The sequence below is a fragment of the Chaetodon auriga genome, chromosome 5, assembly GCF_051107435.1.
Source record: "Chaetodon auriga isolate fChaAug3 chromosome 5, fChaAug3.hap1, whole genome shotgun sequence".
In the NCBI taxonomy this organism is placed as follows: Eukaryota; Metazoa; Chordata; class Actinopteri; order Chaetodontiformes; family Chaetodontidae; genus Chaetodon; species Chaetodon auriga.
Genome location: NC_135078.1, coordinates 1,392,244 through 1,453,191, shown reverse-complemented (window position 1 = coordinate 1,453,191; position 60,948 = coordinate 1,392,244). Strand labels below are relative to the sequence as shown.

At 40.4% G+C, this 60,948-nt stretch overlaps 2 protein-coding genes across 3 annotated transcripts; one reads left to right on the top strand and one right to left on the bottom strand.

Moving 5' to 3' along the window:
- Positions 1–5,324: 5,324 nt before the first annotated feature.
- golph3a (golgi phosphoprotein 3a) lies at positions 5,325–20,267 on the top strand. The gene is made up of 4 exons (XM_076729938.1): positions 5,325–5,750; positions 8,959–9,090; positions 11,110–11,224; positions 16,470–20,267. Exons 1-4 carry the CDS (start codon positions 5,556–5,558, stop codon positions 16,892–16,894), a joined length of 867 nt encoding a protein of 288 aa, XP_076586053.1. The 5' UTR covers positions 5,325–5,555; the 3' UTR covers positions 16,895–20,267.
- A 152-nt stretch (positions 20,268–20,419) lies between these two features.
- Positions 20,420–41,765, bottom strand: LOC143320375 (E3 ubiquitin-protein ligase DTX3L). 2 transcript variants are annotated; one of them, XM_076729936.1, is made up of 5 exons: positions 41,650–41,765; positions 26,622–27,602; positions 22,832–23,049; positions 22,325–22,404; positions 20,420–21,890 (listed from the first exon to the last, which is right to left on the bottom strand). In XM_076729936.1, the coding sequence occupies exons 1-4, from the start codon at positions 41,653–41,655 to the stop codon at positions 22,335–22,337; spliced, it is 1,275 nt and encodes a 424-aa protein (XP_076586051.1). In that variant the 5' UTR covers positions 41,656–41,765; the 3' UTR covers positions 20,420–21,890; positions 22,325–22,334. The 2 variants fall into 2 exon arrangements, with proteins under 2 accessions (XP_076586051.1, XP_076586052.1); XM_076729937.1 differs by having other exon boundaries at positions 20,420–21,885; positions 41,650–41,750.
- Positions 41,766–60,948: the final 19,183 nt, after the last annotated feature.

Below are 60,948 nucleotides of genomic sequence, written 5' to 3'. Positions count from 1 at the left end.
GGCAGGACATACAAGATAATGAAGTTAGGTCTGGCCACTTCTGCTTGAGAACAAAACAAGACCATGACCGGCATGTGCGGAAAGTCCAGCAGGATGCCCAGATGGCAAAGCAATATGGTGTGAAAGGGAGCTGTCCTTTAAGTGTTCATTTGGAGCACTTTCATGTTGTTGATGGCTTCCCCCCGATATCCTCCATGATTTGCTTGAAGGCATTGTTCTTTCTGAGTTGTGTCTTTGCATTCAGAACTTCATGAAAAAGAAGTTCTTCACACTTGAGATGATGAATCGTGCCATACAGGAATTTCCCTACACACATTAAGACAAAACAGCCTCAGACAATTTCTAAAACATTCCATGCTAAAGGGACCATTGGAGGTAATGGTCATGAAAACTGGAGCCTGATCAGACTCCTTCCCCTGTTGATTGGCCATTATATCCCTGAAGGAGATAAAGCATGGGAGGTTTTACTGTGCTTGAAAGACGTGGTTGAGTTGGCGATGTGTACAAGGTTTACTGAGGAGTCACTCCACTATCTGGATTTCAAGTTGTCAGAGCATAGAACATTACTTCAAGAGGCATTCCCTCACTACAGACTCCGTCCAAAACACCATTACTTGGAGCATTATCCCCATCTAATTCAAGTATTTGGACCACTTGTAGATGTGTGGACAATGAGATTTGAGGGAAAACACAAATTCTTTAAACAAGTAATTTGTGGAGCCCACAACTTCAGAAATGTTCCTCTGACTTTGGCTGACAGACATCAGAAGATGATGGCTTACCATTTAGATTCTGCTTCATTTTTTAAACCAGCATTGGAATTGGACAAAGAGTGTCATGATTTCTTCCTTCCCAGACAATGTGCAGCAGCATTTGTTGGCAAGGCATGCACCTCAAAACACAGTCCTTACAGCAACATCTGTTAGCATAGATGGTAGTATGCAGCTGACATGGTGGTGTCTGTTGGTTCATGCACAGGCCTTCCAGAATTTAGGCAGATTCAGCAGATTCTGGTTGTGGATATCAATGTTTTGTTCATTTGTAGACAATTGTTTGCATGGTATCATGACCACCTTAGAGCTTACGAAGTCTGTAAAAGTAGCTCAAGCTTGCTTCTAACTCAGCTGAAAGACTTCAATGATGTCTTTCCCCTCTCTGCCTACAGAGTGAAAGGCCAGTTGTTTGTGACCCTAAAGCGTTACATTTTGTGCTGATAGAACCATGGGCCAGTCCTGGCCAGTGAGAGTAGTGGTTGCTGAAACCGAAACCAAATACTTTGGAAGAGCTAATAAGAAAGTTGAAAAAACGACGTGATCAGCAGCATGACTTCATGCTTCACTATGACTGCACTGCAGCACTGATCGCTAAGCACCCGTGCCTTGCTGAGCCAGGGTCAACCACGGGTTGCTATGGATGGAAGAATAGTTTGAAATTCAAAATGGCTAATCTCCGTTCCAAACTTTGCAGATGTGGAATTGCAGATTTGTCAGTCAACAGCAATAAGAGAACACAGCAGAATCCAGAGGGGGAGCCACCTGGAAAATCCTGAAGAGACCCAGAAGAAGTGAGACAAACTTCCTGCCAGATTTTCCACAGGGTCAAGATGCATCAACACTTGAATGCTCTAGACAGCTGCTTGAAAATGAAATGAAGAAAAGGTTCCCAACTGCAGTTCATGTGAATCAGCTGATGAACCAGACCTTCTCATTAAGATGCAAAGAAATTGTGGAAGAGCAGCCCTCTGTGAAACGGATGTTGGAACGATGGTCAGCTCTTTTCAGAAAACAACAGGTAAGCAAGCAAGTATGCTAAATAAATACAGGATGTTTCATGCTAGGGGGAATAAGAAAAAAAAAGTAAATAATTTAACTATACACATTGCCTAAACATAAAAAACACACAGCTTCTACATGATGCAAAACTGTCTGTCCCATTCATAGTTTGTATACAATAATATTGTGGTCAACTCTTAACTTGGTACAAAATGTTTTGTTTGTGTTCTGTTTTGTCCTTGTAGATCTTTGCAGAATTCACAAGAGTGGAAAGTAAAGATCTTGAGCGGGACTTCTTGAGTCCTTGGACCGCCATACCCCACGTTTCCTTGAGATTTTCAAATCTAAAACCGGAATAATTGGAAGGACGCTTAAGGAGATCCTGTCCCAGGTTGAAACAAAGGTAAGCATTCCTTCTCATTTTATATAAGTGCAGGAAATCGTACAAGTTGTTCCTTTATGACAATGTTCTAGTTTCCACACACAAATACCCTGCTAACCAGCTACTGACTATGGCACATATTTGCCATACAGACATGAAAGTGATATTGACCTTATAATCTAGCTCAGCAAGACAAGCAAATACGTTTCCTAACATGTCAAACTATTCCTTTAAATAACTTATAATAAAAATATGATGCAGTTTCTTCAGAAAATGCTTTCCCGTATTTCACTGTTTTTCCCAACTGTAGACCCATGATGTCAAAGCCATGAGGACTGCTGGCCTGCGATGTCTTCCAGTTTTCCTTGGGGATGATGGAAGCGATTTTTTCAAAGTCTGTTTTGTAAGTAAGCATATGTAACACATTGAAATCAGACACTGTCATTTCAGGTGTTATGGGGGGTTTATTTTCATGCAACACACGTATCTGTAAACACACAAACAGATAAACACACACTAGTAAAGTTGTAGCGAGTATAAACTGCTAAACTGCAGTGACTCAGACCAGACCCCCTCTGGACTACAGCGGTCGCCATGACAACGGGGCAAACTGCAACGGTGCCAGCAACTGTGAAACAAACAAAATCCAAAAAAATTTAAAACTATACAAACATTATAAAACAATCATGGAAACATTATAAAACAACAATATCATACTAACAACAGAAAATATCTAAACATATGGATGCTTGTGTAGACATATTAAACTCACCTGGAAACACACAAACAGATAAACACACTAGTAACGTTGTAACGAGTATGAACTGTTAAACTGTAGTGACTCAGACTGGACTTCCTCTGAACTACATCAGTCACCATGACAATGGGGAAACCCAGCAACCGTCACACTACTAGTTGCCACTGCCATCTACAGGCGCAGCAACTACTTTAGTCCAGTTTGAAATCAGGTGGGTCTACACAAGCAGTAAGTAATCAGAAAAATTAAGAGGGGTGGCCCAGTTAATAACATAAATAATACCACTGAAATGTCCAAGGTGCCACACGTAATTTGCACAATTTGGTATGTTGAAGGTTTTGCACTATGAAGCCAAAATTTTCAAATTAGTTTTTAACCTTCCTTTATATCTGCAGGACACTGATACCATTGCAGATGTCACACAAGTTCCTGTTGAGGTATTGACTGTTATACCTGAAGATAGACAGCAGCCAGGTCCACATGCCCTGCACCTTGAACCCTCCAGCATTGCTATCATACTGCAAGGTAATATCGTCGTGGATGACATTGGAAGCCACGCACAAGCTTTTTGTGTTACATTTGGACTAATATACGCTCTTCATTTGGATTATCCAAAAAGACTAAAGAACACCTTTGACTTCATCAGAGGGTGATGCTCAACCTGGGTGTAGGTAACCTGAGATCAAAACCTCAGAGCTTGAAAAATGCTCTTTTGCAGTAGGTGGGTGCACTGCCAGCAGATCCTTAAAATAGCAAGGGATCCTGAAGCATAGATACTTGATTTGAGTGTTAAACTCATATATTTGCAACTAACCTCTGCAAAGTTCTTAGTAAGTTACAGTCAGTCACAGATGGATGATTTTGGTTACTTGTTATACTTAAGTTTCTGTAGTGTCCCAGTCTGTGGGATATCGGTTAGAGGTTTAATCCCATCTTGATTAATCTAGTTTGTGAAGTTTCGTAAATAAAAGTTTGATTGAATGTATGAGCAGAGTCATTTTGAGAAGTCAGACTCAGGGAATGAGTCAGATGATTGCAAAGAACCTCTTTGTGTACTTTGTTTTGAAATGTTGGGACACACCACCCCTAAATGTTAAAGATGTTACAGAAAGATGGCAGTGAGCCTTAACTACCAGTTAAGTTGTACTATAGATGCACCAATTTTCTGTCCTTGTGAAAAATTATTGAATTTATTTGTTGAATTGGTTGGAGTTGCTTAAATTATCTTGCGTTCTAGATAACTCAGACCATAGCAGCATTACTACACCTAGTTTTAAATACTGGATAGTGACCGCAGAATCTTTAGGGATACTTCTACTGCAAGTTGTTAATGGCCATGGAGCTTTGGGAAATTCAAATACCCAGATTGCCTGTATAAATCCACCTATTTTTGCATTTTGTTTTGTTTATTGCAGTTCAAAGCATATGCATTGTTTGTGTTTCATTTAACTTGAAAGCTGGCTGAAGCTTAATTGAATATTGGTATTGTGATAGAAGGAGCCTTGTTGAAGTCTGAAGTAATGTCAGAAAATTTCTACATTTGTTTAGAGAGATTTGCTTATAAAAGATTATTTTACAAGGCTTACATATTTGTTTTTATGGTGAAATTTCATTTGTTTCCACAAACAGTGGCCTTGGCTTAAGATGCACAGAATTACATTTTGTTCAAATGAACAAAGCCTGAAAACTTATCATTCTTTGTTCTGCTTACTTGATATTTTTTTAGTGCAGTCGGTTTTCTAGATTCTACTGAGTAAACACAACTGTTCAGTCAAGTCAGACTAACTTGGCTTACTTAAGTTGGTAACACTAAAAGATCAAGTTTATTATACTTGCTATTCTTAAGTTTGAATACCTTCACAAGATTACGTAAATGCAATTAGATTTAAAGTAAACTTAACAATGACATACGAAGTTAACTTAAGACTATTAGTCATATTTGCTTACCTCTTCTAGTGCTATCGGTTTCCTAGATTCTTTTAAGTAAGCTCAACTTGTCATATTTTAGAGTGTGAGAGTAACCAGTGATATTAACAAGTGTATACTGCAGCTCTCGTCCGACAAGACTAGACTGCTGCCTTTGACGCCACCAATCATGTCATTTCACTTGATAACTGTGTTGGCATTTCTGGTTCAGCTTTAAAGTGGTTTCATTCATATTTGACAAATAGATATTTAATGTCCATATCAACAATCATGTGTCCTCCTCAGCTCACCTGCTGTGCTGTGTGGTGTCCCTCAGGTCGGTCCTTTGACCAGTCCTTTTTCACTGTACATCGTTCTTCAGGTTCATTTGCTCAACTGCATTTAAGATTTTGTTTATGAAATGTGGCATTCAACCAAACTTCAATTTACTTAGTGTTTCGGGGTATTGAGGTAGTCTCAGCCTCTACCTGCTGGTTAACTTCGGTACCACATTAACCACGCGGCGCCATATTAGATAGATATTACATTGCTTCAGACGAAGTCAGGGAAGGAGAACAGTACTCCAAATGACAAGGGTACTCAGGCTGCAGTAGTTCGTTAGCGACACACTCGTGGTATCTGCTATATGGTTGATAACAAGTAATTGAGTCAAACATCTCGGGCAGTGTAGTCCGAGGCGTGTTGTTTTCATTGTAGTTTAGCTAACTAGCCCGCAAACATGACTTCCTTGACTCTGCGGAGTTCGGGCCTAGTGCAGAGGCGAAACGCTGCTGACAAAGACCGTCCATCCGGCCAAGAGGACCATGAGCCCCGACGGGGAGACAAGCAGAACGATGACGATAGCGGAGACTCCAAAGAAACACGTCTCACCTTAATGGAAGAAGTACTGTTGTTAGGATTGAAGGACCGAGAGGTAATAGCAGATATATCCTGGTCTCTAACGCCGTAAAAATAAGGTAACGTTTATCCTTAACGCCAGTCAATGGGATATTACCAAAGCTAAGGTTAGCTATATCTTCCTCTCCGACATGGCTTCAGTCAACATTAGCATTCTTGTATGGTATAACATTAGTGTTAGCTAACAACAATGATGGGCCTTATCGCTGCACGCCAAGATGGGTAATGATTTTTAGCGAAACACGGTCATGTCCAGATGCGACCTTTTAAATTAAGTCATCTGGGGTGGTCAGTTCATTAACGTTAGATATTGTTGTGTGACGTTTATGCTCACACTAGTTACGTTAACAGGACACACAGAAAGCGATTTCTTATACTGGGCAATAATAATAGACTAATCATCTGTAGGTATAAAGTTCAGGTTCCGGGAATAATATCAAACAGTGGGACAAAATCGTCAAAACAAATCTATGAAAAGTATACTAGTAATTATCAATAGGTGGTTGGGCTGTTACAATCATGATATTTCAGTTTACAATTAATTGGCATACAAGTAATTGCGATTAATGAATTCAGAAGTTAAAATGCAACAGGGAAACGATGCCATGTCTTCATGCAAAGATTTTTATGCAGATTATCAAATTGGTCCAAAGACATTTCGTAGTAATTGTAAAATGGGTTTAAACAGACTGACATTAAGCAGCAAATGGCTGTCTGTAAAGGACCTCCAGCATAACTTTCCCCAGAGCTGTCACTTTTGCACCCAGAGGGGAGACACTCTGCTATAAATCAAGAGACCCCTTAATGGCACCTCTCTGTGATTATCTTGCTCCTGAAAGCAACAAATATGGTCTCAGCTGTAACAAAATAAGATGTCCAATAACAGTAAGGCCTAGACTAGGGGTGGATGGTATGACCTAAGATTTATATCACAGTATTTGTTCATTTTTTTTTACTGTAACAGCATTAATCATGGTATTACAAAAATAAAAGGGATACTCCACTTCAAAAATGATTCTATGTCTTTTTATTCTATTGGCAATGTAAGGTAACATGTCTTACTAAAGTAAAATGATTTAAAACAGAGCTACATGTGTTTTGGGAGGAGTATTCTGCCCCATAATTTAAATTAAACAGTAGGTTAATCACAGTTTGATGCAGGGGAGGATTAGCCATCGGAACAGCATTTAATTGGTTGAAAACCCAAATTTGATTATTATTATTATATTACAGGTGTAACACAGGGCATGTATATCAAGTACATATGGCAGCATTAGACATGCATACATTGGCCGACAAGAGCAAATGTGCCACAACAGCCCAAAACATTTCCATTTGGAGACATGTGCTGCAACATCAGAAACAATGGCAATTCAGATACACACGAAAATCCAAAACAAATACAACAATGAAACTAAATGTGCTGCAGAATGCCAAGACAAATATCGTAACAGCAAACAAGCTGCAAATGCAGAAACAATGCAAAGTCTAAAGCACACAAAGTCTGAAAACAAATGTAAAAGAAAAACACTGCATATGATATATGCAGATATGCCGTGTTTTTTTCTGGGTGTCTAGGGGGAGTGCTAAGTGGAACAGTTTGATTTGCAAGAGAGAATGACCAGACAAGAGAGTTTATTTTTCAAACGGGGAGAAAAGTGGAGTAAAGAGGTGACATGACATAAAGGTACGTAATCTGTTTCACATTTGGTCTTAGTCTCTCATCTGGTCTCTCTCTCTCTCTCCCTGTTTCTTGTTGACTGGAAATGCAGTGCTTTTACGTTGCATTGGTTTTTATGGGGTTTGCATGTTTCAAACTTTCTATCATTTCTCTATTTGCCGTGTGTTTCTTGTCTATCAATGTGTTTTGGCATTCTGCAGCACGTTTTTTCATTTGCAGCACATTTCCATTTGTGTATTTGTTTTGGATTGTTGCATGTGGTTTTGAATTGGCAGGAACCAAAACTTGGTACATAGTGTAAATCTTAGGTTGACCTGTGTTTCTTGTGCTATACCCACACAGTGCACACTGGCTTCTCCTCTGCAAAAGGGTTTGTTAATCCACTTCATGCAAAAATAAACTTGAAAGAGGTAAGAACAAAAAATATTTTACAGAAGAGACTGTCATTTATCTCTTTATATTCGAAAAATCCACGAAATAGCGGGAGAACTGTGCAGCTCTAGTCCGCTCCCTTGAAATAATATGTAGCACCCACCTGGGCGATGAATGGCAGCCATTTAGCACCAGAATGCTGTCCACACATTAGTTTGAGGTGGAGAGGGAGGGAAACACTGAGCCAGTTACACAGGGGATGATTAAGTCGCCAGATGGAGAAAGCCAGGTTAGGAATTTTGCCAGGACACCATAAAACCCTCTTCCATTTGCAATAAGTGCCACTGGACCTTTTCAGGACCATGGTTTAACATCACATCTGAAGGATGGCATCTCTTACAGCATAGTATCCCAAGCATTTCACTGGGGCATTGTGATTTTTTCATTAGGACCAGAATGAAAACTGAAATTGGCACCTGCCACTTCCAAGATTAGATTCAAAAACTGCATTGGCAAATAAAATAATGAGGTCAGCCGACATTGCTTAAAGAGGACTACTTTACCACAAACTCCTGTCACTGCATCGCAGAAGTTGATTGACCACACTTTGTTTTGCAACAACTCTGTCCCTCGTGGCAGCATGCAACGTATGACCACAAATAATTATAGTGCAATTCTTTGACTGACCCTTGCTGTCCACCATTACTACTATTACACTTTATCTTGATCGCTACTCATAATGAAGCCAGATACCATAGAGCAGAGAACCACAAAAATAGTTTGCAAGTATGTGGCGGCACATTGCCAGAGTAGATCAGCCTAAAAGGAAAAATGAAGAGCACGGTGTATGGTTAGAGGAAAATTTACAGAGAAGGTATGCAGAGACAAGGGGGTGAGGAGAGATTGGCTTTTTCATGGCAGTAATGTCATTACTATGAGCTGCAGCGTTTGTCGCAGGTAATAAACAAATAGGCTTGTTTGTGGTTTGTGTTTACGTGACATTGTATCTCATGTAGTTTTATGGCCCCTTGAAAAGTAGTTTGGCCAGTAATTTTTTTAAATTACCAGCCATTGGCAGATGATTTATCTGTTTCATTTTGCATGTTTACTCTGGCCTTAATTGCTGGGCAGTCAGTTTGAATCGATTGTGATGTGTGTTTCTAATATGTAGGGCTACACCTCATTTTGGAATGACTGCATTTCATCTGGGCTGCGAGGATGCATGCTGATTGAACTGGCCCTGCGAGGACGCCTTCAGCTGGAGGCTTGTGGCATGAGGAGGAAAGGTCTGCTGGCCAGGAAGGTAAGACACATGTTTCTGTTTATACTTTTACTACATACTGTAAATAGTTCGTAGCAGTTGTTTCATTTTTGTCTGTTACACTCTGCTGGTCCTCTTTGTTGCCACCTCAAGGGATGTCAACTGAGAACATTTTCTACTGGTTTCACATGTCTATCTATAGATTAATTTGCATACACACACAGTTTGATGCACTCCAGCCATCATCCAGTTGGTGTGCCATGTGATTGAGACCCAGATCCTGCCAATTAGTGTTGAAAATGGAAGGCCTTCTAAGAGCTTCTTCAGTACCTTGAGCCTGAGTACATTATGCAATTGAGAGCTACTGTGACTAAACACACTGAAAAACACTTTGAGGAGAAGAAGGATGAGCTAATAGCAAAGATCACCAGGGCAGACAAGCTAGCTCTGACTGCTGACTGCTGGACAGCTCTGACAAACAAAAGCTTCATCACAACTACCTGTCACTTCATCAGTGCTGACTAGGAGTAGGGTTTCCACCATGTGGTAATTACCATTACATACAATTACATAATTACATATTTAGGTGTCCCCTCTCATAATCTCTGGTAAGAATAATTCCTGTTAGATCTCTCTCTCGCCACTCTCCTGATTTGGTGAATTAAGGGTTTATTTAGACTGAACCAGAGATAATGGTGATTGTGGGAGTAGTGTAAGGATGAACCAAGACAGATTCAGTGAGATTTGTTTTGTTTCTGTTGACTTTGAATTTCCAGCACACGCTCTCTGTCCACTGGTGGGAGTGTGTGCATGTGTCTGTGTGTGCACATCACAGCGGAACTCCACAGTACGCAATACAGAGAGCAGAGGAGAATTGTAAACACAGAACCATGTAGAAACAGAAATGATTTGTAAATAAGATAAATAACTTAAGGCTATTTACTTTATTTAATAAAAGGACAAGGTATAGATCTGTTTTATAGGAAAGGCATCCTTAAATGACTTATGTTGAGATCTGGCGCTATGTAGAAAATAAAAATAAACAAAAATGAACTTGACCTTCAAGGGGTGCAGGGTGCCCCTCTAGTATAATGGTAGGGGAAACACTGGTGTGTTTTATAATGATAAAACAATTTCTGTAAATGGTGGCTTTGGCGCGAGTGATGTATCATCTGTTTATGGTTCAACACCTCAGACACCTAGAATAACAATCTGAGTATGTCAGTGTCAGAAGCAACCACTTTTACTGGATGTGCATTGATGGTGCGCAAACACATGGCAGGACTACATTGCAGCCTGTTTCCTGGCTACAGCACTCTCGCTCAAAACTTGTCGCCCAGACTAGTCATCTAGACCCAAAAAACATAAATAGGGTCTGTAAACAGAGATAATATTTGACTGGAATTTCTCCCATTTGTCAGGGATATTGAATTCTCCCAGGATATGACTGACTGGGAAATGCAGCCATTGTGCTCCTCAGCACAAAATTAGCTGGTTAGTTAATGCCTGCCAGGCTATCCAAATCAAAATTAATTGAGCATGAGCATGGAGCATCAACCTGTACGGTAACCTGCAGTTATCTACAAAAAGGAATGACCAAATTCAAAAACCTCATGGCACCTCCACAGACCTAAACTCTTAACTGTCATTATGGGCTACAAAAAAATGAAATCCAGAGTGAAAGTGAATGTGGAAATTTACTTTGGGGCATCCACAGATCAACAGAAAATTAATCAGTAACAGGTTTTCTGTTTGAATCAAGCAAATAAGGCCCATATCCAGCTTCTGCTTTTTGTAAACTGAATATTTTTGGGTTCTGGACATTTGGTTGGACAAAAATTTTAGTTACACTCTTAATTGAGTGAGCGATCTGCAAAAACACAATATCAAAATTAGCTGTCAGCAGTTTCACTGTCTAATTTGATAGTGAACACCAGCCAACGATGTGAGCAGAGCGTTGATAAATTGTAAGAAAGGGGTCATTTTGCATCTATTTCAGCGACTGTCATCTGGTAACTACACCTTGTAACTGGCTGCCATCATTCTAAATGAAATTCGCAGGTGATTTGTAAGTCAGATGCTCCAACAGGTGACGTGCTCCTGGATGAAGCCCTAAAACACATCAAAGACACCCAACCGCCGGAGACTGTACAGAGCTGGATTGAACTTCTCAGTGGTGAGTTCAGCTGTTCATGGGCCCCACAGTGGTGGTATACATATATGTCAGCATTTTTTTCATTGAGCATATTTCCATCCAAACATGAAATCTAGACCAGACATTGATATTAGCTCATTCAAGGATTAGTTCTCCTACCTGTGTTAGTGCATGTCAGTTTGTTGTTTTGTTGTTGTTTTTTCATTGAAATAGAAGGTTCAAATACATACACAGTATAAGTGATTTTAACTCTCCCATCCCCACCCTCCTAATCTCTGCCTTGAAAAGTAAAAACAAAACAAACAGACAAAAAAGTCACATCAGTGTGGTACACTTATGTCTTAGCCTTGACCGACATTGTAAAAGTAATCAAATGAAAATAACCAATATAGTGAGTACCAAGGTAGAGACAGTGCATATCACAATTCTCCCTCCTAATCCAATTTCATTTTGCCCAGATGTTGAGTAATGTGATATAGTGAGGTCATATATACAGTATATGAAATATATAACCGTTCTGTAAATTTACACTTTGTATTTATAAAGTTTCCAGTGGTCGGTCAAATCCAGTTTTAGTTGAAACTTTTGGAAAGGTGGGGAATTGTGTTTTTACAAAATTACGCATCTGAAAAAGGCAGTACAACTCTGAATTCTCTAACTCAAACTTGTTTTGTAGGTTGTTAAAATTACAGAAAAGACCATCAACAAAGAGATCCCTAAAGCACCTTAGACCTTAATTGCCCGATCTGTTGAAACCAGAATCTGTCCTAGTTAGGATAAATGATTATTAAAAATGGGTGCTAGGAGAGAGAAAGCTTTTGGAGCAATGCCTGAACTGAAACCAAATTTCTAAGGTGGAGGTCACTGTAGGGTTGGATGTGTAACTGGATGATGAAAAAGGCAAGACAAGACAAGTCACGGCACGGAGAGATGATTCAGACCAAGATGATGATTCCAACTGACACCAAATAATCTCAGGTTTTTGGGTCCAAAGAAGTCGCTTTGAATATTGTCAGCCCAGTAGTAACAAATAATATTTGGTAGTGTGAGCCCACCACAATCTCTACTTGTCTGTAGAAGAGCCTTCCTTGGGTGAACCCCCCAGATTATCAAGACTGTCAAAGAAACATTTAGGGAGATAGATGGATAGAGTTTGGAATAAGTATAAAAATTTAGGTAAAACAGAAATTTGAATTGATTGAATTTTGCCAGCTAAAGAAAACGTTAAACTATTCTACCACTGTAAATCACTTTTCACTTTGTTGATGAATTTGATGATATTTGCAAAATGTTAATGATACGGGGCACACATACCACAGGATCTGTAACATACAGTAGCAGGTTATCTGTGCAAAGTGTTATTCTCTATTCTCAACCCCCAATGCTTGATTCCCATTAATGAGTCTGCTATGGATAGTAGCTTGATCAGGGGTGACAAAGGGCAGCCTTGACACGTCCCACGGGACAGAGGAAAAATTTGGACCAAAAGCCACTTGTAGAAACACATACCTGGGGATTAAAAAAATTAATCCATGACCTAAATTTGTGTCAAACACCGAAATGTTCTCAGGTAAAGAATAGGGAAGTTAGGGTAGGAGGTAGAGTGTGAGATTGCCAAGAGTTTCACTCCACTTCTTTTATGTGACTGTTAACTTTGCTGTAACTTTGGAAAATATAATCAATAGATAAATTCTGATATTATTTGGATCAATGAGACTTTATGGGTCCCAGCTGGGACATTCAGAAGCTACCCAGCAGGATGGAAAGCCATATATAAAATATGTACAAATAAATTAAAATGAGCTCCACCTTTACCAGCTACAACTTTAAAGCAGTGAACACGTTAATGCATCAATAATTATAATCCAATAATATATATTATTCTGAAATTGGCCATTCTGTATGATGAGTACTTTTACTTTGGTAGCATATTTTGATGTTAATACTTTCCTTCTTTTACTTCAGAAACATTTTCAATGCAGGACACTTCTATACTGACTGTGGTATGACTTCATGCAAATGCACAAAACGCTTGTACAGACGAAGAGACTTAAAAAAATATGAAGAAAGATAAGTATGAAGTAGGGTTGGGCATGACAGTATATATTGTACAATGTGTCCACCGCTAGAGTTGGCAATACTCTTCTGTCAGGGTAGCTATCCCTTAAAATCCACCAGGCACAGCTGTGTTGTGCTCTGGCCACGACATGGCCACTAGAGCTGATTGTGGCCATTCCAGACAATGCTTGTCATTCCACCAGAAATGCTGCAGCATCCCAGAAGTTTCCCAGAAGCGGCTCTCTGCTCTGCTCCACAAAGAACATGCACCCAGTCTATTTTTGATTAACACACCATCAAGCTGCACAGAGCAGATCAAATCAGGCTGGAAGTCAGACACTGGAACAGCACAGAGAGTCTGGGCAATTTTCAAAATAAACACCTTGTGCAGACTTCCAATTGTTTATCAACAATAAACACAATTTAAAACAGACGCAAAAAAGAACCAGTTGTACTTAGCCTACTAAGCCATCTTCAGACACTGTCATTCACAGTGTATCCACTTGTACCCTGCTATATAGCGAGCGAGTGGATGTGTTATTGACATTGCAGAGTGTAGCTGCTTCACATTCTTTTCTGCTGTCTCTATATTGCTTTCCACTCTTTTTGATATTACCTAGTATTTGGACATATTTGGACAGTTGGACATAGTTGGACATATATTTCCAAATACCTAGTATTTGGACATATTTACATTGATATCAATAATAATATTAATAAACACAAATAAATGTCGTCATTATGGATGAGTCCTCATCCTTCTGCATGCTCTACCCAGGCGCCTAAACCAAACAGTATTTCCAGTAAGTGAGAACATGCCTGATGCAGACAAATGTTCTACATATGTGAAGGGTCAACTCTGGACAATGTCTGGACCTCATTCTGCGGACATTATCTGGAGTTCATATTAGAAAATGGCTTTAGTGTCTCTGCTATATGTTTGGGGTGGGTAGTGTGATGTAGCAAACTAGCTGCCTTGGAAGTCCTAGTGAAATATACAAAATATTAGCATACTGATCAAACTAAAGTGTAGTTGCATCCATACTATTAAATAATGTAGTTACAGTGTGCTAAATTTGAACAACCAATTTTGTACTTATTATACTTAAATAGTATGTAACTTGTACAAAAATCCATTCCAAGTTATATTAAGCATCCTTGACTGTGCTAAATGGGACTATTTTAAGTATACTTAATATACTGCAACTATACAAATTATTTTATATTTGCTAATGCTGTTTTTCAATTTAAAGTACAACTGAAATATATTTATAATGTAATGCAAGTTGTGATTTGAGTGTACATTAAATCTATTATTAATACCTTACAAATACATCTACATTGGGATACTAGTGTACAGGGATGAACAAGATATACTATCCATAGATGTCCTCAGATATATTCTGCATTCAGTGCACATTAATACCTGCCTGTCGTTGAAATATTTGGCACCTCTTTTTGTCTGATCATAGGAAAGTATTGGTCACTTCCTATTTTCCTATTCCAGATGTTTGATCTTAGAATGATAATAAAACAAGCTTTAAAAATGTGACGCTTGCATTGTTGTTGTTGTTGTTGTTGTGACAGAATCCGTTAATGTATGAGGTGGGCCTTGTATGTACATGCTTTTGCGTATATGTATTTGCTAAATTGAATGGCCAATGGAATATATACAGATTAGCAAGTAAAAATATACTTTTGAGCGTATGCCTGTATAAGTTCATTTTAAATGCTTTGCATTTTCATTGAGCATTGTGCGAATAGTGTTTTAACACACTTACTGAAAATATATTAAAACATGACAGCAATTATCTTAAAAGTGCACTTTAAATATTGAACTTAAATTTTACTAAAATCATGTTTCACAGTAGTGTTTTTATGAAAAGTACACTATATTTCAATTTTAAATTTAGTGTAATAAACATACCTTTGAGTATTTTATGACAGCATAAACTTTTAATCTGTTTAAGTGTATTTCAAGTGTGAAATCATGGGAGTGTTTTAACACACTTGCTGAAAATTTACTAGAAAAATAGCAATTATCTTAAAAATACTTTAAAAATCGAACTTATATGTTACTAAAAATATGTTTAACTGAAGTATATTTTTTTAAAAGTGCTTTCAATCTATTTAAAGTAAGTACACATATAAATGTACTGGAAACATGCATGCAATATTTAAATATACTTTGAGTATGCTTAAATATATATTTGTTTGTAACTTGGGAGGTCACGTGATTTAGGCAGTGAGACTGTTTACCACGTGTTCATGCGATGTGAGAGCAGCAGTTGGTGGTGAGAATGCATCTCTGTTCTCATTTGAAACCTCAAAGCCTGTATTTTGAAAGAAAGTTAATTTTATGGTTGTGGATCTTTTGGTTTTAAACTTAAGTGTTGTCTCATATGAGGCAGTTATTTTTGCTTGTATTGAAGTTCCAAATTAGCGAAGAAATTAATCAAATGTAGTCATGGTATGGTACGGCATCATAATTTTAAACCATTTCTTAATTAATTTAATTTACAGAATGATTACTATACTGTGATATATCCTGTTAAGTGATATAAAATTCCATATATTTTGATAGGGAATTTGGCCATATTGCCCACCCCTAGTTTGATTTGTTCTCCCTCTTCAAAAATAAAATGTTGTCTTCTCTATGTATTCTAATCATAAAATGCTCAAAAGGCTTCATTTGAGTATTAAAATCACCAAAATTTTATTCATGTGGAGAATCCCCCCAGAACATTCTATTTGACTTAAGTTTTATATCATGTCACCTTTTTCACTACTCAAGAGTTTGAAGTCTGTATAGTCAAATAGACTGGTAAAAGATTAAAACAGCAGCTCTGTTTGAGGTGGAATTTTTGCACAAGAAACATGAATCATTTGCTGAGTCTTTCATGGTTAATTAGTTCTGCTTTAGTACAAATGCATATTGAAATTCTTGGTCAGTTTTTATCTTTAACATACCAGGAAACTCTTAGGTCATGGGGATGATGTCACATGACAAAGTGACACCAATGGATACTCTATTTATGTGACATGTTAGTTAAGGCCAACCATTGCAGTATGTGCAGTGTCTGAGATACTGTTACTGGCTCTGTTCTTTCAATTGTTTTTGTCACAGCATCAAGTTATAGATGTAGATGAGTGTGTCACGTTTTTGTGACATCATTAATTGTCTTATGTGTTATTGGCTCATCTTCAGGAGAGACATGGAATCCCCTCAAGCTTCATTATCAACTGCGGAATGTCCGTGAACGACTGGCAAAGAACTTGGTGGAAAAAGGTGTCCTCACTACTGAGAAGCAGAATTTCCTGCTTTTTGATATGACCACACATCCTCTGACCAACAACAACATCAAGCAGCGCCTCATCAAAAAGGTCCAGGAGGCCGTACTGGACAAGTGGGTGAATGACCCTCATCGAATGGACAAGCGGCTGCTTGCACTCATCTTCTTAGCCCATTCCTCTGATGTCCTGGAAAATGCCTTTGCCCCACTGCTAGATGACCAATACGACCTGGCCATGAAGAGAGTGCGGCAGCTGCTGGACCTGGAGCCTGAGGGGGAGAGCATGAAGGCCAACACCAATGAGCTGTTATGGGCTGTGGTGGCCGCCTTCACCAAATGAGGCCAACCACAATGTGGACAGAAAGCAGTTGTGAGTGACATTCAATTGACACTGTATGTTGAGGTAGGAATCAGAGTACTGACCCCAGCATGGTGACTGAATTACAGTTTAGCCCTGCTTGGACTTTTGGAATGGACTGCCGTTTTTTTGTCATCTCTCACCCCCATTTTCTTTTCCTTCCAGATGAGTGTCCTTGTTGATCTTTCATGGCCTGCTTAACCTCATGTGTCATATATGTGTTCACTTTTGCTAAAAATAATAACTTTCATGGAACCTTGAATGAAGTGGTTGGTGATGATATGGGTGAAGGGGGAAATCAGATGTTGATTCATATCCTCTTTCTTTTCTGTTGGATGTATCTTTAAAACCATCTCTTAGGGGTACAGTATGTATGGCACAGTTCACTTAGGGTACCGTCCTGACACATCTGAGAACACAATATCCATGTACAGTGCAGTGATGCTATGTAGGAATAAAAGGTTAGCTGATGATCTTGCCAAAACTGTAAATGGATATCTTTGGACAGACGTTTGATTGAATTGTATGGACATGATGTATTTGTCATGGCATTCTTTGACTTTGAATACTACCAGAGTCCACTACCTAGTACTGAATGCTGTCAACATTAAGAACTAATTTCCAAAGTTAATGTCTCTTAACCAACCTGATTCATCAGTTATATGTACCTACTCATCCTGTGCTGGGACACAGGGGTCTGGAGATAGTCCCAGCTCACACTGGCCAGGGAGGGAGGTACTCACTGCATATTTCACTAGTATATCAAAGGTCTGACTCATAGAGACGGACAACCATTCACACCTGCAGGTAATTTAAAGTTTCCAGTTTACCTGACCTGCATGTCTTTGGACTGAGTGAGAAAACCCTTGCTGGCACTCAGTTTTCTTGCCATGAGGCAACAGCACTACCCACTAAACCACCATACTCTCCGACATTCCGCTCTTTGTGGCATAAAATTGTGTGGTAGAGCACTCATTTCTCAACAGGACAAGCCAAGACATGCATGGCGCTATATACTGTCCTGGAAAGTGCTGACTTGTATGACTTTCCTTTTCAGTTACTTTGACCTCAGCCCCATTGAATATTTTGGAAATTTTTGAAAAATGAAAAACCAAAACATGATGACAGACTTGGGCATTATGTAAAAATAGAATAATACCTAACACATTCTTAAGAAGTGAGGTGGATATGTAAGTGGTATGATGATGCAAGGAAAAATAAATCTACTAAATATTAATGAGCCTTTCTGACACAAGTGAAACAGGCCATATTGTTTTAGACATCCTTCGTTTAGTAGTTTGTTTTTTTTTTTTGCTTGTAATGAAACATGAATTTTGAGACTCAAACAGATTATACTGTATGTCATCTAGATGCACTGTCAAAATGTGTGCATGTCCAATATAAACCAGGTTACATTCAGGATTTCAATCTGTAGTATCTGAATGCTAACAAACATCTTGGTGTGGGAGTAATGCCATGATTTTCCACTTTTGTTTATACTTCCTTGATAACACAAATTGCTCTAAATGTGTGTAATTTATTCGACCTCCAGTGGCATCAGAATTGATACTGACTGGGGTAAAACAGCTCTTTGCATGAGTGGCTGAAGTATTTTAGTGGTGGGAACAAACTCAGGAAAGCAGATCCAATCAATGCCAGCTACCTTTGAATTCGAATGGACATAGTTTTCACTTAGTACTGAATTTAAATATTCTCAAATGTAGTAACACAGGGCTGAATGCAGGCTAAAGCAATCATGATGGTCTTATCCTCAGCTTTTCAGTTTGTGTATGTCACAAGGACTCGATTTCAAAACAATAAAACATCTTCAAGTTATTCACTAAAAGAATTTAGTGATATGCACTTCTGTGAAAATGACTGTGAATTACAAGTCTTCTCCGGTATAGAGAGAGGTCCAAGATGTGTTAAATTGATTTCAAAGACTGGATCCGACATAAACTGATACCATAGCCCCATTTACATCATTATATTTGATATGATATACTGTTTTTATGCAGAAAATAATACAGAAAAAGAAAATAAGATTTTCTTGACCAACACCCATTCTTTGTTGTGACACCACACAGTATTTCCTCACAGAAGTACCTACTGTCAGAAAACCCAATCCTTGGCTGATTGACCAGCTATCTCACAATATGAACTATTTGCTTGCTTCAGAGCTGTTGGAAAGTGCATTTTTCACTTTTTGTTGAGCTAGGCTTGCGTTTTCCCCCGGCTTCCTGTCTTTGTGCTAAGGTAGGCAAATCATATTCCAGACCTATCACTGTATAGGATGCACATATCTCAAGTGTATGTATTGACTTTAGCATGTGAGCGTGCAACAAGTGCATTTCCAAAACTTCTCAGCGATGCTTTAATGTGCAGACAGCCTTACTTTGTAGTTTCTGGTGAGTGACTGCTCTCAAAATAAATTGTATGTATAAAACATTGTTATTATGATTAGATATGATTATATTACATGCTCACCAAAGTCTAATCAAAGAAAAATCAAATGATAGGGTCACATCATTCCAGGTGTTGATGTATATACCTAAACTTTTTTTTATCAGGCACAAATTCAAAGGACATTTTATCACAATTGCCTCGTTAGCTTAGCCAAAATCTATCATGTTTCCACTGCAGTCTTTAAAATAATGGGCATTGTGCTCTAAAACATTCAGCAAAGCCTTTTCATTATGAGCCATGCCCTTAATTTCATTTTCACATATATTTAACTGTGTTCTGTTTTAACACAACTACCCATCCTCCAACATTTTGCCAGTTATATCACAGGGATGACATACAGGCAGACAACCAGACCACCACACCTGCAGGCAGTTCATTTCATCTGACTGCCATATCTTTGGACTGTGTGACAAAACCCTTGCAGGTACCCGGGGAAAATCGAAACTTGACACAAAAAGGCCCAAGCTGCCTGCTGGATTCAGACTGAGGATTTTCTTTTAACAGCATAAGCCACTGATCTATAGCGCTGCCCGACAGTCCATCCCTTCAGTTCTTAAGTTGTGTTTAACTTGTTTAACTGTTCTCTGTTTTAGCACGCTTCCTATTCAACCTCACGGATCATGTGAAAGACATTGCTTTGTTACAGATAGCCTCCTTCTGATACAGTATGTAGCAAAGGGCTGGGAGGGATTAGTCTGTGATGGTGGGGGAAGAGAGGTGCAGACCAAAGGGTTTATTCATCAGAAAATCACCTCAAATTGCGGAGTGAATGTGATAGATTATCTATGTTATCTAAATAAAAGGGACCTCTAGTTTGTGTGCTTTCTTTGACCATGGAAATAAAGCAAGATCTTGTAAGTGCCTAATAATACAACTGATTTTAATGTTTTGAATTTGAAGTTTGTGAACACAATGTCTTTGTCCCATGTCCTGTGAGTGAGTTAGTGCGTAAGTGAGAGACAGAGAGAGAGAGACTGTCAATGACAACTTACTTACCAGTGAGACACATAAATTTCATTTGGGAGTATCAGCTAGGCTATACTCAGAGAATAATTTGACCCTGAAAGAAACCACACTCACTCTGCCATGTGTGTCACTCCAGACTTAATGTTTTTAATTATGCTTTTGTGTTAGTCCACTGAATTCCAGTGAATATAGGCCATTTTTTAATCTGTACAAATTAACCATCAATTTCATTACAAATATAAAACAAGACGAGTGATTGCATATTGGCCTGTGTTACTGTGACACATTAAGTCAAATTGAGTTCATTTTTGTGAAGGTGTAAGGTGTCAAACAGCTGGTTTGGTTAATTTTACTGTAAACTAAACAATTACAACAAAGCAAAACTACACGTTTCAAAAAGTTCTGATACATGTTGACTCAAAAATGTCAAGAAAAAGTACAGTAAGGTCCTTTGGTTTAAAAATGTAGAAATAAAAATGCAGCAGTAAATCTCCTGAGATTTGGCTGTCTAATACTAATTGCAAAAGTTAAAACTGACATTACACAAAACCTTTCCCTTCCCTAGTGGTATCAGCAGCTTTCATATGTTTCCATAAAGACTACTAAATTATTAAATTTGACGATGACAAAGGTAAGGTGGATAATATGCAATCAACACAGGGCACAAATATAGTAAATTAAACAAATTTTTAACACAAAGAAGGGTTCAATCTTGTGAGCAAAATAATTTGACATATGGAAAGTTATTTGTTTCTAAGTTCTAAGTTTACATTTAAGTTTAATGTGCCGACTATGGGTAAAATAGTGTCATACTGCAATTGCTCCCCTCTGTCTGAGTCCCAGAGTTTCTCCATAGCTCCTGTTTAGAGTGAATCACTCCAGTTTAAGTAAAATGAATGCAGTGATGTAAGAAATGCAGTCCAACTAGGAACACAAGTAAGACATACATCATGCAACAAGCAAGTGCCAACTCCTTAAGCAAACACTTAACTGTCTACAAACTGTACATGGAAAGGATCACAATCACTGCTCTGAGGACAACAATGCCCATGTTTGGATTGAGAAGAGCTAGGCTGAAGGAAGCCATGTACATAAAGATCTCAATAACTTGTAACAGTGCGGCTGTTGCTCAGGAGGTAGAGCAGTGGTTCAATCCCTGGCCTCGGCAGTCCACATGCCGAAGTATCCTTGGGCAAGATACTGAACCCCAAAACTGCCCCTGATGCTGTGCATCGGTGTGTGAATTCATATGTGCCTTGCTTTGGATAAAAGTGTCTGACAAATGACTAATTGCAACAACAGTTGTATCTGTCAAATGTCTTCAATGACCAAAAAAAAAAAAAAAAGTTTGGGAATTGTCCTGGTCACCGCTTGTCATTTGGTGACAGGAGACAAGCTGAATGACTGTGGAATGTTAGTCAAGCTCAGCTGGATTCAGGCAAGGCCTGCATCCTTACCTGTTGCCCTCTTATCATGGCATTCAGTGTCTGTTGAGGTCTTGTTAGTAGCTGGTACAGCTGAAAGGCTTTGTGGTAATCCTCCTAACCTAACAACAAATGAATACAATGAAATGAAAACATTGGATACACAGGCTGAAGTAAATATACATTCTAAATATTAAGATAGCTCAGCTACACATCATGAAGTTAAAGAACATTCATTAGACCAATGAAAATTAATTTTTCAATTATTTAATTAATTAAAAGTAAGTTTTTTCCATATTTAGTGATTCCAAACAATGTCATTTCAAACATAAATATATCAAAAAACTAACTAAACTTGAACTACAAAAAAAAACAGTTGTTTACAAATGTGAGACGGTATCATTATTTATGAAACATCAAATTACATAAAAAATGACATTAATTATCCCTCCTGGTTTGTAGTCCTCTGTGCCATAACACCTTACATCTTCTTGTATGTGTGCATTTTAAAATGTGAAATGTTTGTAAGATGCTCTATATTTGTGTGTTGACAAACCTTAAATAACTCATTTAATTCCTTTGACTGTCAGTTCATCTTGAATTCGGCTGAGATAATCAGGATCTGGGTATCCATAGCTGCAAACACACAGAAATGCAGTTTACTTCATGTAGACAGTTTCATAGTCAAATCTATAGTTTAACTATTAGTTTGCATTTGCCTTGGTAGTGTGAGTCCTGTGATATCACATTTCTGTTCTAGTGATTACATTTAGGTAACATAGATAACCTTCTCGTTCCATAAATACAGATGTAATTACAAGGAATGAATGCATGTCAATTCATTGCACAACAAACAAATTTTTTTTTGTAGCAGTAGGATATTATGTGTCAAACATACTGTCATACAACCTGCTCAGTGACTTATTTGGTTGGTGGCATAATGGTTTATGTCTGTGACTTGAATATAATCATCACTACAGTCTTAAATGTGGACATGATTGGGTACATTTTTTTATGCAAGGCACATATGATATTGGTAATATTGCCAAATAACAGTCCTTACTGAGTTGGTCCTCCATGTGTTGAGGTTTTGTGGTGAATATCATTCCATGTGACCATATTGTTCCTGCCACTGGTAGTGGACTGGCCAATCGTGAAGATGAGTCTCTGATCAAAGGCTCGCCTCAGCAATTTGAGGATCCTTCTGCCTACTGAGGAGTCAGGGAGATAGGCTGTACGGGATACACCTTCATATGGCTGCCCAGGGTTAGGATGCTCCTCCTTCAGACACAAAGTAGAGGTGTCACTGGTTAATGATGTGCCTGTACTCAAGTGCCTGGGGGTCCACAGCTCTTAGGCAACAGTAGCTTTTTTGTGACCAATTATTGATTACATTTTAAGAAAAGACATGTCATCAAATTCTCAATTAAACTCTTCATGTCTGAATTTTTATAAAACGTTGCCAACCAACTCACAGCCCATCTGTCCAGTAATGACTGCCTTGATGAGTTTCAGTTCAGTTTCAGATCCAAACACACTGAAACTGGACTACAGTAACTAACGACTTATTCATTGCAATAGACTACATTCACATTACTTTTTACTTATTTTTCCATCAACCTTGATGGCTTTACAATCTCTCAGACACATAGAGTTAAGAATCTGGGATTTGTATTTGATCACACACTTATATTTGAGCCACACATCAAGTATATAACACAAATGCCTTCTTCCACCTTTATAAAATAGCCCAAATATGCCCAATGTTATCAAAATCAGACATAGTCAAATCCTAGTACATGCACTGAGGACAGACTACTGTATACAATTTCCTCTATGTGGGAGCTCTGAGAGGGACAGAAAAAGACTGAACAAACTGGTCTTGAGAGCTGGTTCTGTCCTGAACTGCCCTCTGGACACCTTTGAGGAGATGGGTTGAGAACAGGATGTTAGCCAAACTGACACTGATCATGGACAGCTCCTCTCACCCCCTGCACGAGACAGTGGGGGCCTTATGGAGCTCCTTCAGGAACAGACTGCTGCATCCAGTGTGTAAGCAGAAATGCTACTGCAGGTCCTTCACTCCAGTGGCTGTGAGACTGTTCAGCTCCAGCATCATGTAATGTAGCACTGTGTCAGAAACCTACTTTTTGCACTACTCCATCATTTATGTTAACATTTGCTACTATCCATTACATCTGTGCAACCATCTATTTGTTCCTTTCTATCCCTCCTTTTTACTCTTGTTATCTGTAACAACTAAATTTTGCCAACCATGGTAACCATTAAGTTTTATCTTATCTTATCTTACTCCATCATGTCCTTTATGTTCATTTGATGCCAGTTGCTGAACTATTCCTCAATTTAAGAAGAACTCTATTGGTGGTCAAAACTTTGGCCGCCAGGCTCCACTTCTCTGGAATACTCTACCACTGCTCATTTTGGAGGCGAGCTCTGCTGATACTTTCAAATCCAGGCTGAAACCACATAATTTTTCTGTTCACTACGACCTCTCCTGAATTCAATGACTGAGACTGACTACCCATATCCTGTTAATGTTATACTGTGTGATCACTGTTTTTAAAATTACTATGCTCAAACTTATTGTCACATTAACACATTTACCTGCATAGTTTACCATGTACACTGTGCACTGATAAAAGGGCTGATGCGCCAAAAGAGATATATCTTCCAAATCATGTGACCTGAGTTAGGAGACGGAATGTCTAGTCATTCATAGGAAGCATCCTTTGGGGGGGGGGGGGTTGGGGTTTTTTGGTATTATTTTTGAGATTCTGGTGTCTCATTGTCTCTTTATTTTGTGCAGGCTGGCAGGTGTGTTTAGTGGCAGTTTTAGCGGCGGTTTTTGGGACACTCAGTTATCTCATGCTTTTGTGTTTAATGTTTTTTTTCCTCCTGTAGGAGAGATTTTGGTTATTCACTTTTTCTGTTTACTGAATATAACCGTTAAACAGCTCTCCTGTGTTTGTCCTCTGTGCCTTGGCAGATGATTTATTTTGTTAAAGTGGTCTTCAGACAGAATGTCAAAAGGCTAGTTTCTGAGCCTCAATGTCTGATCCAGTGGCATTAGGACACATCTAGGGCAACATATCAGCCAAATCTGTGTCTGAATGCCTTACAGCTGAAGTGACCCTGTGATTAAAAGTCTGTCTGTTCAGCAACATGTATAGAGGCTGCTACAGAGTCAGTGAATTACTCATTCTCATATATTTGATGCAGCATTTCGGTCCTCTTTTAGGGCTGTGCAATTCTTTCAGTCAGTCACTCACAGTCTGTGCAGCTCACAGATTTTGCCATATTAACTCAGACAGTCACAGACAAGGCAAAAAGGCTTGTGCTGCTTAGAGGTCACACTTGCACAGTACTGAGAAATAATAAAAAGTGTTAAAATATGGTGGTAGCCTTCTGTTTCTTTCATTAATTTAAATCCCTGTGGTTTATAAGTATCCAGGATCCATTTCCCAAAACTTTGGCAGAAAAAAACAAGAATATGAGCAAAAGAATGTAAGCCAGATTTCGCTGTCTCCTCTATATCTATAAGTTGACAAAGGCATTGATTATTGAATATTCTTAATTTATAAAGCAATAGTGTGCAAATTCCCATCTTATGTCTACAAACATATTTCATAATCTTGCAATTTGGTAGATGGAAGGAGAGACTGCAATAGTCAAAGAGATCTGTGTGTTTATCGGGGAAACTACAGCTCATAATCCGCTGTATCAGCACTGCCGCTGGCTGTTTGTTTTACAAACCGACTAATAAACAAATAATAAAGCCTCTATGCTTGACTCAAACATTTCCTGTTACGGAGGAGGAGTGACACGTGTGAGCGTGGTTTCCATGGTAATGCAGCCATTGAGGCTTTTATCACGACGTAGGCATGATTTCTTCTGAACTGGGTGAAAAAACAACAGATGTGTCTTGGTCAGGCTTCCTTGCAAGCAAAGATTCCAATCTCAGTGATATTTACCTGGTTAAATGATAGCTAATTACAAAACAAAAATAAATTGGTGACACTTTGCAATACAGTTTGAGCATTTTGTAATTTCTAATAACATGTGCCTTCACCTTTTGAAAGTGTGGCTAAAACATGATGAGACATGAGAGCTGAAATTCTGTAATGCTGAATGCTTCTTTGTTAAAAAATCATCTTAATAATTAGCTTAGAATATGGACAGGACATCCCCTTTAGCATGTTTCAGCCTGTATGGAAGAAAAAAAAAACAGCGTGAAACAGTGGCTCCACACTGTGCATTGGTGAGTTTTGACATAAACAAATCTACATACAGGTTCAGAAATATTTTATCTTGCTGTTTGAACCTTCAGTGCATATGTAGAGAGACTAAAGTAGCTACATGTAAAACTGCTGACATGTTGAACTCCAAAGCTAACATTGTTCAATATTTTGATAAAATAATCTTCACACAAGATAAAATTATTTTGACTTTTTCTGCACATATCAACCACATTTATATAAATGCAAAGTAGTGCTCAAATATTGACATTTCAAGTGAACATCGCTTTTTGAGACTGCATTCACAGTTCTGTTATTAGTCTCTGATCTCAGGGTGGTGCTCCATAATTATTAATTCCTATTAATAATTTTGTTATCAATAACTATCTCTAAACTATCTGTTTCTGGTCATCCCAGTTGATCCTTGATGTTCCCTTTATCACAACCACCCAAAGTTTCCTTTTTTTAGTGATGCAAACTGAGGAAACTCCTTTTGCTGATAAACTGTGAGATGCAGTTGGATGCTCCAGGAAAAAATAGTCAGTGAATCCTGAGTTTAGATTATTTTGTCAAACACTGTTGTATTTGTATTCTTACCTTTTGGATGCCGCTTGGAATGTAATAATGGATGATTATTGTTCCATATTTCTCATATCCAGGCAAGGATGAGGAGCTTTTGGTGACATTCATTTTGCCTCCATCAGGCTGTGTCCCTGTCAAGGTGCCGTATATCACTCCACATGTTGGGCATACAGGCTTATGGGCAAAAGCTTTTTTCAGACAGTTTCTGCAGAATGCATGCTTGCACTGTAGAGTCTCTTTCTCTGCTGTTACTATTGGCTCCATACAGATTGGGCAGGATTCATCGTCAGGACCCCGGGTTCTACTGCTTGGAGTGTCTGCTGGACCTTTGTTCTTGGGACTCTTGCTTGAGCTTTGCATATTTTGTAAAAGGAACTCTTTCAATTTAGCAATATGCACAAAAGACCCAGTCACTGTTACTTCATATTTGTTGTGGCTGGATTTAAAAAGGAGCTGTGGAAATCTGCTCTGCAGTTCTTTGTGGTCATGTGGACTCACAGGGACAGATGCAACCTGAAGGTCAGAGGCAGTTCTTTGGTAGAATGTGATGAATCGCTGTCTGACAAAGTCAACATGAACAGGGTACATGGAGACATGGCGGGGTCTGAAAGTCACCTGTACTGTACTACTTGGTTTATTATATACTGTTTGGGGGTCAGGCTTTGTTTCAATGGCAAAAGTGTTACTTCCAATTTTGTTAAGCTCATTAGCACACTTTTGCTCAATGTAGGCAATAACAATGCAAGATACATCCACAGATTTGACACGACTTGGAGGCTGTCCATCTTCGTGACAGATCTGTCCATGTGTAGCAGGACTGAAGCAATGTCCCATTGTTGACAGTTTGATTGATAGGTCCACCAGTTCCTTATAGGTTCCTCTCACTTTGTAGCAGGAACCTGTTTTCTCACGACTGTATGATTGAAGAATCTTCATGAATGTTACTGAGTCTGTGTGATCAGCTTCATCAATGATGATCGTGATGTCTGTGATAAACTGCAACAAGACATGACAGCTGAAGTTAGCAAATAGATGCATAACTAAATCTCAATACAAAATGATTCTTATTTAGAAATTAAGCATTTTAGTTTGAAAGTGGCTTGCAACCAGTGTTGTTGATGGACAGCAAACAGCCCGATCAGAGCTGCAAACTCAGTTAATCTCCATAAAAGGAGCGCAATCTTTTATTTACATTTAGGAGACAAATTTTTTTCTCCATTTGACGCATACAGTGTATGATAAAATAAGATGCCTGTTTGTTTTATTCTGCAGTGGGTGTGATGATGTCTTGTTAAAACAGTACACCCATAGCACAACTTGGACTTAAATTAACCTTGGGGCGATTTCATGGTTTTTAATTGAAGTGATAATGAAATGGAAATCATACATCTTGACGCAGGAATCAAATTTATTGGTTTTTATATGATTTCAGTATGTAAAGCGTTACAGTCTAACAGACTCTGTCAGCTTTGGGTCATCTTAGATTGAGTAAATGGTGTTCAAATTGTGGTGTTGTATTGTCTTTCATTTTTGCTTTCTTCTCATTTTCCATGATTCTCTTCCTCGTAATATTAATTGTTACATATATGTGACTTCACAATAGATAGATAAAACAGCTCCACCATTTAGAGACTGTTAGTCTCACTAATATTTATTGCCAATGGACATATAAAACACCTCCTCTGATGTCTGGTTTGGGTGTTTAGTGCAATCTCTCACTGATAGCAATATTCCTTCAGAATTTGGATTTCTCAAAAAAAACCTTTTTGTTGTTGACAGAAATTATGTATGCCCAAAAAATACCACCACAGCTGAACAGCATTGCTCGATGTACAGTACCTCTAATGGTCCCATAAATAAAAGCGACTGAGATGGTTTTTTTCACTTTCCATTACTGTCAATATGTAATGGACTCCTTTTTTTCCCCAAAATTGGTAATTTTTTACAGAGGTAATTCAAATCTCAATAGGTAATTTCACCTCTTTTTTTGTGCCTTGGTATTAATTCTGGAAAATCACTGCATCATTGAAATCAAATGTATCATGGCTCAGAGAATGTGCATATTTTTGAGCATTAACAACAGATATGCTAATAATGTATTTAGGGAAGCAAAACATTGAAAACTCAAATTGTATGGGACATAAGTAGGTCTCACATATATCTTAAAAGTTAAGTGAAGCTATCTAGCAGAGTTTCCGGAGCAGGATCACACCTCAACCGGGTCTATAAAAATCCATCTGACCCTCTTGTATTTTGTTCTTGTATTCTGTGTAGTATGGTTCATCACTTAAACAGGCAGGTGACTGGCAAAGGGCATGAATGTTGTATAGAGGGAACTGTCCAAACTTTAACAAGAAATGTTTTCATACAAACACTTTCATTTTTGCCCATAATGGTAAATTTCAGGGACTCACCCTCTTTTGCTACACAATATATTATACTTCAAATGAACAGTGGGCTACAAATCTCAGAATATTTATATTATCATTCTTGCAATACCATTTATACTAAGTTCATATTGATGAGACAGTCTCTTATTAGTGATTTACACAAACGTGGTGTAACAACTAAAAACTAGAATCCAAAGATTGAAGTCTTTGCCCACAACTAGGATCTGTGCGCACACATTTAGTTTTTCATTTCTTCTTTGTGGTTGATGCTGATAACTCGCACAACCCCACACATACACCTGATATACAATATATTTGTCCTACATAATATATGACATTAAGATGTGAATTGGCAAAATGTGAATATTTCACTAATAACGGAAACTTTTTAGTTTAGTGTTGTAATTATGTCAATTTAATTAAGACTTCATGTATTTCTAAAATGATAAACATCATCACATCATAGCAGCCAATTTCCATGTATTAAGAAAAATGAATACACTTAATTTTTTTGGGTAACTTAATTTTAAATATAGGGAAAGGAATCATGAATCATCCTGGGATGGTGCCATCATATCTGAAGGATGCCATACTAGCTGTCATTATCTGTCACCCGTCATTTGTCATCTGTCAATTCAATTGTTCTTTATCAGAAATGCATAAAGTATGCACAAAAGACAAAGACAAAAGAGACCAAGGAACAATATATTACAAAACTGAAGGAAGTTAACGATTGGATTAGGGTTAGCTAATGTTATGCTAACTGAATACTGACAAAATGTTGGTATTTAGAAACTGAAACCTTTGTATCTGACTGTTTACTGCCACATTTTGTGTTTTTAATGTGCAGTGTGTTTTGGGTTATTTCAGGAGTTCTTTTTGACACCTAGAGAAAATAGCCAGGGAATGTTACCCTTTTAGCTAACCTTATAGTTATGCTTTAATCCTGAGAAACTATCACTCTGTGTAGCCTCTCACTGTCTAACACATTACATGTTAAAGCCTGCATAACTTGTACAATGTCTGATTTTAACTATTTACCTTATATTTGCATTTGTCTAAAATGTTAAAGCTCCTAATTATAAACTTACTCTTTCTTTATTTCTTTATTCTTCTTTGTTCTTTAGAAATTCTTGGAATTGGTGCCTGGATTTTCAGCTACCTCACCAACAGGCCACAGTATGTCAGGCTGAAGGACATCACGTCTGACACTGTGATCAGCAGCACTGGAGCCTCCCAGGGCAAGGCCCTTGCGCATCTTCTCTTCACCCTGTACACATCAGACTTCTGCTACAACTCTGAGCTGTGTCACATTCAGAAGTTCGCCGATGACACAGCCATCGTGGGATGCATCAGGGACAACAGAGAGGACAAGTATAGGAGCCTGGTGAGGGACTTAGCTGCCTGGAGCCACACAAACCATCTACAACACCTCAAAGACAAAGGAACTGGTCATTGACTTTGATAGAGGGAGTTGAGGTGGAGACTGTGGACTCCTACAAGTACCTCGGGCTGTGGCTGGACAGCAAACTGGACTGGACAACACACACCAACCACCTGTACAGGAAAGGACAGGCAGGCTGTACTTCCTGAAGAGGCTGCAGTCATTTAACATCCGCAACAAACTTCTGTGGATGTTTTACCAGTCTGTGGTCACCAGTGTCCTCTTGTACATGGTAGTGTGCTTGGGGGGCAGCACATCCACGAAGGACACATTCAGGCTGGACAAACTGATCAGGCGGGCCGGCACGGTGGTTGGCACAAAGCTGGACTCTCTGGTGTCAGTGGCAGAGAAGAGGATGCTGCAAAAACTGCTGGACATTATGGATGATGCCAGGCATCCTCTGCACACCATCATCAGTCACCAGAGGAGCCTGTTCAGTGGATTGTTTCTTCCCAAGTGCAGGACAAACAGACTGAAACATTCCTTTGTCCCTCATGCCATCAGACTGTACGACTGTACAACTCCTCACACGGAGTGAGGAGGTAACATGGGACAGAGGGTGGGAAGGGAAGGAGCACTGGGACACAGGACTCATATTTTTCTCTATTCTTTTGTATTTTATTTTATTACCTTTTTGCCTGTATTGCTTTGAGCTGAGGGGTCCTCCCAAAGGGATCAATGAAGTGCAATCTAATCTAATATCTAATCTAATATAATGTATGGACACAAAGCAGCTGGGGGACAGGATATTAATCTACCAAGTAGAGGAGTGATGTGTCACCATTCACCTCACACATAAACAAGCAGCTGTGTCTCACACACAAAGCACACCAACCCTGAACTCACACAAGTGGCACTGGCTATGACCACAATGGTTGTATTTTAAAATGAGCTTCAAAACGAAAATGATCTCTCCAGAAGAGCCTTTAGTGACTGTTTCAGTTGTATCACATGGGCGCTGCTGTGGTAATTTCATTCATATATGCCACACTATACATCCCTGACCAAGTACCCGTCACTGCATTGTACAATCTGGGGAGTTGCTCAGGGTTAAATGCTAGTTACATACCATAAGTACAGGCGCAGCCCTCAGAGGCTACAACTAGTGGGTTCATGCCCCACTCGTTAATCCCCCACTCAGGCAGACTTTACTTTACTGTCTACACCCACTAACTATGGCTATGCATCTTGTTCATTCAAATCATGAGTTGACAGCGCTAGGTACAAGTGTAAGCGACAATCAAGATGCATTGTGATCCAATTACTAAAACCACCTGTTACAGTGGTCTGGGACACATTTGAACATGCATCTTCTGTTAGTGCTAATGCATCCTGCTGTGAACCCGACAAGGACATAACAGAATGTGGAAGCAGTAACAAAATCAGGGAGACACAAAAAACACAGGTGTGAACAGCAATGTGTCTCTGTTGTCCACTCCATTTTAAAACCAAGTGTAAACAGGGTTATAGAATATCTATATACGGTATGTAACTAATGTTGTATTACATATGGGATTAGCCTCTAAGGCTATCACTAATCCATACCCCACTGGGTCCCTCAGGTACCCTTAAGCACAAGCACACACACCCACTAATCAATAACCATACCTTGCCAATGTATCATAGTACAATAGTGCATCACACTACATCACATGTGCACAGGCGGTACAGAGACAGAACAGTATCTGATATTCATCACACAAAACAGCCCTTGTGTGCTAAAAGGTATGAGGGAGACCACACAGTTAAAGCATCCCAAATAGTCATTGGTATGCATTAACTGAGCATCAATGATATCAGTGAGGTACCGGCACAGAGCCCAAAGGATATTAAAACACAATACCCACCCCAGCAACAGCCTGTTCACCCTGCTGCCATCTCGCAAGTGATACAGACGTATCTGCTGCCATACCACCAGACCACAGAGCAGCCTCTTTCCTTAGGCTGACAGACTCCTAAATTTATCCTCCACACTCCATCATTACAAGAACATGCATTTTGGTGATAAATAAATGAACCTTGAATAGCAATTACTCAGATAAAACACTCAATACAGAGTCATGGCCACAACAGGTATCCAGCAGATAGAAACCGATTGAAGGGCAGGGAGAGTTAATAGATCATTAGAATAGTTAAAATTACAATAAGTTCTCTTACAAATCAAAGAGCTTAGGAGGTGACTGATGAGAGGTAAGCATCGGCTCCACCTAAGGTGTGACATTTCAGAACAAAAGTACACGTTGAAAACAAATGTGGAAGATCTTTTTGAAGATCATAAGAAAGTGTTAAATGAAGTGGAAGTTGCATATTTCTATTTTGGTAATCTCACTCTGCAATAACTTGCAAAAGTGTCTTTATAAATAAAAGAAAATGACCATAGATATAATAGCATGATAATTACACAGGTATAAAATAAGCAATCAGCATTTAATTTGATAATTATGTGTGCATGTTGCAGCCACACTCAAGCATACACAGGGATGTAATTTAACTTAAGTATTTCTATATTTTACACCAAAAAAGATCTTATGTTCATTCTCTGTAGACCACCAGCACATTTTCTCTGCTGCTTAAAAACTATTATCATACTTCCACAAACTGGAATAAATAACCACCAAAAAGGAAATATTCTCCTACTACTTCAGCTTCAAAACTTGCTAGACAAAGGCTACTCAACAACACCACCTGATGGCAGAAACTATGCAGTATATTCACACATACTAAATAATGAGTACTGTAGTCTAGAAAAACACATTACACAGTTAAATTTGGAATACAAACAGTTCTTGGACATAATGAAATGTGAAAACAATTCCAGATTAACTATTATCTGAGCTAAACTGAATTGTACTTAAAAATAAATTGTGGGGTCCCTTACAAAACAATATGTTACTGATTTAACACCTAAAAGCTCAAATTTGTTCATTAAAATTCCAAAATGCATTTAGCATTTTTTTCCACTAAAAAGTTCTGTTCATGGCTTACATTGGCTTGCAGATTCGACTACAGTAAATCGACAGATGACTGTTGTAAGTGAAAATAAGATTTTAGAACACACAACACAGTGACATTATTTGAATATTTTGTCTGTGTAACGACTTGCCTGTCATTAAAGTCGTTTGAGAGGATGAGGTCCTGTATGTTTGTGTGATGCGCTGCTGCTGAGTCCAGGAAAGTTTCAATCATTTAATATCTCAAAACATCACAGCTACTTCAGCGGCTTTCAGGTTACACATGCCTAAAGGATGGTAAACGTGCACTGGCGGCGAATATGTAACAAAGCAATAAACTGAACAAAGGCGGTCAACAAAAATTGCGGCTACCTACACTCCTCTCTCTCCTGCCCCGTGCAGGTAAACCAGCTCCCGAAATCACCTACGGCAATCATCCCCAGTGCCCACGTGACCCAAGCCCTGTGCATCACCGTGGCAACCAGACCACGCAAATCAAGAGACGAATAATCCACCAGTGACACAATACGGCTCCTACTGTACATCCCAGCCCCTAATTATGGAGTTAATCATAATTACTCACATACAGTACCAAGTAGGAGACGTGCACATTCAAAAAAAACACTTTCAACCACAACAAAGATCAACAATTAATGTCCATCAATAATCCACAGGGAAATCTTATTTCTTCTTGAGTCAATAGGACTCAAAAGTCCAAAGTCTCACCAGTCAAAGTCAAACACAATCAAAAACCCAAGGTGAGTCTCATAACGGTCCAAATGTCAAAGTCACAACTAAAGTCTCAAGTGGCTTCAGCCTCCTGCAGCAGGCAAACCTTCGTGATGGGCCGCTCCAGGCAGCTGCTCCGGTTTTAATCCGCACCTGACGAACCAACCCTTTCCGATCCGGGAAGGTTTGTATGACTCGTCCCACAGGCCAAGAGTTTTGAGGTGCCGTGCTGTCCATGATGATAACAAGATCTCCCACGACGAGATTCCTCTTCACTCCTGTCCACCTCTGACGCTCCTGCAGTAGAGGTAAGTATTCTTTCACCCATCTCCTCCAAAACAAATCAGACATATATTGAACCTGTTTCCACCTCCTGTGTGTATATATGTCTGAGGGTTCGAATACCCCTGGTGGTAACATTGGTGAGGTCTTCAACAGTAGCAGGTGGTTTGGTGTCAATGCTTCCAGGTCATTCGGATCCATGGAAGCTTTGGTGATTGGCCTGCTGTTGATTATGGCTTCAATCTCACAAAGCACTGTATGAAGGCTTTCCTCATCCAAGTTTTGTACTTTAAAGGTCGAGTTGAGAACCTTTCGCACAGATCTTATCAGCCGCTCCCAAGCTCCTTCATGATGTGAGCCCGCAGGTGGATTAAAGCTCCATTGGATTCCCCTCTGAAGCAGGACATCATGGATCTGCACCTGATTCCACTGCTCGATGGCCCTCCTCAGCTCCCGCTCTGTTCCTACAAAATTCGTTCCATTGTCAGAGCGCAGCTCTCGCACTTGACCTCTCCTGGCAGTGAAACGCCTAAGTGCATTAATAAAGGAGTCGGTGTCCAGCGATGATGCAACCTCAATGTGCACCGCTCTGATGGCAAGGCAAGTAAAAATAACACCGTACCTCTTTACCATGCTCCTTCTGCTCTTAACCTCGAAAGGTCCAAAGCAGTCTACACCCACACGAGTGAATGGTGGTTCATCTGGGACAATCCTTCCATGGGGCAAGTCTGCCATCTGCTGGTGAACTGGCAGAGCATTCAGGCGGCGACAGGTGATGCACCTGGACGAAACTCTCCTGATGGCTGAACTCACACCAGCGATCCAATACCTTTCTCTCAACTTAGAAAGCATATGGTTACGGCCTCCATGTCCAACTTGTTGGTGTACATGTCTAAGTAGAAGCTCTGAGATGTGGAGGTCTTTTGCCAGGATTATTGGATGTTTCTCCTCCATAGGCATGGACAATCTACTGAGCCGACCACCAACTCTCAGGACTCCATCTTGCAGCTGTGGACAGAGCTTAAGGAGGTGACTGGACTTCCTAACAGGCTGCCCTGTCTGCAGGCTGTTTACCTCCTCAGGAAATCTTTTCCCTTGGCAGAACTTGATGATGGCAAGCTCAGCCCGGTCCAAGTCTTCCACTTCAAGACTCCTCTGTGCCACTGTCCTCTTAAAATTGTTCATCTGCTCTTCCACAGAGGATGTCTGTTTTTCTTTGGTGACGTCAGACTGTGCATAGGTCAGGTGTAACTCTCTTCTCTTCTTTACACAGGACATGAGAAAGGTTTTAATCTTCAAGAGCCATGCCACCGCTTTCCTCAGACTTGTCCAAGAGGAAAAGTATTCAGTAAGGTGAGTTACAGGTTCTTCCCTCGAATGGACAACACTCACTGCAGCAACACTTTTGACCTCAGGGTCACCAGGTGAAAGATGATTGAGGTCTTCATGCTCAACAGGCCATTCACTCTTGGGATGCAAAAGAAAGTGAGGCCCCGACATCCATGTAGCATCAGCAACAAACACATCAACTCTCACACCTCTGGAGGCCATATCCGCTGGATTGCTGCTGGTGTCCACATACCTCCATTGGGCCGGACAGGAAACCTTGAGGATTTGTGAGACCCGGTTTGCAACAAAAACTTTGAACCGAGAAGTCTCGTTCCTGATATATTTCAGAACAGATGTGCTGTCCGTCCAGAACACAGAGTCCAGCAGATCCATCTGTAACTCTTTCCTCCAGAGTGTATCAATGCGGCTGGCCATAGTTGCAGCGACAAGCTCCATCCTGGGGATTGTGACACATTTTAAAGGTGCTACTCGAGCCTTTCCCATCACAAAAGCACTGTGTATTTCTTTGTTTCCGACAGCAGGTAAGTGACTGTTCCATACCCGTGTTCGCTGGCATCACAGAAATGATGTAACCGTGCTGAAGCCACTTCTCCAAAGCCTGGTGGCTTCATGCATCTACTGACCTCAAATCTGTCCAACAGATGCAGCTGCTGCAACCACTCAAGCCACTCCTTTGAGACAGACTCAGGCACAGTATCATCCCAGCCTATCCCTCTCCTGAACAGGTCTCTCAGGATCCCTTTTGCTATTAAAACCACAGGGCTCAGCATTCCAAGGGGGTAGTAAATGGAACTGATGGTTGAGAGGATTCCTCTTCTGGTAAGTGGTCTATCCTTAAGTACAATCTTGAACTTAAAGGAGTCTGATTTAATGCTCCATTCCACACCCAGCACTCTCTCCACAGGTAATGAGTCCAGCTCCATGTCCAACCCTTCAATGCCTTTTGCTCTGTGATTCTCTGGGATGGCTTCCAGCACTCCAGACCTGCTACTTAACCACTTTGTGAGAGTAAATCCACCCTTTGAACACAAAGAGACCAGATTCCTGTAAAGCAACACTGCTTCCTTCTCCGTGGCCACTGACACGAGGCAATCATCAACATAAAAGCAGTGCAATATTTTATCCACCGTTTCCTCACTGTAGTGATGTCCATAGTCCTCTGCACACTTTCTGAGAGCGAAGTTGGCACAGCTGGGGGATGATGTTGCTCCAAACAAATGCACCTTCATCCTATGCTCAGCAGGTAGTTGCTCCATATCCCCGTTTGGCCACCAGAGGAACCTGAGGAGATCTCTGTCATCAGGAGGCACCTGTACCTGATGGAACATGGATTCAATGTCGGCCATGATCACAACTGGTTCTCTCCTAAATCTGGTCACCACTCCAATCAGAGAGCCGGTAAGATCAGGGCCCTGTAGAAGTTGAGCATTCAATGATGTACCTTGGTATCTTGCTCCACAGTTAAATACAATTCTGATCTTTCCTTTGGTGGGATGGTAAACGCCATGGTGTGGTATGTACCATACTTTCCCATCACCACGGTCCAGCTCCTCTATGGGCACCTTTTCAGCATAGCCTTTAGCCAACAAGTCATTTATAAAGGTGTTATACTCGGCGTGAAATGTTGAGTCCTTCTGAAACCTTCTTTTCAAATAGCACAAACGCTGCTCAACAATTCTCTTGTTATTTGGCATACTGACATCAATGTTCCTTAATGGTAATGAAATCTGGTAATGCCCCTCCACCTGTTTTGCTGAGTTGGTGACAAACTCCAAGAATCTTTGATCCTCTCTTGACATTGCAGGTTGTTCTTCAATGCTGCTTTCAGGGAAGTCAATCTTAAACTGTTGCTGCCAGAGGTCCTCCAGGTTCATGACTGAAACTCTGTTGACAGATACTTGTGGATGCTCCCAGCTTACAGTATCTCCACTGTTTCCAGTCAGTGGACCATTGACAGTCCAGCCCAGCATGGTACGGATAGCATATGGTCCATCATTCACGCTACACACCACTTCCAGCGGTTCCAGTGCTTTAGGAACATTGGTTCCTATAAGAAGTTCTATTCCTGCATCAATCTGAGGTAAGTGAATGTCTTTCAGATATGACCATTGTTTAATATCCCTTTCAGTCAGAATATTTCCTCTGTTCACAGGCATGGACTCTTGCGTGTAAGCTCTTGGCAGCTCGAGAAAATTGTCCCCCTCCAGTGCAGCAACCTCCAGTCCTGACACAATGTTGCTGCTTACAACTTTCTCCTGGCCCATGGTTCGGAGCAGAATGTGGCCCTTCCTCCCTGTGAGGTGGAGCTTTTGCATTAAGCTCTCAGTGCAAAACACCGCAGTGCTCCCCTGGTCCAAGAAAGCGTAAGTGACGACAATTTTGGTTCCTTTATTAGATTTAACCTGTACCGGCACAATAGGCAGTTTGCAGTCCTGGTCTCCAGCCCCTGTAAGACCACTTGACATCAGTGAGTTATCAACACACAGCTCTGGGCTCATCTCCTCCATCTGCTCAGAACCTTAACGGGTTCCTTGTGAAGTACAGTGGGATGTTTAAGGCTACATCTTGAACAGGAAATCCTTTTACGGCAATCCTTACTGATGTGTCCTGTACACAAGCAGCCAAAACAGATGCCATTTTCCTTTAAGAAGCCTATTTTCCTCTCATGAGGCATTTTTCCCATTTGTACACATACATCTAATGTGTGTCCTCCTCCACAGCAGATGCATGCTTTCCTTCCCGTTTGTTAAATTTCCTTTTCTTTCCTTGCAGACTGATGTTTGTTCTCCAGAGGGCCTACAGTGGTAGCGAAACTGCTCCCCTTGTTTCCAGGACGAAACCGTGGCTTGTTTGGGTTAGGTTTGTTTGTTCCTCTAATCATTATTGGTTGAGAGTCTTGTATGTTGCCGAACACAGGATCTGTCATAATTTTCACTTGCCTTTCAATGAAGTCAGCAATATCTGTGAATCTAGCTCTTTGGTCGTGTCGTTCTTGCAACTCACATGCTCGGTTTCTCCATTTGTCTCTGAATTTGTAGGGCAGTTTTTTAATAATGCTCAACATGTTTGAAGGCATATCCATATCCAAAAGATACTGCACGTCCTCCATGCCGTTACAACAGCCTCTGAGGAAGAGACTGTAGTCCTGCAGGGCCTTTGTGTCCTCTGATTTAATTGGAGGCCATGAGAGGGCTTTGTCCATGTAAGCAAAGGCGATCTTTTGTTCATTTCCGAACTGCTCCTTTAATAAAGCTTTTGCTTTTGTGTATCCTCGTTCTGGATTCATGTGTTGACAGCTTTTCACAAGTTCTTTGGCATGACCCTTTGTGTGTTGTTCCAAAAAATGTAAACGATCACAGCTGTTAGTTGTATTCCTCTCAACTCCATTCTCAAAAGCTTTAATGAACGTGTGTTATTTTAATGGATCACCGTCATAAATTGGGATTTCTCTCTTAGGTAGGGCTGAGAGGCATTGCTGTTGCATTAGCAATGTTGTTATATCGTTTTGTTTCCTCATGATGCCAAGAACGTCATTGCTGGTTTCCAGATCCACTCCTTGTTGTCCATGTGAGTCTTGTGTGTTGAATGGGCTCGTATGAAGTTGTATTTGGTTTTGTTCATATGAAGTTGTATTCATGGTTTTATTTATTTCAGTTTGTTTTGGAATAAATTCATCTGCATTGACATTGAGTGACTGTTTAGCTTGTGCCTTTTCAAAATATGATTTCATTCCATCTGAAACTTTTGATGTTCTTTTTCCACTTGTGCTTTTTGTCTTGAGAATTTGAAGTGTTGCCAATTTTTCTGCAATTTCAGTGTTCAGTTTGAGCTCTTCTCTCCTTTTGCGCAGGCGTTGTTCCTCTTCTTCCAAAGCGTGCTTTTCCTTTAATAATTTGTGCCTCATGGTTAAGGCTGCCAGCTCGGCTTCTGCCATTAAACGTGCAGAAGAGGTTGAAGAGCATTGTGACTGAGATGTTTTGTGGCTTCCAACATTGGAAACACTGTCGCTTGGTTTAATGTCATCCTCATTTTCATTTGCTTCATTCATTTCCACAGAAAGTAATGGTATTTCTGGTGAATCCTGTTGTTTCTGAGAAATTCTTTGTTCAATTTCAACAATCCATTTTTGAGTGTCCTTTTGAAATGTATTGTTCATATGTTCATAATGCTTGAAAACCATTTCTTTTGTTTATTGAGTTCATCCTCAGGAAGTAGAGGCAACAGTTCATTGTGTGAGGTTGTAGCATTTTCACAAAGTGTATTTATATCCCCCAAACATTGTTTCACTTGAGACACATTTTCCCTTTGTTTCATGAACTCTTTCATTTGTGGTATGAACCCTTTAATTTTATCCACAACACGTTTACGTTCATTTTGCAGGCTTTCAAGTTTATTCAACAGAGCTTTTTCAGTGAGTCTCCTCTCCCTTTTCCCAGACTCCACCTCAGAGCACGAGGCACCGTCATTTGTTTGACTAATTTTTTTATTCAGTTTCAGCGAACTGTGACATTTAAATCCATCCACAATGCGCAATCAATCAAAGCAATTCATTTCAACGAGGTATCATCAGCGTTCCTCCTTGTAACATCATAAACTTTCGCATACACAAGCAACAAAGCACAGGCGTCATTCAGCGCACGGAGCAAACATATGCACAGACATCGCATATCCGACCAGCAACTGTTCCAAACGGAGACACTTCGACATTGATTCAATCCGGATTCCTTCTCCACCCACATACATGCACAGGTAAGCTTACCTGTCCTCCATGACGGATGTGATGTGGCGCTTTGTCTTTGTTTGACACCGCTGTACTTACTGAGCGTCCCGTTGATGCCTTTGCGCTGTGAGCGGTCGCTTTCTTGTTGCCTTTTTTGTTGACAAATGTAACGACTTGCCTGTCATTAAAGTCTTTGAGAGGATGAGGTCCTGTATGTTTGTGTGACGCGCTGCTGCTGGTTCATAAGCAGGCTGAGTCCAGGAAAGTTTCAATCATTTAATATCTCAAAACATCACAGCTACTTCAGCGGCTTTCAGGTTACACACGCCTAAAGGATGGTAAACGTGCAGTGGCGGCGCATATGTTACAAAGCAATAAACTGAACAAAGGCGTTCAACAAAAATTGCGGTTACCTACACTCCTCTCTCTCCTGCCCCGTGCAGGTAAACCAGCTCCCTATATCACCTGCGGCAATCATCCCCAGTGCCCACGTGACCCAAGCCCTGTGCATCACCGTGGCAACCAGACCAAGCAAATCAAGAGACGAATAATCCACCAGTGACACAATACGGCTCCTACAGTCTGTGCAGCGACTTCGTTGAGCCTTGAGTTTTTAGTCAGACTGTTAGGAAAGTGATGAATAATGCACTATTTTTGTGATCTTTTTTTTTTTTTTTTTCTTAAAAATTTCTGCTGGGGCGCATACCACCGAATGGTTTCACTTTCACTATGCACTAATACGCCACTTGGCAGTAATTTGGTGCGCTCCTGCGATTAGCCTCTTATTCCAATCTGTTCTACCACCAACACTGCCTCATTGTAAGTGAAAATATGTGATTGCAAACTGTTGGTGAGATTAATTATATGCTTACGTCACTGTACTGGTCGAACATAAATACGACGTCTCACATCGTTTCAACATGCTCTTTTTCTGTCCAAGCACGTTTTTGGTTAAGATTTAACTTCCTTTACATCCATCTCACGTATACCCAAACCGCAATAGCTTTCTGGCCAATTTAGCACATTTCTTCCCGTCAAAATACCAACACCAGCTATTAACTATCCGATGGGTCACATCTAACCCACAGACTACTGTGATATCTATTCCTGCTTTCATGTCTCATTCTTTTAACCCGAATATGCTGTGTTAAATGTAGCCCAAATATCTGGAACCTACCTCCATGCTGCAGGGCTCCTGTAAAACTACAGCAATACTTTGTTTTTGTGAACACACTAGTGATGACACGACTTCTTTCCAGTTCCGTTTTCAGGTTCATGTTGTCGTTTGTGTTTTTATAACGTGCCTTTTAGCGAACCCTGTCGGTGACCCACTAAACAACACAAAAACCACATGTGAGGAATTGTGTTGTAAACTGTATCACAAACCCTCATCTGTGTTCTGCACACTTTCCTTGTGCTTTGCTTTTCCCCCCCCATTATGTGCTATTTTACACTTCTGGATTTCAGAGGGAAATGTGCTCTTTACTCCATTACATTTATTCGATCATTATCTGCATTCGGTTTTGATATAGGGTTATGACATTGTAGTGACTGCCATCTTGTGACACTTGTACGTTACTACAAACTGCAGTTTTGCTGAGACATTACAGAAATAGAACAACACTTAAGATGTACGGAGCCCCTAAAGTGCCAAGAAGAAAAAAAAACTATATCGCGCGCACGAGATACTAAATGGTGCGCTCGATTTAATTCATTCGTTTATTCATACATACAGGCGGCAACACAATATACAGCCGGCCGTTGAAGCATAGAAGTACTTCAAGTACACCCACTTCAAGTATTGGTAAGTTCATTTGATTATATAGCGAGTGTAAGTCATTCTGGAAAGGGACAACTAGGTATGCAAACAACCTATCTGAATGACGGTAGCTCAGTGCATATTGAGTGCGTTTGTGACTGTTAAGCCCGGCGCGGGACTAGCAGTCAGCCAACGTTAGCTGTGTCTGTGAATGTAGGAGTGCAGTGTATGTGCAGTCTTCTATGCTATTTATCAGTACCGTAAATAAAAGCTGCACAACTTTCAAGATTCAAGCCATGTTCGTGTGTCTTGCTGCCGCCTGTTGAAAAAAGTGGAGGGACTTAGCCCCAAAGTTAGCTACAACTTCGGCTCCGTAGCAGCGAGTCCCCCCTGTGCATCCCAGGTCAGGACACTCACGTAGCAAACAATGTGAACTAATTCTTAACAGACAACTGGTGCAGCAGTTAAAGGTACATCACTGCAACTAACGACTCAAGTCATTCTAATTAAAATGCTCAGATTTGGGGCAGCAGCGGCTTGGTAAATTTCAGTAAATAGACGGCACCAGTGTATCTCGCTAGCCTACAAAACACTGGCCAGGGCAGCGTCAGCTGTTAGTGGGAGTTTTTAGCTGCAACGTTACGTCTGACTGTGACTGGAGGAGCGGTGAGAGGATTTATGGCTGTTAGCAGTTAATAAGCTCCGACTTTCATTAGCCGCAGCAGCTTGCAGGCCGAGCGACAGCGTAGACTTCACGTTTGTTGACCCAGCAGGACTTCTCTCAGATCCGGACTATCTAGAGAAATTTTATGGTTTGCTTGCTGTTTGGCAGACAGGCATGAAACGAATCTGTGAGTGTGGCTGTGCTACAATAAAACAGTCTGAACTCGGCTGAGGTTTTCTCTAATGGAGCTGCATGTGCAGTTTTCATGCCGTTTGTGGTCCAGGCGTTTATTATGGGGACGAGTTTAAACCTCCAGACTAGATGTGACAGATAAAGAAATAATTAATTTCGAAGTGGTTGTTTTTCTGCTTCTCAACAATGACATCGATAAGTCCGCCTTTACAGTGAACCTGGGAAAATACAGTAATTGTCCAGTTTATGGTCTAAAAGTTTGAGATTTTGATCTTTTCAAATGATGAGCCAACCATTGCCAATATCACGAGATACTCTGAATCATATTCAATGAATATCAGTTGCCTTTTCATAGTATTCTCACCAAGCATTTCCTACAAACATGGCACGATGCCATCACCTTATTATTTGATTACAGTAACTTGTCATTTTCCCTCACGGATGTCTGCAATGATTATGTGCATAGCCTACTATGAATATATATTTGCAAGTGTGTTTTTTTTTTTCCCGATTAGCAAAGGCCTGCAACTTAACGTCTCCCTCCTCTCTCTGGATCCAAATTAATTTTCTCAATGTTAATATCAGTCACAGTAACTTTGCTATTCAACATACTGTACAAATCCAAGTTCTCTGCAATCATAAAAGTTATGCAAGTTTAGAATTTTATACAAATGAAGAATGATTGAAAGAAATTTTATTATTTTGTTGATACATTCAATTGTATGCCCAGTTGGTATGGACATACAAGACACCACATACTTATACTTAAGTACTTCTATTTTGTGTAATCCCCTTTGCACAGCAAACAATGGATGCAGAGCTGAGGGACTTCTTACTGAAGCGGGAAATTCCTGAGGAATTTATCCAACAGCTGGAAAAGGAAAAGGTAAGCCTCTTTACATATGTTTCCATTCCCTTTTTGTGTCTTATTCACCCCAAAATAAAAAATAAAACAAAAATATTTTTCCTCTTACATTTAAAGATAATACACACACCTTGTTGTGAGCAGTTTCACATCTGTATGAACTGTCATCTTTTGACAGAAGTACAAAAAACTGCTCACAACAAGGTGTGTGGATTATCTTGAGTGACCAGGTCATGATTTCTGGAAAGAGACATTGCTGTTGAGTCTTCCAAATTTGTGTTGTACTGTTTTTGTTGTGAGCACCACAAGAAAAAATCCATTCAGTCCCATTTTATTTGAGAGAATGCAAACATTTCTATGCCTTATATCTCCATAATTCTTCAGCTAACAGCAAAATGATCTAGATGGATGAATAACACTACAGATAAGAGCAAAAAGATCCTTTTTTGATTTTGTGGTGAACTGTCCCTTTTTAATACTTAAACTGATGTGTACTCTGTCATTGTTATGCAGACTGCCACTGATAAGAATAGTAATTTTGGGGATTCGGACAAGCAGTGATTCAACTGAAATGCTAGTTGGATTACACGTTGCAAACCATAATCATATCCTGTGTATTGAAAGAATGACTACTTCAAATGAACTTGTGTGCTGGATTTGGAAAACTAGCCCACTACAGATGATCTGTCTGAATCATGAGTCCAAGGGTTCAGTTCAACCCTTTTATTGGACAATGGCCACCACCAACAACCAAATTCACAAGCTGTGGAGTTTCCATACTACTATACAGTATGCAACTAGGCATGGTTCCCAATAAAACAGATGAACAGGAACTTTTAATTAACTACTGTTGGTTGAACGACTATGAAAAAGGAGCTATGCTATACAATGAATATAAAGAAATGCCAGTACTCTGGTTGACCACATGGTGGCTCTATACAGGGGTGTCATACTCATGTTAGGTAGAGGGCCCCATTCCAAAATAATGTGTCTTAAAGGCGTTTTAAGACTAAAATCATTTATAATTGTACTACTTATATGCAGTCCAACAGTGTAATCATTCTTTTAAATTTTGTTTTTCCAGATTGATGCATCTGTAATTCCTGTAATGACTGATGGTGATTTGGCAAAGTACATCCCTACATATGGAGATAGATTAGCCACTGTGGCCTACTGCTGACAAGCCAATGCATTGATGGAGACAAGGAGCAGGAAAGACTCTATACTCAAAAGGCTGCGACATAGATTGGTGTCTAGTGAGACAACAGTACCTGCCAAAAAAAAAGCAATGGGTTGGAAATACAAATGCCCAAAAAAACGAGAGACGGATTGAGCTTGGCTGGATGGACTTTGTTGAAAAAGAAAAACTTTACAAACAAGTGAAGGCAATCAATGGTGGAGGAACGAGACACCTGACCATTGACAGGGACAAAATGGTACTGGAAATCAAAGAAATGGCTGAAAATCTGTTCTTCCCAAATGGTTTTTCTAAAATGGAAAAAAAAAAATCTCAGATTATTCAACAGAAATTGAATCTTCTAAGATAAAGGTCTACAGTTCTAGCACTGTGGAAGAGTTGTATGAAGAAAGCAAAGTTAGAATCCTCAGACTGTATCTTCATACAAAAATGAAGAAAGAGGAGCTGTCCTCAGAGGAGGAGGAGGAGGAGGAGGAAGCAGATATGCACTTAACCTCAGCCACTGTTGTAGATCTCACTGGAATTGAGTCACATTGTTCAACTGAGGTACAAGGGATGGATGCCATGGTTGAAGAGATCGACCTTGAGGTAATAATTGGGGCTGGGGCAAATCAAGATGCGCAATTAGATGACACGATGCCATGGAATAATCAGTCACCTCAGGGACTGGATGAAACTCAGCCTGATCCTTCAAATAACCAGCCACCAGAGAGACAAAGCGAACAGCAACTTGATGCTTGGGATGAACAGCCAACAGGCGAACAGCAACTTGCTCCTTGGAATGACCAGCCACCAGAGGGATTGAGCGAACCACAACCTGCTCCTGTTTCAGAACCATGGAATGACCAGATACTGGGTTATCCTGAACCTGTTAAACTGATTATTAGGAGGGGGCATTGTCTCACTGACCTAATCGAAGCCTTCAAAGACCCAGACATTTTAAGTACTGAGGTTTTTATTAAGATGCGTCTACCCAATGGAAACCTTGACGAAGGGGAGGGAAGTGGTGTGACTTGGGACTGCTTAACAGAGTTTTGGACAGACTTTTATCAAAGGTGCACTTTGGCAGGGCATGTGAAAGTTCCCTTTATTAGGCATGATTTTCTGTCTGAAGAGTGGCAGGCAGTTGCCAGAATCTCAGTAGTGGGGTGGCGAATTGCTATTTCCCAGTGAAACTGGCAACACCATTCCTCCAGGAGGCACTGTACGGCAAAACCACCAGCAGCTTAAAAGACACCTTCATTCAGTATGTGTCTGATCAGGAGAGAGAAGTACTTCTGAAGGCTTTGGAGGACTTTGATTCTGTCAACAGTGTTGCAGTGTTTGATGCCCTTAAGGCACATGAGTGCCTGCAAATCCCTACTAAGGACAATTTAATCCCACTGCTATCACAGACTGGACACAAGGCTCTAGTACAGGCACCAATGTATATAATCGAGTGTTGGCGTCCCATTGTGTTACAGCTAGCAAGTGTGTTGCCACCTGATGTTCTACATCATATCATTCAGCAGAAAAAACCAACTGGAAAAGCAGTGAAGGAGCTTCTGCAGTTCCCAGACGACATGACCCCTGCCCAGACAACAGTTGCCTGCTGCCTGAGGAGATATGTGGGTGAAGTTGATTCCAGCACCCTTCAGCTTTTTCTCCACTTTTAGACTGGTTCCAATTTAATGGAACAACCAATAAAGGTAGAGTTCATCGAAACGTCCGATTTTGAATGAGGACCACAATCACACACATGTAGCTTTCTTTTAAATCTGCCTGTAGGCTACCATAATTATCCTGATCTCCGCAGTGACTTCAATAGCATACTCACAAGCTCTGTATGGGTGATGGATATAATCTAGGCCAGTAGGATGAGAGTGCCTGTAGGTACCACTGGACAATTTCTGCTGTTATGGTTCTGAAAATCCTGAATGGAAATTCCTGGGGTGAACATTTAAAGACAGAAGCTAAAACAAAATGTACATGGAGTAGTCACAACATTTAAACCAGCTGTCTGTTGGGTGGTTTTCATGTTTTAATGTTGTTGTTTAATGTTGTTGCAGCAGGCTGTGATGCACTGTGTGTTCTGATAGCTTTCCATCATAGCCAACATTCCCTTTTTCAGCAATTTATGCTACAGTAGCTCCTCTGTGGGATCAGACTGGCCTTTGCCCCCCTCATGTATCGGTGAGCCCTGGGTGTCCATGACCCTGTCGCCTGTTCACTGGTTGCTTCCTTGGATCATATGCATACCAAGAACACCCCTCAACACCTGTTGTTGTGGAGACGCTCTGACCCAGTCGTCTAGACGTCACAATTTGTCCCTTGTCAAAGTGGCTCATATCCTTATGTGTGCCCATTTTTCAAGCAAGTGAACAGTCAGTTCTTGAAGTTGATATGTTGGAAGCAGGAAAATGGGCAAGCGTAAAGACCTGAGCTACTTTGCCAAGGGCCAAATTGTGATGGCTGGACAACTGGATCAGAGCATCTCTACAGCAGCAGGTCTTGTGGTCCAAGATAGCAACAGGTGGCAGCATCATGGACACCCAAGAGTCACTGAAATGCATTTGGAGCAAAGGCTATTCCAATCACACAGAAGAGCTACTGTAGCACAAAGTGCTGAAAAAGGGAATCAGTCTTTTCATATGACTGTTTTTCGTCTTTCTGTTTAACATGAGGGTCATTCCGTGTAAGGTTGTAGCAGAACCGTCTCAGATTTGGGTCAAAACTTATTTGTATCATGAATGGGTCCCAAAACTAAGGCCTATAAAATATTTCTGTTCAAAACTAGGGGTGTAAACCACAAGGTAAATCACGATCCATTTTATCAGTTCTTTGTCATATCAGCAACTATCACATTGCTCTCCAAAGTCTGCGTCGTTCGATTTTGTTCAGGCGCCTGCATTCAGTATGAGATATCATATGTCCATTTAACAAAGTAATTTATTTCCACCCACCAGTTTTGTGGGAGGAGCCAGGTTCCAGCATCCAGCTCACTGTATAATGTCAGCACAGCATGAGGGGAACACAAAAGACATTGGCATTCTGTACACAAAATGACTATGCATGCTGCTATTTCCATGCACATTGTCATGTTCCTATAGTACTTGATACCCCACATACCATTATTGTTCTATGAAAATTACCAAAAAATGCAACTACGTCATGTTTTCCACCTAATATCTTCATGTCAATTAGTGGTAGAGACCTCAAATATTGGCACAAAATTAATAAATGATTGGATTTTCATTTTTTTAAAAGACTGAGACCAGTATAAAATGAATTTAGAATACCTTCAATATCAGTATAATTTACAGGCCTAGTTTTGGAACCCATTCATGATTTAGCTGAGGTCTAAACAAAATCTGAGACAGTGCTGCAACCATGTTCCTGGATTCTGTCTGATTTGACATGGAATGACCCATGACTGTATTGAGAGATATTTATGTTGGGTAAAAAAAATTAACAGTCTTTTAGGGTGAAATGCCCTCAAATTTATATTTTTATACTATACTGTACATCCATTTTAACTGTTGATGAGCAGTGGGCACCTGCCACTCAAGTTCTAATGCCAGTGCCTGTTAAGTCATTGCTGATGTTAAGTCTGCCTAATTTAGGCCTACTGTTAAAATAAACAAATAAATAAATAAAAAAAACACTCCCTTTTGTATTTGTTTATTTCATCCTTTTACATAATTTCATGTTATACACTGTCAAAAAACCCATACTGTGCCATTGAACAGCGACCATTAGTTGAATTTATGGATGATTCTCTGTCTAAATCAGCAGGAGGAAGTGCATAGAAACAGCTAGCAGTTTGTGATGCATGCTTCCCCCTACACCATGTGTCAGCAACCTTTACTATCAAAAGAGCCATTTTTTAATAAAAACACTTGTCTTGAGCCACAAAAAAATTCGTAACAGCTACTTAAGTATAAATCTGCTTATGACCCGATAGCATCCAATGAGCATTCATTAATGTTTTACCACATGTGGCCACTCAGCAGTGGGCATTTTATGATTAACAAAACATTACACATTAAAGCAGCAGTAATATTAATCCAAAAACATCCTATATAATAGTAAAACACTGAGAGGGAGCATTTTAATGTGCAATGAGTGCTTTTACTTTTGATACTTTAAGTACATTTTGCTGATACATACTTTTACTTAACTTTTTGAATGCAGGACTTTCACTTGTAGTGGACTATTTTCACAGTGGTATAGTACTTTCACTGAAGTAAAGAATCTGAATACTTTATCCACCACTGTCTAGTCATCCCTTAATTGTATGTTGATGGACTTCCTTAGTGTTAAATATAGATCAATGGCTTCCAGAGGGCTTTTAATTAATTAATTTTAATTTAATTCATCTAAAAACCAGGATTTTATTTATTTTAATTCTAGATCTACTCTCTAATATGTGTAACTCACAGTAAAATGTAAATGATATATTTCTATGTCTTTTTCTGATCTACATCACATTAGACCTGTTCCTGATATAAAACCACAAGACTTATACTCCTCAAATCTGGACTAGATTATTAAACAGATTCTATACATTCATTAAAACACAGTCTCTGGTTTGTGAAACCTTTATTTGTGAACATGCAAAAAAGGCGCATTTCACCGCTTTTTTCTCATTCAGACCACATTAAACCAGGTCCAGGTCTACAACCCCTACACTCAGACTCCTCAAATCTGGACTGAATTATTCTACAGAGCCTAAACATTCATAAAAACACAGTCTCTGATTTGTGAAACCTTTATTCTATTTGTGAAAATGCAAAAAATGTGCATTTCACCGCTTTTTCCTCATTCAGACCACATTAGACCAGGTCCAGGCCTACAACCGCTACACTCAGACCCCGTTTATACGAAGACGATTGCGAATGAAAACGACAAAATATTTTATCGGAAGTGCCTTTCGTTTACACAGCGATGGCGCCGTCGAGGTCTGAAACCGCAAAAATCTGAAGACGCCTTCCAGAGTGCAGAGTTTTGAAGATGACTCGGGTTGCGTCTCCGTCTAAACGGCAAGAAGCGCAAAACCACGTCGCATCACATCGCATAGCAACTACACCTTACGTCACACTCAACGCGCCAAGCCGGTAAAACAACAACAAACAATATGTCTAATTACGTGGATTCCACCGATGTTCAAGCCGTGCTAGCAGCTGTAGTCAACATACAAGAGTCATTTCAACAATTGTATAGAATGTATATGGATACAATAGGACACTATACTATACTATGGACAACTTTGCGAATGCTCACGGACATACTGCCGCTCTATCACAGTACTACCTAGCGGCCTGGCATGCATATCCAATCGAATTCGCCCACTTTTGCGTCTTCGTATAAACAAACAATTCCTGCTGAGAACGCTCGTCTAAACGCGGATAAAAAATTGAAGACGACACGCCACTTTTGCGTCTTCTGTTTTCATCGCCTCCGTATAAACGTAGCATTAGACTCCTCAAATCTGGACTGAATTATTCTACAGGGTCTATACATTCATAAAAACACAGTCTCTGATTTTAACACTGATGAACAGTTTAATTCAGACACCAAATGTATTATTTAAATTTGAAATAAAATACTTTTGCCACCAAGAGCGTGATGAAATTATTAAAACTTCCCTTTAGACAGAGAATACTGTTATAACAAATTTTCCCCCAAATACCTTTCAATTTTGAACTTGCTTTTCTGTCCAGAAAAGCGTAAGTGACTCTAGATTATTGCTGAACCTCAATGATAAAACTGGGGTCTAAATATTTTGGGAACTTGTTTTTCTTTGGGCCCATTGCAGTATACTCAGTGGCTAGATGGAATAGTTTAAAGCTATGATTTGTCAGTCCACTGTGTTAAGATGATAGTCTGTGATTCAAATCCATTAATGTTAAGCCCAGACTAGATTTGAAGATAGGTTTACTAAAGCAACACGCTGCTTGATTGCAGTGAGTTGTTCCTATTTAAATCTGCACAGATTCTGATGCTTCCAACCAAAGACTGGTGATGTCTTATATAACTGCTGCTCAGAGGTATCTTTGCCAATGTACAATGCATTACTTAAAGTTCTTATTTATATTCTCCTGACTACCAGGAAAAAAAATTATCCAATCACATTTTTTTTAAAATTCCCAAATCTTTGTAAGGTAATCAGAATACTGAAAACACTTTTTTTGTTTTTAGAAAAAAGATTAGGACATTTTTTAAATACTGAATACTATGCTAAAATACAATTAAAATAATTCAGACAATGTTTTAATGTGTTGTTAAGAGACTTATATAAAATATGCCAACAACATTTCAAGCCAAAATTTGCTCAATAAAAAGTATTATGCACTTACTTTTCCTCTTCCCACAAAATGCGCTTGCACTGATGGACGCCATTTCCCTTAATGAGAAAGAGAAAGGTACCAAAGCCCCAGCCCTTCACATTTGGTATCACTGAAAAGCCCTAAATGTCCTCTGTAGATAGCAAAAGGTGTTAATTCAGTAGTATGCAGTGGGTGAAAGATATTCAGGTTTACAAATGTCATCCACCGAGGACAAATTTGAACTACTGGTAGTCAGGAGGATATTGCATGTATGTAGACATTTTAACTCATGCACTGTATCATGTCTGTGATCTTAACTTCTTGTTTATATTGTACGTAATGTCTGTGATCCTGTTTTTATTTACGTTTGTTTTATGTTGTTTGTGACAACCTGCCTTGGGACTGCGGATGAAATTTAGCTATTGTGCTAATTCTGGCATATTTACATTGTTGCCTAGTGCTGATACGTTGATTGATGAGCACTGTCCCAAATCAATAAATAAATAAATAAAATGATGGTCTTTCCAGTTTGGCATGGATGGTGTCTTTCACTCATCCTTCAAACCATCGGTCTTCCCTGGCCACAATACGTACATTGTTGTCCTCAAATGAATGTCTCTTGTCCTTAAGGTGTAGGTGGACTGCTAATTCTTGACCTGAAGTACTGGCTCTCCTGTGTTGTGCCATGCACTTGTGAAGCAGTTGTTTTGTTTCCCCAGTGTACAAGTCTGTGCATTCCTCGCTGCATTCAACTGCATACACTACATTGCTCTGGTCGGGTGTCCTTATGGTGGACAAACTTTTGCCTCACGGTGGTATTGGGCTTGAAGTGCACATGGATGTGGTGTTTGTTGAAACCTTTTCAGACACTCCCACAATGTAAGTGATGACGATATTGTTCCATTTATGGTCCTTCTACTCTCTCTTCGGCATCTTTTTGCTGTCTTGATGAAGGCCCCGTTTGGGTAACCACACATTCACACAAGTGCTTCCCTGATGTGTTTCTGCTCCTTATCCTTGTCTTCAGGGTAAGGATGCCTTGTGGGCACATTCTGAGTTTGATGGTTTGGGATCTGGTAACCCCCAGTTTGTGCTCCAGTAAGACTCAAAGTGCAAATATTGATCTGTGTATTAAGAATTATGTGGGTGGCAGAAGTGTCTACTTTATGAATTCTTGCTGGTCTTTACATCTACAGTAGACTCCGAGAGAGTGACATGGGAACAGGGTCTCAACTTCAGTTCAACTTTAATTTGTATTTTTGAACAGTCATATGGTTTCTGCAATCACAAATAATATCCAAGCGCTAGTATTAGCTTGATAGCCTTAGCATTAACTTGAATACCTGGACAATGTCATTAGTCACCCCACAGTGATGTAAAACAACAAACAATCCTGAACAAAACTCAACAACTCAAACACCAAGTGTGCCATGAGACAAAAACCAAGAAATGAATCCACATACAACTTACATATGCTCATCTACTCATATGCTATCCACTTGTTGACAGTCCAGACAAGAGAAAAAAACGATGGAGCATAACACACCTTAAGGAACCCAGGAGGCTCTCTCAGGTGTCTTTGTCAATGCCTTAACAAATTACCACTTGGCACCTTGCATGGTGCTGCCACCCACTGGGGAAAAGCTGGGAATTCAGAACAGCCGCCCCCATAATGGCAGCACAGCCATTATGTAAAGTACATGAATACTCGCCCGTAGTGGGCAGGTAAGCCGCTCAATCATCTGGTATAGCCGGCAGGGGAACCAGCTGGGCCACTGGACGATGGGCTGGTAACCTAAAGAAGCTTGAAAGGGGGAGAGTCCAGTTGAAGTGTTAACGAGTGAGTTGTGAGAGTATTCAGCCCACGGCAACTGCTCACTCCAAGACTCGGGGTGTGTTTCAGTGAGACAGCGTAGAGTGTTCTCTAGACTTTGGTTAGTTCTCTCAGACTGCCTGTTAGTTTGGGGGTGGAAACCAGAGGAGAGACTGGATGTAGCCCCAACTGCTTTGCAGAACGTCTGCCAAACTCTGGAAATGAATTATGGACCTCTATCAGTGACAATGTCAGTGGGGGTGCCATGGAGACGAACCACATGCTGAACAAGAAGATCTACAGGTTCTGACGCAGATGGTAATTTGCCAAGTGGAACGAAGTGAGCTGCCTTAGAAAACCTGCCAACAATGGTAAGTATTGTGGTTTTACCCTTAGATGGTGGCAACCCGGTAACGAAGTCCATGGAGATATGGGACCAGGGGCGACTTGGAACAGGTAACGGTTGAAGCAGACCAGAGGGGGCTTGATGAGAAGACTTACTTCTAGCGTAGGTGGGACAGGCTGCTACAAACTCCCGTGCGTCTTTCTCCATGTTGGGCCACCAGAAACGTTGACGGATGAAGGTGACAGTACGATGGACTCCGGGATGACAGGCTAGTCTTGAAGAATGCCCCTACTGCAACACCTGGGAGCAGACAGACCGCGGCACATAAAGCATTCCATGGGGGCTGTTACCTGGATTTGGTTCTGCCTCCTGTGCATGCCTCACAGCCTTTTCCACTCCCCATGTGAGCTGTCCAATCACCTGGGCGGATGGTAGGATGGTGTCTGGAGGCAGCTGGGTCTCCTCCACGGAGAACTGGCGGGACAGCGCATCTGGCTTGGCGTTCCTTGGGCCTGGGCGGAAAGTCAGACAGAAGTTACACCTGCCGAAGAACAACGCCCACCTGGCTAGACAGGAGTTAAGTCTCTTGGCTGACTGAACGTAGGCGAGGTTCTTATGGTTCGTCCAAACCACAAATGGGACCCTGGTCCCCTCCAGCCAGTGCCTCCACTGCTCCAGGGCCAGCTTCACAGCGAGGAGCTCACGATTACCGACATTGTAGTTTTTCTCTGCAGGAGACAGATGATGAGAGAAAAAGGCACAGGGATGCAGATGTTTCTCAGGACCCACATATTGTGACAGCACTGCCCCCACCCCTTTATCAGAAGCATCTACCTCTACAATAAATTGCTTGGAGGGGTCGGACTGCACCAAAACAGGTGCACTGGTGAAAAGGCGTTTTAACTTGCTGAACGCCATGTCAGCCTCAGGAGACCAGCAGAATCTCACATTTACAGAGGTGAGTCTGGTGAGGGGAGAGGCTACCTTACTGTAGTCCCTAATTAAACATCGGTAAAAGTTTGCAAACCCCAGGAAACGCTAAAGCTCCTTCTGGGCCACTCCACCACTGCGCTGATCTTGGCTGGGTCTGATTGCAACTGTCCACTCTGAATGACATAACCGAGAAAAGACACTTTCTGGACATAAAATTCACACTTCTCTGCTTTGACATAGAGTTTGTTTTCCAACAGGTGTGACAAGACCTTCCTCACATGTCACATGTTCCTGCTCTGACTGGGAAAAGATGAGTATATCATCCAAATATACAAATACAAAAAGGTTCAAATAGTCCCTCAACACATTGTTAATGAGCACTTGGAATATAGCTGGGGCGTTGGAGAGTCCAAAAGGCATAACTAGGTACTCAAAGTGCCCTAGAGGAGTGTTGAACACCGTCTTCCATTCATCTCCTTCCCGAATGCGAAGGAGATGGTAGGCGTTTCTGAGATCCAATTTAGAGAATATCTCAACCAGGGGTTCAAATGCAGAGTCAATGAGAGGAAGAGGATGCTTGTTCTTAACCGTGATGCTGTTAAGTCCTCTGTAGTCAATGCAGGGTCTAAGTGTCTTGTCCTTCTTTTCAACAAAGAAAAACCCTGCCCCTAGTGGTGAGGAGCTGGGCCAAATAATCCCTGCAGCTAGTGAGTCAGAGATGTATGACTGCATGGCTTCTCTTTCAGGTCTAGACAAATTATATAATCAACTAGTGGGCAAAAGAGCACCGGGTAATAAATCTATGGAGCAATCATAAGGACGATGTGGAGGTAGTGACAGAGCCTTTTCTTTATTGAAAACACCTTTCAAGTCATGATAAACTGTGTGAACAGCACTCAGGAGAATGACAGTAGGCACTCCAGGACTCGATTCTGTCACCCTTCCAGTCAATTAGTGGATTGTGTTGGAGTAACCAGGGGAAGCCAAGAACTACTGGTGATTGTAAATCTGCAATGATTTTGAATTGTATGTACTCATGGTGATTCCCGGAAATGAGAAGGTGTACTGGGGATGATTGGTGAGTTACCTGAGCAAAAGGCTTGCAGTTCAGAGCAATGGCAGGGATAGCCTTCTCCAAAGATTGCCACTCACAGCCAAGTTGAAGGGCTAAATCATGGTCGATCAGATTATCCTTGGCCCCGGAGTCGATGAGAGCCTTTGCTGAGCAACTCTGACTTCCAACAGACAGGACGCTCTGCAGCTGAAGGTGAGGAGCCTGGGGGGATTTGAAAAGGGGAGGGGCAGGGCTCGCCAGGACCCCCACTTTCACTGGCGAGCGGGATGTTTTGGCTGAACAGGACAGGCAGAATGAAAATGGTCCTTCTGAGAGCAGTACATACACTCACCAGCCTGGAACCGACGGAGGCGCTCCTGCTCCGTTAACCTTGTCCTCCCTAGCGGCAGCGGTTCTTCCTCCGAAGCCCGGGCTTGTGGCTGAAAACTGCGTTGGGCGGGCCTAGAGACAGAGTTTGCAGCTGAAACAGAAAAACGGGAGGACTTCTCTCGTTGTCACTCCCTGAAACGATTATCCAATTTAATGGCGAGGGAAACCAATGACTGCAGGTCATCAGGCTTATCTCTGGCAGCTAGCTCATCTTTAATTTGTTCATTTAGCCCTTTAAAAAAGACAGCTTGTAAAGCAGGGTCATTCCAATGGGAGTCAGCAGCCAGAGTCCAAAAATCCACTGCATAATCTGACACAGTGCAATTGCCTTGTTTTAATTTCATTAGCCGACTCGACGCATTACCTTCACGGCTATCAAAAACCTCCCGAAATCTGAACTCAAAATCCTTAAATGACATGGACTCAAACTTAGTTACTGAGCTAATAGCCTCCGCCCATGCCAACGCTTTGCCTCTTAAAAGCCCCAAAACATAGTGGATCTTGGATAATTCAGACGAAAATGAATTTGACCGTTGAACAAAAATTAACTGACACTGCAGCAAGAATCCACGACACAAATCCAAATCTCCAGAAAAAGGTTCAGGGTCACTCACGTGAGTCTCTCTAGGAGCGGTGGTTGTCCTGGGCTCTGATGCAAACGAGGTCTTCATGGTGGCTGCGAAGACAGAGACTTGATGAGCCAATTCCGACACTTGGGCAGACTGTTTTCCATCAGCACTCGCAAGGATTGTTCATGTTGGCTAAGCATCGTGCCCTGACTCGTTACCGCTTGTCTGACCTGATCTGCGGATTCCATGTTTTTGGCCAGTTCGTTCTGTTATGCAAACGTGTAAGAGCTGGAATCAATGCAGATCTAGGCAAGCAAGTTTATTCCCAAAAAAACTACAATACTGAGAGGGAGAGGGGGATCCGTGGCAAGGCTGTCTGGAGGTGAAAGGGAACAAAAGGCTGGGGCTGAGGCGTGAGGCTGAGCGTGGCAGACTGGAGAGTGAAATGGCAGGTCGCTGCGAGAAAACAAAAACAAGAGGGTTAGAGCAAGGCAACAGTTCAACCTGTGCGCCCAAAACCGGTAAGCGATTGAAAAAAGCCTGGACATTACCACTGGAGAATCAACAACGAACTGGCGAAGAATGGAGAGAGGAACCAAGCTCTTGTACTGCAGTGATTGGAGTAATGACAGTCAGGTGCGCAGATTGCTGAGGCAGAGCAGGAGTGTGGGGATTGGGAGAGTGACCGGAGCCACGCCCAGCCAGGGGAAACCAGATGGGAGGGGGAACTGAGGACGGGAGCAAAAGCAAACAAACAGGACAACAGACACCTAACACAGACACCTAACAATGCAAGCTGAGAATCCATCTTGACAGACTTCATGTTTTCATTTGAAAACAACAATGGCAGCTCCTAAAGGCCTTAGCGTAGATACTGCTATAGGATCAGTTATGTCTGAACTAATGAGTAATTCTTCAATGAAAGATGAGCAAAGAATAACACAAAAGGCTTTTCTCCATAGAAAAATGTTTTTGCTCATGTGAAGATAAAAATTTGTTTCCCTCTCTAAAATTACTCAGAACAGAAAGGGCATACAATACACACAATAGAATGTTAGCATTGCATTTTAAGAATCAATTTAGAATTACATCTGCCTATTTTATGTTATTTTGGCTTAATTGAACCAACATAGGCACGGGCAATGACAGTCCACCATTTATAATAATTTAACCTGAGAAAGTCCAGGCAGCTTCAGCTTGTGCTCAAAAGAAATGTTTTACTGTTAGGCAGCAACATCTAGTGCCTGTAGTAATTATGATGGGAGCAAAGGTTGAAGTCAGGTGAGGTATAAAGAGCAAGAAAGTCAACATATGAACAAGGTGGCATGGATGAATAGGTCAAAAAAACACAGAGCTTTCACCCAGGAGACTGCTGTTTGTGTCCCATATGAAACCAAAAGTCAAGGTTGATTTATTTTTCTTACATATTGTACTTAAGTTGTCATGTCATGTACACAAGAGTTAAATGCTTATTTGAAATCACGATCCTGTGTTTTTGGTACACAAACCTGACCAAGTAGTTTTAGTAACGCAACCTACCCAAGTGGTTTTGGTGCCTAGACGTAAACAAACTGCGACTGTTTCAAAACATTTACCACGTGACGTTGAAGGTCTGGTATGACGAAGGTCTGGTACAAAGATGGTCCAGTACATTATATATGTTGTTTTGGGAGTTACTGCCAATCAACCTACTTAGTTGTTAAGATATGAAGATGTGTTGCAACAGCCTCATTTTTTTTAGCCAGACTATTTGCAGCACTGCATCGACTCTCCATTGACTGCTGAAGTTCAGACCATGATGGGAAATACCTGACTAAGATGCACTATCAAGGTTATTGTGTGAACAGAATAAATGTGTGCTTGATAGTGACTTTTATCGAGCAGAGATGGTAGCTCAGGAGGTAAACTGGTTGTTTGCAAATCAGTAGGTCGGTAGTTCGATCCCTCGCCTCAGCAATCCACATGTCAAAGTATCCTTGGGCAAGATACTGAACCCCAAAACTGAAACTCATATGTACATCGCTTTGAATAAAAAGTGTCCGAATGACAAAAAATGTAAATGAATACATCCAGCTTATTACAAACTGTACCAATAGACTGCATACAATCTGATAGATAATCAGCACGTTGTTAATGGTATTTTCCCTTGCTATTTATATAACAAGTACGAGGATTTTAGGGCTAGTAGGATGTGAGAATTTTTAAAATAACATCTGATGTTAAACACTGACAGTCTAAATATCTGACATATAAACAATTAAAGCTATTGTTCTTTATTTCTTTCCTCCCTCTGTATACTTTGATTCATGTTTTGAATTTTTTTAGTTTAAGAGGGACAGCCCCAGCAGTTAAGTTTAGGCTGCCAGCTTATTTGCAGGTAAAATGAAATGATAACATACCTTGCATGAGAATTTGACCTGATCTACATTTCATATTTTCATTTTCAAAAGATCATAACTGAGACAACATGGAGTCAGACTGAACAGATTTGTCTGATAATATTTTATTAAGTCAAGATCTGATCTAACAGTATGTAAGTGTAAGAGTCTATGACTATGACTATTGAGACTGTGAAGGCCAAGTAGGTCTATCTGCAGATACAGTTTTGTCACTGCACCCTGCTGCCTGCTCTCACCCACTATCCATGCAAGGTGAAGTTCGTCGCCAGCAAGACTATTGATTCCTTCACACAATCTAGTTTCTTTTAGTTCTATCAGTTTATTTTTCATGAAAAGCAAATAAAAAAGACTTTTTTTTTTAAAAAAAAACATGAAATTCAAATAGCCTATCACTGTGCTGATGCAGAAATAATTACATTTGTTTTCAGGTTAAAAGCCTATATCGCATGGACTGCAAAAATGAAGATTCTGAGCAGCACTTAAAGGCAGCATCCTTGGCCATATTGCGGTGTTTGTCGTTTGTCCAGCAGAGGTCACTGAAGCTCTATACACAGATTTTAATGGTTGCAGGCTGTCTGTACAGCCACAGCACAATCACCATGTGACTGCCCTGATACTGACAGCTGGGTTTTCTACCAAGCATATTCTGGTTGCTTAACACTGAATCTGTATTGCTGCGCAGCATGTTTTAATTAATTTGACTCTCAGCTGGAAGAATGTTCAGGGAGCTGGCGGAGTCTTGTCTGTATCGGAACAGCAGCTGTTCTGTTTCTGTCTCTCTGCCGACTTGACGCTAGTGATGTAATATGAAGGTTGTCCAGCCGACACAGACCCCCGTCTCCCATGCTGTGGATGTAGGCCTACTGATATGCTATGTGTTCCGTATAGATTTTGAACGGAATTGTCCTAACTGGTATTATGTATGTATGTCGGTAGTGTTTGGATTGATGTGTGAAGTGGAAATTCTATCGCACACTAGAGAAAAGCAAAAGGTAACGGGGGGCAAACAGACATGCTTAACTTTACTGCTTTATAAATTCATATGATTATATGATTCATTTCTGTATTTTAACAATGTAGCATTTATTGTTGTGTATATCAACCTGTTTCCTGCCCTCAGTCTTCAGATAACATCTAGAAAGTGAGCTTTAACGGCAGTCTGAGCAGCTCACGGGTCTGATTGACTAGGTTTAGACATCTGTCAAATTCAGCTAATAGAATATCCCAATACTTTGGTAATATTGAAAAACACACTATGAGCGAGGATTAAATCCAGTTTCCAGTCTGATCACAGAAGTCAGATAGAAGCAAAACAATGCAATCCAAAGCATCATGGATAGTATAATAAAAGATCAATGCATGACGCATTTTCACAGTCACGAGTTAAGGACTACATTAAGGGAAGGACACGGTTTCATTTAATCAATTTTGAATTAAAATGTATTGACTGTGTGAAGTAAATGGTCTTTACATCAGCTCTGCAGTCAGTGGTTGATATCGTGTCAGAGCACTGCGTTCAAACACCATCATCCTCTGCTCTGAAGGTCAAGCTGCTCTTGTTACTGTCTGTTGAAAACCAGGCATGTCAGTTGAAGATTAGGCTATAAACCTTGTATGTTATTCTCCTTCTGTCAGGTCCATGAACCCCTCTAAAAACAGGCCAAACTGTCTGGACAAATTACAAACATCAACCTTAAACCAAGTTTGTTTTCATACTCCTTAAAAAATCTAAATAATTAAAAAATAAATCATAGTTGAAGCTTTGCCATGCAGCTGAACAATCAGTAGCTACTGAGTAATTTGACACTGCTTTGGGCTATTAATTCCACATTCGGGCATGATACATTTGTATGCAAAGCACAGATCACAACTGTGTTCCATGAAGATGCATGGTGCATAGTTTTTAGGTCTAAATAACTAGTAAGTTTCATTCAACCATAATTTGTTTTTAACACGAATACCATTTGACTAAAAGTATAACATAAG

Coding starts and splice junctions, on each gene's coding strand:
- golph3a (XM_076729938.1), top strand. CDS start 5,556: ATGACTTCCTTGACTCTGCGGAGTTCGGGCCTAGTGCAGAGGCGAAAC. Junction 5,751..8,958: donor TAGGATTGAAGGACCGAGAG/GTAATAGCAGAT, acceptor TCTAATATGTAG/GGCTACACCTCATTTTGGAA. Junction 11,225..16,469: donor CTGGATTGAACTTCTCAGTG/GTGAGTTCAGCT, acceptor GCTCATCTTCAG/GAGAGACATGGAATCCCCTC.
- LOC143320375 (XM_076729936.1), bottom strand. Junction 23,050..26,621: donor TTCCAAGCGGCATCCAAAAG/GTAAGAATACAA, acceptor TTGTGTCTGAAG/GAGGAGCATCCTAACCCTGG. Junction 22,405..22,831: donor ACACATGGAGGACCAACTCA/GTAAGGACTGTT, acceptor GTGTGTTTGCAG/CTATGGATACCCAGATCCTG.